Source organism: Myripristis murdjan, chromosome 20 (assembly GCF_902150065.1).
Source record: "Myripristis murdjan chromosome 20, fMyrMur1.1, whole genome shotgun sequence".
NCBI classification, from domain to species: domain Eukaryota; kingdom Metazoa; phylum Chordata; class Actinopteri; order Holocentriformes; family Holocentridae; genus Myripristis; species Myripristis murdjan.
Genome location: NC_043999.1, coordinates 15,743,894 through 15,815,982, shown reverse-complemented (window position 1 = coordinate 15,815,982; position 72,089 = coordinate 15,743,894). Strand labels below are relative to the sequence as shown.

The following is a 72,089-nucleotide window of genomic DNA, read 5'->3' as shown; positions in this document are numbered from 1 at the left end:
TAAGGAGGACAATCCTACCTTTCAAATAAAATGCATTGTTGAAAAATGTAACACCTATGATGAAAGGCAACGTGAAGTGATACAAGGAATCAAGATTATTTAAGGTGGAGGGAAAAGCATATAACCAAGATCACTATAATCAAGAACAGGCTTGATTTTAGATTGTATAATGGCGTTTTTACTATCAAGAGAGGACATGATTTGTTTCTATACAAAAATCCAATTTTGACATTCAGGTTGATTGATAGGCGTTCCACATTGGTCTCAAAAGTGAGTCTGGTTAGTGGTTATAACATTCAGCAATTTAATTTACAGAACCCTGAAGGGTTTGGATGTGGGCAATAGACTTGGTAATCTTAGGTCACCTGGAGAATAATCTACATTTTCCAGAATTTAAAACAAGCACATGTATGATGAGACAGATCTGAAAGAAGAGCCATTGGCATATAAAATAATATAATCTGCATAAAAATGTATATTACAATTTGGGTGGCAGAGATAAAATTGTCTATGTACAGTGAATAAAGGAGGACCAAGAAAGGACCCTTGTGGTGCACCTCTACCAACGTTAAGGAGACTTTAATTGGACCTGCTGGAAACTACTGCCTGAGCTCTACCTGAGACATAGTCATAAAACCATTTAACGGACTGTTTATCTACACTAACTGTGCATAGTTTTTCCAGGAAAATAACAGGATCGTTTCAATCCAATGCTATAGATATGTCTATAAAAAGTGCAGCACAGTGCTGATGATTGTTGAAGGCTTCAATTGCATTGGGAAGTACACATAAAACAGCTGTTGTTGTGCTATGACTTAATCTACATTCAGACTGCTGTTGTTGTGAAATGTTTTTCAGTCTAGAAACAGGCTTAATTGATAATTTACTAGGGACTCCAGGGTTTTTGTTTAACAGGACAATTTTGAGATCAGGCGGTACTTATGTAAGTCACTAGTATCACCATCTTTATGCAGTGGTAACCTGTGCAGGCCTCCAGATTTCTGGAACTTATCTGATGCAAACTATAAGGTAAAGATGTGAGCTAGAGGTGCTGCAGTTAAATCAGCACTGAGGTGGAGGAGGGAAGGATCAAAATTATCTTCACCCTTAGATTTATTAGGGTTTAAACTAACCAGTTTACTGTAAACCTTGCCTCGGCTTGGTGATTTATGTCCAAATTGGAAATTATTTGATGAAGATCCTTCAGGTGGAGACCCAACACTCAAGGTACTGTAGTAGTTAGCAGGCTGTTAAACATATTAAGACACAAGATGAAATGAAATGATGATTATAAGCCATTGTTTTATATCAGACTATCAGCAGGATTTATTTGCCAATAATGGCATTTGTAAGCTTATCAGACTTGAACTGGTTCAGTGAATGATTCCAGAAAAAGATACCAACACTCATCGTCTACATTTCCTCCACTTTTTATTTGCTGATCTGTTGCAAGACGTGAATTGCTATATTTCCATATTAACCAAGTCATGGCAGCAAGATTTCCCCTTGGACATCAATAAGGTTTTTCTTATTCTGATAGAATTATTTGATAATCAGGTGATCAGTATAAATCACATCTTATCATAATAAGACCAGGAGAGGAGGAGGGAGAGGAGGCTATCTTTGCTTTCTTTTTGAAGAGGAAAAAAAATCTAATCCTGTTTGTATTTCAAACACTTCAGTTTCACTGTCAGCCATTTCTAAAATTCAAAGAAAGCCCCAGAGAGGTTCTTGCAAAATGCTTAGGCCTGCAGTAGACAGCCATACAGCTTACTCATGTGGAGTTAAAGGTAATCAGTTAGCCAAGAGCAGTCGCACATCTTTTTTTTTTTTTTTGACACAAATAAACCCTGACAGATTTCATGTGTAAAATCACTATTTATTTATTTATTTATTTATTTATTTTTTTTATTATTTTTTTTGGCAGGCAGAGCCAATTTAAGCTCGCTAGAAGTCCTGGTGTCAGGATTTAGACAAGGATGAGTCACAGGCAACTACTGTCAAGGTTACTGTATCTCTCTCTCTCTCTCTCTCTCTCTCTCTCTCTCTCTCTCTCACTCTCTCTCTCTCTCTCTCTCTCTCTCACTCTCTCCCTTTTGAATGTCTTGAACATCTCCAAACTGTCTCCTGACACTTGTTGAATTTGACATATCCGCCCAGGGTTCCTGCTATGATTTGCTGGCAGTAATTCACACACATTTGGCCAACATGCTGCAATCAAAGTACTGGCTTGTAAAAGCACAGAATATTTTATTTTCCTCACAAAAACTAAAGCAAACTGTGCAGCTCTTAGAGTGAAAAACACTCACTTCCGTCTACATTCACTTAATATACAAACTCTGGTGTAGCTGCATGATCTTAGAAACTGTAATATGTAAAGTGGATAGTTTCAGTCCCCAGTTAAAATACATATTTTAATTCAACTTTGACAGCAAAGTAGTTAATTTAAAAATGAATAACTGAAAAACAGCATGGCCACTGGTGCTTATGGGTCATTTCACAGAATTTCCATTATCTCCCAGGCATTTGCACTTTTATGGCATTTCTGTATGTATCATTCCACCTTGTTGACCTTCACTAGCTGTAAGCTGATTCAAAGCGATGTCAGTCTATTGAACTGGAGCTGCTGCACAGTAATGGTTTTGCAGATGGAAATATTTGACTTAGCGGCATGATTTCCTCAGAAGCTAGTCATAAAAAAAAAAAAATCAAGTTAACAATGAAACTCTTGTATAAACACAATAGTACTCCATACTTTGGTCAATATCACATGTTATAGAACAACCATGAGTGTATATTGTTTTATTTATTAGTGTATAATATTGCCTAGCAACACAAAAATCGTTGCAAATCACAGCCTCTCGCGGCTTAATGGATAAGACTGAGGTACTGTACAAGTGCAATTCCCCTGACTTTGTATAACCCAGCAACATGCACTCCATGTTTGAAAGAATTATACTCAAAATGTGTGAGACTGTTTGTAGTAATTCAATAAAACATGACATTTCATGATTCTGTTAGATGTTTCAGACCTGGCTCCCTACAAAGTACATACCCAGATGCTTTTCTCATCCTTGCAGGCCTCAGTTCTGTTTTCTCTTCTTTCACTTAATCTGGTTCATCCTCAATGGGACATAAAGCTGTTCTTGTCGTGTGCAACATATAAGGCCTGTTCTATGAAAGCTGAGCCTGTAGTTTTGTGCTGCACGTCTCATCCCAGGTCTTTGGGTTGTCTGTAGCCTGGAGGTTAGAGAAGCAGACCAGAACTTGCCCCAGGCAATGTTCTGGACTGCTTGACACCCAGAGACACAACATTACAAACCTGATTTATATACCCGCTGTTTAGATGGATTTTATTTTGCTCTGGCTGACATTATAAAGATTATATGTTTATCCTGTGTCTGTGAGGTTGTGTTGTTTTGTATGTCGGCAGCCATCACAGCCTGTTCTTTCTCAAATTTTATAAAGTAGACCGCAATATTGTAACCCAAAGCATGTGTCAACTGGTTGCCAGATTTCATGCCAGTTGCTTTTCCCTCTGAAAGCTGAAAAGGGTATGTTTCAAACCTCCAAACAGTTCCTCTGAGGATTATTGCAGCAGCGCTTCACTGTTAGATGCAATGCAGCGAAAAGTAGAGTGTCACATATTCGCAGGCATTACAATGGCATTTTCCTCTGCTTGTGTGGGATGTTATTAGGATTGCATTTACCATTACTGCCAAAACAAATGTACTTGAATGATGTGGTGAATGACTGAAGGATAAAGCCTGTCTCCATTATCATGTAATCCTGCTCTGCTGGCCCTCACAGGGTGGAGGTAGAGTAATAACCTCCCCTTCAGCACAGCTCACTCATAATACTCCCCAAACAGGAAAAATAGACTGACACTAAAATCTTGTTAATAATTTGGCTTGGGGGAAAGCTGAGCCACATGTATTCTACATTTCAAAGAGGAACACTTTTATGGATTCAATTAACAACACAGTTTAAAATAATATGCCTTTGTAGTAGGAGATAACACAAAGAGCATTTGTAATGAGACATGTAAAATGGCGACTGAAGTGTGCTTATATAATGTCAGAGACTGTTTGTCACCTCTGCATCAGGATTGGTATTAGCGCGCGTGTATTAGCGCTAAGAGGCCAATGAAGGCAAACAAATCTTAATGCCTGAAAAAGCGACGTTGGATGCTGAGGGACGATTTAATCCCAAAATGTATCTTCGTCAAAAGAGTTGCAGGTTGTTGCAGACTACCTTTACAAGGAAAAAAAAAAAGTCATATTTCTCCAAACCCCAGAGGTCAGCAAAATACTTTTGGGTTATCACCAGCCACTAAACCTAGGAATGTAATCCCTGTGTTAACTCTCAGATCTCCAAAGCGCTATGGCCTGGAATTCATCTTAAAGAAACACAAAAGGCTTTTAGAAGATGGCCTATTGGTCAGTTTATTCATTTATTCATTTATTCACTGAGGAGTGAGACACTAAGAACTTAACAATGCTCAAGAGTAAGTACTGTAATTTTAAATGATATGTGGCTAAATTTATTTTTTTCTGTGATCCTGATTGATAAAAACACATGAATTACAAGCCCAAAAAAATGCTGTTTTGAACAACAAGGAGCTAATTTCCCTACAGTATATGGAAAGGTCACTCTTTACTCCTCTCTCTCTAAGAGCACAAGGTTATCAAGAGTCCTCACACTGAGATGGACTCTGTGCATTGATCAGTTAAAACACACACCTCTTCCTTTTCCCAATTGTTTCAATTGTCTCTGCTATAGAGTGCAATGAATCTTGGAGTTCCTTCTCCTTTTGGCTCATTTGTTGTTGCTGGCCAAGCCACCATCAGATTCATCATCGGCTGACAATTGAACTTCAGGGTTCTTTATCCCTCCTCGGTCCTCAGGGTTCTATTGTTTTGGAGTCGAATCTTGGCTGTTAGCTGTTACATCGAACATGTCATGACAAAGCACACAAGAATAACGAGAAAACCATTGCTTTGTCTACATCTGTTATATATATCACTATTTACACACACACGCACACACACATATATATTTATATAATATTTTAATTTGATTTATGAGATAGAGACCATAAGCCGTCAACAAATAGTTGTTACTACTTCCTCTCTTGGATGATGTTTGCTGCTATTAATCACTCAGCATTGTTTGCTTAAGTTTTACCTTGGAAAACCAAACAATCTACACACAGACGGTTTTGATTTTCATTTTCTCAACACTTAATTGTTAAATGGACCAGTGGGTCGCCACCCTAGCATGTACTGTGTTCCTTTAAATTCCTAGAGAAGATTAATTTGTCTTTCCTGATCCATTCAGCTCTCCCTTCTAACTATAGATTGCCTTCTTCCTGTCTCTCATTCTCCCTCACTGTCTCTATCATTTCCTTCATTACACTCCTCAATATATCCGCCATCCCCCTTCTCTATACTGTCGTGTCTCCCTGTCTCTGGTTTTTAGTCCAAGGTCAGTCTATTACACCAATCCTTCAGCTTCCTAAATTCCAATTATGGTTTTGACCTCTGGTCTAAACATGTTGTGAGGAGTCCTTGACAGACCCAACACAATCAAGTCCGGAGTCATTATCGTACATCAAACACATTGCAGCATCAGTGACAGTGTCAGCGCTTGAGGCAGAGCCTTCATTTTATGTATGGCTGCCCCAACAAGTGTCACATTATAGGGAATACAAAATTTGCCACATCTGCAAAATGAATTGCTGTTTGAAAATGAGGCTATAATAGAATAATGGGAACACAAGATGGGAGACATAACCATGTTATGTCTTCTTAGAATTTAATTTGTGTGCAAATGATACATACGCACACTATTATACGAAGAGATCTTTCTGCACACTGATGTCCATCCAGCCATCCATTTTTTCATACCGTCTTATTCCTGTTTAAAGTGACAAGCAGCTGAAGCCGATCCCACCACCGGGTGACAGGCATGAAAACGCCCTGGACAAGCTGCTCGTCCTGCCTCACACTTCCTTCAGATTTTACTTTACAATTACAACCTAGGTATGTGGAGCCACCTGTTGTGTTGGGTTTGAGTAGGGAACTAATTGCTTGCCAAGATGAACTCAGGCCTGGATGGAGCCTCTTGCTCATTCTCTTCTTCCTCCTCCTTTTACTTGAATCCTTCTTGAATCCTTCTGCTCCCCCTGCCTCCCTCTGCGGTGTTACCATTCGTTCAACGTAGAACCTCATGTTTGTAGCCGTGACCAGCTGATGTAGACAGCTGATAATTTAATTTCAGCATTTTGAATAGCAGTACTTGTCCAGGATGTTTCCCTTGCCTTTTGCCCAATGCATGCTGGGATAGCTCTCCAGGCCCTGGAGATTCTGAATAGGAATAAGGGGGCATGGATAATGGACGGATTTTGAATGGCAGTGCTTCTCATGTGAAAAGAGATTTTACATATGAAAATTGTGCCACATATGCAGAATTGTGTGCAGTGTTTTGCAACAAGTGGGATTTCATTGTAAGTGAAAAGCTTTATATTACACTTACTGCAGGTGGTACAGGTTGTGGTCATTATGATTCATATGCCGGTGTCAGTGTGTAAGCAATTCAGCCAACTGTAATGAAGGGCAAATATCAGCCCAATATGTTTGCACACTGATATTTTGGTATAACCCTGAAAAAAAAAAAAAAAAAAAAAAAAAAAAAAAACATGCCATCAGCAAGGCTTAGTGCATATTGGATGGAACATGGAAGTGATGAGCGGTCTGGATGCCATGAGCGCCTGTTAGGGTGTAACAGGGGAAAACTGGCATGACTAGGCCAGCAGCCTGGGAGAACAGCAGCTCAGTCAGGGCTGCTGATCCCCACCTGAGCATGCAAGATGCCACATGAGAAAGATACATCCTCTAAAATCAGCCAGTGGACGCTCACAGAGAAGGTTTGTACATAGCAGATATCATTGCATTCGTATTTCTGCATTTTAAGTAATAGCATTTTGCCTCTTAATCTATTCATTCATTGTTATAAGTGAGAGTTGAGAAAATAAAAGATGAATGATGCTACTCATTGAATAAGACGAACATATGTCCACTCTCTTCGTCCCTCTCTCTCTAATCAAAAGACTGTAAGTGAGAGCAGGTTGATGTATGTTGTGTAGGTCATTGAGGTTGGCCATGCTTTACATCCCTTCTGATGATATTAAATGTCATAAAGCAGTGATGGATAGTCCATAGTCAGAGATGGGAATGAAGGCACATGCTAGACAAGTGCTTCCCAAAGAAGTGAAAAAGGGCTGAGCAGATTTGTGTGCACTCAGATGTGCAAAGAGTCAGGGGGCTGTTTGCCGGCTCGAACCAACTATATTGCCATTTTTATGCATCAGAGCTTGCTGTTTGTGGATCGCAAGATCTAAGTATGTCTAACGACCTTCTTGTGTCAAAGTGTGAATACTTGAGCAGCTGCTGATGGATTAGAAGATGTGTTTTGAATTTGTTGCTGTTTTCTGAGGATAAGTCAACTTTATTGTCATTGTGATGCACTGTGCTTTGATGTACCTACATTTTTTTTAGGAGGAAATGGGTGTAACAGCTGAAAACTCTACTGTATGACCTTGGGGTATGTAAGTTACGCTTTCACACACACACAAACACACACAGCGCCCTTGCAGATTAGGTTAGTGTTGCCTCACTTGTTTGTGGCAATAAAGATGGGGATGGATCGCTCTCGGTTACAGAATATAATCAACCTACCTGTTTCAAGTCTTCCCCCAGGCTGCCACTCTAAATAAGAATGCAGTCAATCATCTCGCCTGGTTAAAAGATTTAACAAGTGCAGTACAGCTTAGCTGTTATGGGTCGATGCTGTGTAAACGTTTCCACCCCAAGTGGTATGCTTTGTTGCCATAGAAGTGGATTCAGTGCATAATTGTCGGCACACTGATGAGGGGAGAGGTGTGAGAGGGGAAAGGGATGTGTCCCATGTTGCAAGGCGCCTTTTTTATATGTTAATGTTAACTATACTTTGTCATTGTGATGTGTCTTATGCACCAACTTTGTTTTTGGTAGCTTTAAAGTGAAACCAAATTTCAAGGTATGTATCTGTACTGGTATGTGTTTGGGATTTTAAAAGAATACAGTACCCATAATTTATATTTTTTGCACCAAGTACTCACCGTGTGCTTCCTTCAGCCCCAGACAAGGAACGCTTTACTCGCAATCCTTCATTGTAAGCTCGTATTCCAAAAAATGCTAGTCACCTTCAATGGAGCCATATTTTTACGATGTTGCAACACAAGAGAAAGTTCCATTTAAAAAGCTGCTGTATAATCCAAGTTTCTGGTATCCAGTTGTATGCTCAGTACTTCCCAAACACATGTATTTTTTCTCCGATCTCACTGCAAAGACCACTTCCTCAAAATCCTCTGATGCACAGTCATGAAGTGTACCTGTACAAGCACGGGCGTTTCAGTGGACCAGCAGCTTGGACCGATGCTTGTCATGCACACTTCATGAGCACGCACAACAACAGTGACAATATTGTGCATTTGCTTTGGTCATTTGTCCACTGGTTCAACACCTATTACACACCACTTTGGCCATGAAGGGGTCTCCTCTCTCTAGATAGATAGTTTATTGTCATTGTGTAATAAAGTACAACAAAACTTAGTTTGGTACAATTCACTTCAATAGCAGCAACAAGAGTTCAGTAGAGTGTCCATAGCTCTTGGGTAAGAAACTGTTCTTCAGTCTGTTTGTTATTGCTCTTATTGCTCTGTTGTCCTTCTCAAGATTTCTTCCATTTCCCCCGTTTCATCGGTGTGTTTTTTTTTTTTTCTTGCCAGCTATGAGGATCAAGTAATTGGGTGTCATTTTTCTTTTCTTTTTTTTTTTTTTTTTCAGTAAACGTGTGGGCCTATAAAACCCTTTGAGATTTTAAACAGAGATTTTGGACTCTAAATAAACTTAAACTTGCCTTAGCAAAAACATTGTTTTGTCTACAATGTAGCTTTCACTCCCTGTTTAGCCTAGTTGTCATCTTTTTGCTCAGGTATAGCAGATACAAGCCCCCAGCACAGTTTGAGTGGTCATTATGCAGTGTGTGTCAGATCCTTAGGCAGCTATAAACACATTATGAGCATGAATTTTGCATGCACCTGCACATGAGAGACATACACTACAGACACATACACAAGTTTACTGTGTATATGCGCACATTCATTCAAGGTTATGCTTCACCCCAAGGTTTACTCACGATTATAGTCAACAGCATGAATAATTAGGCAACCATCAGTTGCATCTGGTTTGCTGTTATGCCTCATCTGCTTGGGCAAAATCACTCAGAAAACAAAACAAAACAAACAAAAAAAAAACCACAAGCATTCTTTGCCAGTGGGGCCACAGGATGGATGATTTAGTAGACTGTCCAGCGTCAGCCATTATCTCCAACACCTCTAAAACCAGCGAAACTCATAAAAAAAGCACTGTTAGCTTTATGGAGGGATCAATCCTGATGCTTGGCCCTGGGGCCAGAAAGCAACAAACAGTCAGAGGCTTACTCATCCAGTAACTGTATGAGGCACAAGAACTCCTAAGGGCAATGGTTTTGAGTGTGTGTGCTTTTGGTTCGGTGTGTGTTAAGCATGTTGTTGAGTGTTTATGAAACCTGGGCCAAGGAAGCTGGACAGGTATGTACACTTTGGTTACCCAAGGCCTTGGGAAGTGCCCTCAGCAGTGACAGTACTCCAATGATTTCTGTAATCGCTTTGAGGTAATTATGCAGGAATACGCTGAATGAGCTCCCAGGGCGGAGAGGTGGAGGACAGAGGGTGGGGGTGGGGGTGAGGGGGCATCACAGAATGCTTTTTGTAGTTCGAGTGTGTGATCGCAATTCCCCAGAGAGAGCCGCCATGCTCTGCACCAATGAGCCCTCTGCCACAAAAAGCTCCGTCTCGACACATTAAATATGAGCATTGAGGGATGGAGCCTAATGCAAAAGAGCAGCATCAAATGCAGAGGGGCCTGCATACATTACTGCATGCATGGGCTTTAAAGTTTACTTTGTGCTTGTCTCACTTACCCCCTCCTCCTTTTAAATCAGGGGACCCACAACAGGGTAGATAGTAAAAACCAAGCCAAGGGGATGGGAGTGCTGGCAGGCTCCCATTTCCAATAAAGTGACACATTCTATTTCAATGATCCCAGAATGTGTAAATTAAATAAGTTGGGACAGCAGCATGCAGAACATTGTTGAGCTTCAGGGAACGAGGTAAAGCTAATGACTACACTTGGCGTCCATCTATGAAAAGGCGGGGAATTGGTTTCTCTCGCAGAAAGACAATAAGCCAATTTCTACACACTGATTCACTAATTTACTGCAGGATGTAGGATGGCAGCCCAAATGTCTCCCCTCATGAGTGCGAATTAGAACAATGACAAGCATATGCATGGTGTGGTATTTGTTTTTTTGTTTTTTTTATTAGGACAAAATGACAGCTACATATTACAGGCCTGTTGCATTGCATCAACCATAATTTTAGCTTTTATTTATCTTATTTTCAGAAAGTTACATTTGAAATAGCCTGGTGCACATGCATGTAAATGGCCGCACTGGCAACCCTTAATTCACTAGGACACTACAAACAACTCATAGGCATTTATGTAATCCATAATCCCTGCTGCTACTACTACTACTGCTACTACTACTACCACTACTACTACTACTACTATTACTACTACTACTACTAGTACTACTAATGTGTCTGCTGATGAGGGCTTGACAGTGAAGAATGGTTTCTACTCAGTCAACAGCGGTGATATTGAGTTATGGACTTAAGCTGTTACACTCAAGCTGACATGGGAGGCTGGCAATGTCAGTTTCCCTGACACATCTGAAATTGGCTTTAGTCTAACTGTGCACATGTGCTCAGATTCAGGTCAGCCTTTTGCTGCACTGATCAACTAGAACAAGGAGGGAGTGGTATAGGACAGTAAAGGAGCTGAGCTTTATTGTTTTGTCAAGGATGTCACAGCTGAGAAGATGTTCATTTCACAACAGTTGGAGGGCATACATGTCATGTTATAGTCACAACTGGGACATCTATACAATGCACAAACTGGTCAGACGTACTTCACATCTGGTCAGATGTGCTGTAGACAACAGCACATCTTTATAACTGCTTTGTTTCATGTCGGGGCTTTTTGCATGGAAATGCATTTGCGTTCTTTAAAAAAAAAAAAAATACAATCTCCTATCTGTATCTTTCATGTGCTTCTGAAAGACTACCCATGAAACTCTTTGAAACTCGTTTGCATAGGCTGGGAGGCTTTCTTGAATATTTTAGTCATACTTAAGCTCCCTCCGTTTATCATGGCCCAAACACATTTTTTGTCTTTTGTTCAAAACACTTAGATTCAAGATTTACACCTACAGTACTCAAAATGCCAAGGACGAAGCACACAAGTTAATTCCAAACAATAAATCAGATGCCATAATTTGTGCATGCGTGCCAGCCTCCTCGACAGGGCTTACGTGTTTGTGCATCTTAAATCAAAAGGCTTTCTAGTAGCTAATGTGATTTTCCCTGCGTTTGTGTGACGGTTGTAGCTCTTACATGACTCTCTAAGACACTGGGATCATAGTGTATTCCTGAGGATGTTGTTGCTGTTCATAACAGACTCCATATAACATACAGCCCCCAGAGCTTTGCCCATGCCACGCTCCCCCTTGCATTGATATATTAACTGATGCAAGTTTGCAAATTAAGTGGACTTCTTACATGTTCACCCCAGAGTCTTAGATAGTGATGCTGTTCCACATCTGCTCACAGAGGTTTCATCTATAATTTGCTTTTATACATATTTGGTATTCTTTTCTGCTAGGTGACCTGTGCACACTTTTTTCATTATGTAAAATAGATTCATAGGAATGCTTTATGTTATGTTACTTAGTAGCAACATAAAGTCTTTTATCTGCACTTATGAAGTTGGAAGGAGGTTATGAGTCTACTTGTTTCTCTGTTTGTATTAGATTTGGCTGAAATTTGAGGGACAGATAAATCTTTGGCCAATGATCAGTTCATTAGATTTTCATGTGATTCAGATTAGGAATTGCTAGCCGAATTTAGTCCTTTTTGACACGATTACGCTCATTCATGTGTGGCTGAAAAAGTCTGACATCTGACTTCCAAGTCAAATGTGAACCAGCTTTGCATCCATGTACCATTTTGGTGAAACATCTGACATGGTTAGACAAACGATAAATCAAAATAAACTATAATGGAGGCTGCAGCTTTGTGAGTTGAAAAATTTTTCAGCATTGGCGATGGTTTGTGCATCAACCCATCGAGAGCCATCCTGTTCCCTCATGTCATTATAAAGGCCCATCAGCACAATAAATGTTGCCAGTGTGAACAGGTTGTCATTATTTTGGTATCAGGTCTTATGCTGCAATTCCTCCTGACTGCAATTCACTTGCATCTGAAATTCAAATTTAATTTTCTCATTGTCAAAAGACTTCAGTTTGGGTGTGCACGGATATTACATCAATACAAAACTTCTGCCACGGAGTTCACAGAGGAAGTGATTACCACAGGAAGTTCGAGTTTACTAGCAGCAGAGATGCACTTGGGATCAGCTTCCATTGGCAAGCACAGCAAAGCAGAGATGATGAGCCTGAATTATCAGCGTTTCTGGAGATTTTACGTGAGTGTAGTTTGGTGGTGGTGGCCATGGCTCCCCAAGAAGCATTTGACACATGAGCAAAGGCTTCACTGACATACAGATCAATCAATAGATAGATAGACAGATAGATAGATAGAAGTGAAAATATCTGATATGATGACATTAAAGAATCCTGAGTTGCTGTGCTGCAGAAATTGATATCAGCAGAACCTGCACGCTGAAGAACCTTGAAAGAGATACTGTGTGTGCACTGCTGAAGTGGCACAGGTCGCACCGCGTACCCTGTGGTGCCGTTGGAACAACTGAAATGGACTCGGGGCGCCTGTAGAAAGAAATGCACCGTTGGCAAAAGCCCTCTGACGTTGATGAATGTTGTCCTCGGAGTGTTAGGTAATAGTCTCTGATGAGATGCAGTATGTGCTCCAGCCCACAAGGTTGTGAGTACAGCAAAACTGATGACGTGAAGGTGCTGAGGGCTGTGGGAGCCTGTACAGCAAGGCCACACCAGGAGGATGGAGGAATCAGGAGAACACTGATAGGAACGATCTACACCATCCGACCCCGTGACATGAAATTGGAAAGCTCTATTCAGCACTTTAACGTGTCAGAGTACTGTACAAACCAAGTGAAACACGTCTCCTAACATGAATGTTCCCAGCAACCAACTGTAGACTCAGGCAGCCAAGAGGAAGATAAGATCTTAAACCCTGCAGTCTGGTTGCTCTCCTGTGTGAATTCCTGCAGCACCAGCGCTCTCCTGGCCGATTCCTTGCTCTCTGTTCTTGAGTTTGTATAAACAAATTTTGACACATGGTGAAAATGATTGAAATGTTTTAGCATTACATCAACCAGTTGTATTCCCCATGTAGGCGCGCTGCCACACAATATATCCTGAAAGACAAGAGCCTAATCCCTGCAGTGGATGCTTGCTAAACCTGAAGTGTGGAGGGGAACAGTTTGCAGCGCATGAAAGAATAAATGAGTCAGTTTTGCTTTAGTTGTGGAGACTTTTCTGCAAAACTACGAGCAAAGCGATTTTCTAAAATAAAGCTCTGCTGTTTGAATGGTTGCAGCGGTCAGTATCATGGTGGTTCACCTGGTGACCTTTGCATGGGTTAAAATAGGCTTTGGAAGGACACGATAGAATAGATTATCAAGGAAAACCTTTATTGACCTAAAAAAAAAAAAAAAAAATACAAAATGATTCAGACCATGTGAGCTAGCAGAGTAGGGTCATGACCAATACAATGCTCAGAAATTACTCAAATAACCATAAATTTATAGAAAGACTTCATCAGGGCACTTTGGGTACGCTACATTCATTTTGTAGTCAGTTTTTATACACAAATATCTATTACAGATTAAATGAAAAGCAAGTCCAGGTCTATGTCACTACAATCCCTTTTGGCACACCTCTGTAGTACAGTATGTGTCTCTTCTCTGTATAAAACAGACAAAGCCCCGAGAGTCACAAGGTGCTTCAGTGCCTTCTTGTGGCCATTCTGCAGTTCTTCCTCTTCCTCTATAGGTACAGCTCACTGAAGTGCCTCTCTGTTAGTACACACATTATAAACCTGGAAATGAAAGACCCTGAGAAGTGCAATGCCATGCACCGTAACATGTTCATTTGTTAGGCGAAACAGTCCAGTGTGTTGTTATGCCCACAATTTACTGTGATTAAAGATGTAAAATCCCCGCACATGGGTATGTTTACAGCCTGACAAGTTATGCAAACGTGATAAATTATCCCCCCTGTTTACAGCAATCATTATTAAGTTGTGTTCCCCCTCGTGTCATTTTTTTGACCAGTGCTTTCATGTGAGGTTAAGAGAAAATTACCTATCCAGTTCCACACAAGGGAAGACCATTCATCTTACTAATATTGGAGGTGAGTGATCATGAGGTGTGGAGACTCCAGTGAGAATGCTGGGCCCTAATAGTATCAATCTTCATCATGTCTGTAAATGGAGATCTCTCATCACACACACTACACGAGGAAAGAGAGAAAAACTGAAACTCCCACCTCAACTAACTGTATTCATTAGTTAGACGTGTCAGCCATTATTCAACATCGCACCAAGTTAATCTCGGTGCAGGAAAATAACATTCATCATTTCAGTGTGTTTTCTGGAATACATAGAGAGTAACATACATAGGGAAGGTCAACAAAAGGAAATGCATTTATCAAGGTAAAAGTATAATGCAGTGAGGTGCGCCATACTTGACCTTTCACATTCATTCCACTTCCTTTGAGTGTGTGTTAAGCTATGGATTAGTGTGGGCAGTAGACTGTGTGCAGTGCTGACTATACACTACGAAACCGCTGATTACGCTCTCTCACCCATTGTGCTAAGGGTTTTATCCTTCTTTCACACAACATTAATTGAGTGCCCCTTCATTGCAATCGGTGTATAATTCTTCACTTTCCTGCTATATAATGCTTTATTTTCACGTAAGCTGCTACGCTGGTGAGATAGCAGAGGTTGGTTTCTGTAAGAGAGCAGCCAACATGCTTCACTTCTCCCTCTCCAAAGGTCACAACTCTTACGCCTTGACCAATGAGGTCAGAGTACTCAGTCTGGGGTCATTGCCATAGCAACAGCAGAGGTGATTCGCATCATTTCTTGTGCCATAAAACTAGATCATTGGCAGCAACATAAAACATAAAGACACATAAAACAGGTAGACACATAAATAATTGACTAAAGCAAAGGGCTATCAAAAACAAATAGGCAGAATATGGTCAAATTAGGAAAAAACAGATATTTTGAACAACTTATACTGCACACTGTGTATTTTAACAGGAAAAAAAAAAAAAAAAAACAACACACCAGTGGTGAAAGGTTCCAGCTTGTGTGACGCTAGAGCTGCACCGAATTGTAATGACTCGCCACAATTTGGCTGGATTTGGAGGAAGTGTCCAGGTATCAATGCGGCACACTGCCAAACATATCTGTCTTGATTTGCCTCATGACAGGTGCAAGCATGTGGAAATGTTATCCCAGCCACAGTGATTGCTGTCATCTTTAATAGGTGTCAGCACACAGGTGGACCCGCATCAGCCAGAGATGTGATTAAAACGCAATCATATCCAACCAGACTGGCCTGGTGGAGTATTTGTCTCTGTGTGTCTGTGTGTGTGAGTATGTGTGTGTGTGTTCACACTAATATCTTAATGTAAATTTCTAGTGCGACGTTGCTTAATCAAGCTTTCAGTGCTGCATTGCCAGGCAAGATGCGCTAAGACCAAATTTTCGAGCAATATTGCCAGACAGATAAAAAGAAGTGGCCTAATATGACCCCAAACCATCACTGTTTAATTTTTCATTTCACTCGGTGCTAAAAGCTGAGCGAACTCAATGTAGGAATTTGCAGTAACAGTTAAACACAAGCGATGAGTATTGGTCTCCTGGGAGTCTTCCAGAGTCAAAAGTCCGAACACACACCACTGTGTCATAGACAGAACTAACCAGTGGGTTTTCAATAATTCATAGACATGTAGAAAGAGTTTACAGAGTGCCGACTGACAGATAAACAATGCCTGGTGGAGTGCAATTGACCAAAAATATCACTGACACACCACAAACATGCCCTTTAAATTCAGCACCACAGCAGATTTGCCATCAAAACACACAATCAAACACGGGAGTTTGGAGCGGGCACCTCTGACATCCACCGGGAAAGCTTCTGCATGCCAGTTTATACGGCATGAAGGAGGCCTCCGTGTCTCTCAAAACTGGGATTCAGTGCTTTTCTCTTTCTTTTTGGCTTTCTCTCTCCCTCTCTGTCTCCCTCAGTAATGGTTCAGATCAATAGAGGTAGCCTCAGGCACAGACCTTTGCGCTAAAACCAATTGTTCCAGGAACTCTGTATACTTGCAAAGTGCTGCTTGTTTTCTGTGAAGCCTGCCTGTTTTCTGCAGCACAGAAATCTATGCAGCGTTCAGCACTCTCTTTGCGAAGGTACAAGTGTTTCTCCATTTTGCTTGATGTCAAAAGACACGCTTTAATGTTTTCCGTGATGAAAGCCAGGTCTACGTAACTGCAGACATGACAAATGATGCATAATATGAAATGCTGCAATCTGTCGCAAGAACTGTTGTAGATGGGATTGGGTCAAAACAATAGAAACATGACAATGAGGAATTCCCGGAGTTCAAAAAGCATGGCCTTCTTTTCCTGACATGATTTTGGTGTGATTTGGTGATCTCGGTGGTGCCGAATCTTAAAAGAAAATCCCAGTGTAGGATCTCCAATCAAAATCTAGTTCTGAAGAGGAGCTTGGTGTGTGACCACTTCCTAATCCACCTTCAACAGGCCAATTCAAACGACCAACTCTGTGAAAGTGGTACACTGTAAGATAGAAATTCTACATCTGCCTCTCCAATACCTTTTCTGAGACCAGACAGACAGAGTGTTACTGAAAGGGAAAGGTGAATTAGCAGACCATGAAAAGTTGTAGGAAGTGTGAGCTGGTAATGTGCTGACTCATACCACATCTCTCTGTCTGATACACACTGAGTACACTGTGTGAGGGAGAGAGACGCAACGGTGATAATGATGACTGATTCATTCACAAATGGCAATATGTCCATTTCTTTAATAACTCTGACCCCACAGGAAACATTCATCATTTCTTTCTCTATAATTACCAATAATGTTCAGACAGAGAGAGACAAAGGTACAACACACCCAAATATATATCAAATGAAACACCTGAATGAATGGTCTTTCCTTGAACTTCACATTTTGAAGTGACTGAAAGACACCCCTTGGCAAAAAAAAAAGAGCATCAATATTGGATGGATGTTGGAAAGCACCTCACGATACAACATGTGTTACAATACATACATCACAATATGATTTTATTATAATACATTGCTGCTACATTTCAACCACAAATCCATTATCTGGATTTGTGGTTAGCCTCCCAGTCATAGTGAACAGTTTATCAAACACACATTTTTTTGTTTTGTTTTGTTTTGTTTTTTAAATTGAACTTATTATAGTGTAGGCTAAATATTTCAGGATGTATGCATGGCTGGTATTTTTAAATCAACATTAAAAAAAAAAAAAAAAAAAATCTTACATACCCCCCTGCAGTACCACTGCTCTACAGAATTGCCTGATAATGTACAAATATAGCTTAAAATATAACCTACTGCCCAAAACCTGGTTATACTAATAAAATGCACAACATATTCTATGATAAATTGGTGTCAAACTGACTAGAACAATTATATTCAATTTATCTAAAATTAGCGCAATGGGCTATACATACATACTGTTACAAAGAGCTCAAGGTCTAATACAGTATTATGAGAAATTATGAACTGATTTTTTTTTTTTTTTTTTTTTTTGCACAGATATAGTGGATATGTAGCAGAATGGCAGGTGAGCCTCACTGGATGGATGTCAGACTCACCATCATGCATTCATTGTTGCACTTTTGTGTATCTTGATGGAGTGAAGCGACACTGACCTTGCAGAAGAGGTGGCACTCCTGCCATGCCTCTCACTGAACACTGGCAGCCACTGGAGGAGCAGCAGATTCAATATAAACACTTTCCCCCGCACCCATGTGGTCCCTTTGCACCTTCTAAAGGGGAATCTAAGCCAGGGATCATCCTGGGCATAATAAGTCTATTACAATACTGTCACTCCTGGAGGCTTCCCCACTTTCCAATTCCCCTTCCCTCAGGGATCAGAGAGGTTGTCGAAGATGAAAGAAGGGGGAGAGGAGCGAGGGAAAGAGGAGGATTGTGGGTCTAGAGTAGCAGAGTTCAATTATGGCGCTGTGAACGGTTGGTAGTGGAGAGACACGGTTTTACAGATCATGCAGTATCTGAATAGAAAGGGGGGATGCAGTGTCTGAATGGGGAGAGTTGTGGCATGGACTTTTTTGGCTGCTGTAGTTAACGATTCTTTCATTATTACAGGCATAATTAACCTGCCTCACCTCACCTGCACTGGGCGTCCCCCACAGGAGCAGTGAGCGAGGAAGTGGTAGGTGTGGGACGACAGCATGGCACCCAAGTCAGTCAGAGACAAATTGTGCGGGCTATGCACCCATTAGTGCAGGCCCAAAGAATATGATTGCTTCTTAATTGGCGAGTCTGGCCAGATTTCAAGGAATGTGAATAGAGCCTAGTCATTTTTTTTTTTTTTCATGCAGCAGCAATGACAGCTGAGAAGGTAACTTGTGTTTCCCTGAAAAGAATATTTGTGCATAGTCTCAATTATCACACTGAGTCTCTTATGTGCCAGTCCCTTCTGTCTGTCTGACAAGCAGGTAAACAGCTTAATTGTTGCTCTGAGCAAAACAGGCAGTGAAATACCTGTAGAGAGAAACTCTACTGCCAGATTATGTGAACAAGTATGGACGATTTTAAAAAATATAAATGGTTTTTAAAAATGAATAGAGCTGGTTACACACACACACAAAAATTCTGCTTTTCTTGCATGCATGCGTACACCAATACTCACTCTCTCTCTCTCTCATACACATACACACACACACACACACACACACACACACACACACCCACGCACACACAAAGAATCAATCTTTTTTCCCCCTGGTAGATTTCATTATAAGTTGATTGTTTTCCTCCAATGAGAGAGCTAAATAAAGACTGTCATCCACTTCCAAGGCTGAATAGTTTGCAGGCCCAGCTGGTCACTCATGAGGGACAGAATTAACGGCTAAAAATGGAAGCAATTTTCTTCCAAGATTAGCCTGTTAAGAAACTGAGAGATGGGTTTAATGACGCTTTATGCCGCTAAATGTACCTATTTAATGGCAGGCCTCATTGAAGACTCTTTCTTAATCATTATATGCAGTTAAACTCTTCTCTGTTTTGATTAACACATGCGGTCTTGTAATTACTTTGCAGAAGGGCACAGACAAGAGCAAATGCGAGTAAATAAAAAAGAGCAAAATGAACAAAGAGGAAGCATAACATAAGATATTTATTATGGGTTGTGAAAACATTGTAAACCATTTGCAAGTCTTCTAAACTTGTGTGTAATTTCCTTTTGACACTGAAAGAATTGAGGGATTGAAAACCATGCTACCGTTTATAGCCTCTCCCATTGTTTACTGAAGAGAGCCATCTACTGGACAATAACTAATATTGAACTAACAATTTAATTTCATGTTTGCACAAACTTGATTTTTCTGATTCTAACTCTTCAACTGTAGCATTCAGATGAACCACTGTAAGGGCAGGAGGAAAAAAGAAATCATCCACCCTCTTCCTGATCATTCAACAACAGAGTCATAGAGCATACTGTCAGTAAGGCTCCATACAATTCAAATGGCCTTGGCCACAAAAATCAATATTGTTTGATTGACCATTAATGTGAGACCTGGCTGTGAGGACAACTGGCTGTATAGTCTTGGGAAGACATTACTAGCCCACAATACCCTTGGGCTCCTGTATTTTCTAATAAAATCAGAATGAAGGATTGGCAGTTTGCACAGTTGATGTGACAGCAAACAGGGGTGTGAAGGTCACAGCAACGAAAATGTGCTAACACACTTGTAACCCGAGAGTCAGACATGGTGCACATCATTCAGTCCAGGTAATGGCCTATATCATGCCATTTGTCAGAGCATGAGTCTGTTCTAAACAATTCAGTGAAGGTGTATGGCTCTCCCACCCGTGCTTGGCCATTCTGCAGCACTCTCTGATGCTCTGTTTTTCATTACAGCAGTCCAGTGCTGGATGTTTTCTAGGAGCTGAGGGCCAGTAAAAATGTTCAAGCTATATGATAACATATGGAGTCCTTAACATTCAGACAGTGTCTCTCTTTCCCCAACCCGGCCTCCCTTCAGCCTCAACTCAATTGTGCAGCTTGTGACAAAAGCCAATTCATCACCCATACTGTAGCCCCTCTCCTTCCCTCTGGCTCATTTCCCCAAATGAATTTGGACGGCGTGCCAAGGTAGTTGGTGATATGTGTGGAAAAATAAGCATCTTTTCAAGGTGATGGTGACCCCTACTGAGACTAGGAAGGGAAGCCTCTGAAATCCTATTACCATGAGGCCAGCCATGTTTTATTGCCATCAGCAGTGCTGGCCCATCAGCAGCGTGGCAACTGTTTCCAACAACTGCCCCCACACCAATTCTCTATTGTGAGACCAGCCCAGGGTGTGGACATTAAACTCAATTTTCATCTAAAAGTGATTGCATAATGGCTGACAATGCAATTGTGGTAATGGCTGTTTGTGTTAGGGGAAACCACCATGATAAAGAGGAAAAAACTTTGAAAAATAGCCTGGATAATACAAAAGTAACAAACTTCCTTGTATTTGGGGGTTAGAGCCAATAGCTATTTACCACATGGTATCACCACCTTACTCTGTGAAAAACATGTCTTTATTATTTCTGTTCAACAAACATAACTGGCACTTTGACATGAGAATATTCTGGGACAACCACTACAGCCTTCCCATTAAACCAAATCCGCAAGCACTGGTTATTTGAGGGCTTTACCAGTTTGTGTGCACACATTCAAACAGTGATTGTGAGCATATCCAGTCATACGTTTCAAATTGGTCTCACAAAATTTCAAAAAATCAACAGCATTTAGTGGTTCTTTCAACTGTGCCAGCAACTGAAAATAAACAACATGAGTTGGAGTCCCGGATATAAAAATCCATCACGACTGAAATTTTCCTCTTGTTCGCTATGACACATAAGGCTGCAGAGGTGGGTGTCTTCAGAACCTAACGCTGTCTGTTAAATTTAATGTTTGCTGAAACAATTCAATTCAAATTTCTTGGTTATTTCAAACCATGAGGGTCAGACATCCTTTTTACCTGGTATTTGCCAAAAGTAAGTGTGTGGTTTGTAAAATACTAGGTAAAATATTGTGGCCTACGGTAAAGCCAAAGCTTAGGTCCAGCGTCAAGATAGTGTAAGTGAGAACAGGCCTAGTGGTGAGCACAGGTATGGTGGAACATGGCTACAGAACCACAGAATTTATTGATGGTGTTATGGACCTAATTCAAGAAAATGTTTGGTGGATCTGTCCATTTGATAGCCCAAAGGACAAATCCCCTCTCACCAAGAGAGTGTGTCCTTCCTGTCCTCTAACATTGAAGCAGGGTTTCTATATGCTGTATGCAGTGATCCATCAGATCCTGTGCACTTGTAGATTCCCTGCTCTGTATACGTAAAGGTAATGGTAATCATTTTACACAAATGGCTGAACAAAACAGCTTCATGAAAGAACCTGTCACCTCTAGGCCTCAAGTTTATACTTATAAATAAACAGACAGATTAAATATTCAAATAATCAATATGCTTTCTTTTGGGGCTATGGGGTATAATGTAATGTCACCATCATCTACAGTGGTGGAAAAAAGTTTTTGGACACCCCGTGCATTTGTGAAATATTGCATTAAGAATCACTCTTAGGTCTTCAAGTGCCATTTCTTTTAGTACATACAGCCAAAATTCTAAACAAATCCTAAAAAAGCCATTAGAAACTTAAAATTGATTGGTTCCATAAAAATACATAAGACATTTTGAGTATTGGGTCATTTTGGTACCAGTGATGAAGGTCGTTCTTTTTATTAAAAGACACAATTTTTGTTGCCAAGCTTCGTGTCTATATAAAGCCAGCACATTTGAAAGTACTTCAGACCCAAAAATGGCTAAAACAAGGAACCTAACGCAGGAAACACGCCTGAAGATAAAGATTCTCAGCCAGGAAGGGTACAGCTGCCGCCAGATAGCCAGGAAGTGCAGATGCAGTCCTTCAGCAGTTGGATACATTCTGCAGAAATACAGACGAACCAACAGCTTGGAAGACAAACCAAGATCTGGGCGTCCATGGGTTTCTTCAGCAAGAAATGACCACATCCTGATCCGCATGTGCAGGCAAAACCACCGAATGACATCACAGGAGCTTCAGCAGCAGTGGACAAACCAAACTGGTGTTCACTGTTCCACCCGCACTGTACGTGGCCGACATTTAGATCACAGCTTAAGGTCCTACAAGGCTATCAAGAAGCCCCTGATCAATGAGAGACAGAGGTTAGCCCGGTGTCGTTGGGCCCAGGCACACAAGAACTGGACAGCCAGGAATTGGAAGAAGATTCTGTATTCAGAAGAATTTGTCAAGAATTTAGTTTTGTTAGTTTTTCTTGTAAACAATAAACAAAAAAAATATATAATTTGTATTTGTTTGTATCTGTCTAATGCAGCCACACCTTTTGAAACACAAAAAAGATTTTTTCCACAAATATTTCATGGTAATATTTAAGATTGTGTAAAATTTTAAGGGTGTCCGAAAACTTTTTTCCACCACTGTATATCCACACCTGCACGTCTATGCTTTGTGACTAAAAATCAAACAAGAGCGTTTACTTCTTCAAATCTTCAAAGGCTTTACTCTATATGCAAGCTGTGTTTGTGGTAATGCAGTGCAAGAATATGATAGACATATTTGCTTAAATGTACTAACAACACATTTACTGGATTACAAACAAATGACAAATTAAATCATACACGAAGTTTGTCCTCTAGAGTGAAATTTTAATATTTAAAGTACAAGCTCCTGAGACAAACTCCTAAAGTTTAAACACCAAGACTGTTATGTCTTCTCATCTTCTTGTCTTCTCATGAAATCTTTTTGTCTTGTGTATAGAAAATACAAAAGTTATGAACAAGGTAAAAAATTTTGATGAGAATCACATCAATACTCAAAGTCAAACTACCAAAAGTGCAAAGAGCAGTACCTCAGAACTTGCTCAAATCATAGAATGAAACCTGAAATCATTCCTTTTTTCAAAAACAACTCAAAGAACTACTGCAGCTTCAGTAATCTCGACTGAAATGCTTGTTGACTTTGTAAACTGGCACATAGAGAGTGAGGCTGACAAGGTAGAACGGCCCCTGTTCCTTCAAACATATGATCTTCATTTTCACCTGGCCGTCTGAGTCCTGGTGCTGAATCTCAAAGTGTGTGCCATCATAGTCGTAGCAGACGGGACTCTTCGCCAGCACCATGGAAACGGGAGAGCTGACGCACCAGAAGGGTTTCCGGAATTCGTCCAACAGAGTCAGGCTCATCATGCAGCAGTTCTATCAAAACAGAAAGGGAGACAGGAAGAAAAAAAACATAAAAAACTAAGGTCACAGATTTGAGGATCTACATACACGTTATCAGTGATGGAACTTCACTGAGGCTTTACTTGAACGACACACAATAACTGCCTGAATTTAGCTTAGCTGGCTGCGAACCACTGCATGTCCAAAACAGCGCTGAACAAATGATTGAAATGTAACCAAAACTGCAGTGAGACAATATCTAAAACACAGGGGCTGCAATTCTTCTTCTTTTTTTTAGAAATAGGAGGTAATACATGTGATACATACATGTAAAATATTATAAATGACATATTGTGCTGCTAGAGATACTCTTGTCTACACATCATCTTCTCAAGATGTAAAAAAAAAAAACAAAAAAAAAAAAACATGTTTATTTGCTAAAGCCATATGTAAAAATCACATAATCCTCATTTTGAGGATTTTTTTTTTCCCTGAGAAATGAAAATGATGATGCAAAACTTATTCCCACTAAAACCATATTTGCAATATGATTTTTTTTCTACCACATCAATTTTTACCACTAGTCTTTAATATACTCCCTTTAGCCCAACATGCATCCATTACACTGCACATTGCTGCTGAAAACTCAATGCTTTGTGAAGTCTATGGTAATAATTACCACTAATTTATTCATACAGAATAGAAGGACAGAATAGAATAAAATTATTTCCAATTTAATTAGCACTTTTTTCACTTTTTTTCCCACAATGCTTAAGCTCTGGCTACATAGTCCTTTCCCTTCAATAACATTCTGAAATTATAACTGGTTTTACTATAAACCATAACAGCATATGACTCTTAGTTACACCGTTTTGATTTTTTTTTCTTTCCAAACACTACATAGTGTCCAGCATCAACTAAAATCAGCATCAAATTCATCCAATTCATCTTCTTTATTAGTCTAACTTGTTTGTAGAATAAGTTAAAGTTTTCTTAAAACACACTTCACTTGTTCTTTTGCGCTATGTGTCTGCAGGTTCTGCTCATCCATTATACATGTTAACAAGTTAGCTCTCTAGCTACATTACCTATTTTTTTTATTTTCTATTTTTTTAAAATCATGCACCTGATATATTTCCTCCATTTGAGTCCAGCTGTCTCTATTCCAGATGGATCAACACTGCCGCTATGTCTTCTTAAGAACTCTCATCTCTAATTATGCAAATTGTACTCTTGTGCTGTGTATTTCATATGCCAACATATGGCACTGCCCGTGTTATTTTAATTCAAACACTTCCCAGTGTTGATAATTAAAGTTGTGATTTTCAATTTTGAAAAAAAAAAAAAAAAAAAAAAAACATGCTGAAATAATTTCAGAGTGTATTAGTAATGATTACAATTTTTGAGGACATTTAAACAATTCCGCTATGATCCGTAAACCGTGATAATTCCAAATTGTCATTATCATCCATCTGTACTACAATTTAAACAGTGATCAGTACCTCGACTGTGCCCTCTAGGGCCTCACACTTCCAGGGCAGGTTGATGTTGCCTGCCAGGGGTATGTGCTGCGCCAAGTTGCTCCTGCTGATGGCAGTCAGCTGAATCAGGCCGTCATAGATCTGCGCTGTTCAATTACAACAGCAAACAGTCACAAGGCAAATGATATTAGCAATGCAGTTAATGAAATGTCAGGTCAGTTTATTCTTTATAGTGCTGCATGAGCTTAAATCTGTAGGTATTACAGTCACATCACAATCAGTGTATCTGAAGATTTCAGAAAGTGAAGTCAGCTAAGAGTGAAGTCAGCTAAGACCTTTAGCGTTTTTCCCCTATGTTGCCTGGATTTAAAGTTAGCACCCATGTTAACCACCACCATAAAGAAAAAAAAATCCCCAAATTTTACATTGCAACAAGCTATTCTGGAATGTTGGGGTGATAAATATTTCACAAAGTGTAATATAAATCCTGTGAATTTCTAATTTTAATTTCTGGTTGAGGTACTCACAGTTTCCTCATCAAAACACAAACAGTGATGCTGCTTTTAGGAAACCTAATGTAGACAACTTTATAACAGTGAATACTGGTGTGAAGAAAGTCTCTGAAAGATCATTTTCATATAATGGTGGAACGCACAGAAACCACTGGCGGGATAAGAGGAGGGAAAATGACATCGGAAGTTCAAAAATGAGACTGCTTGGTTAAGGAAAAGATTAGCAGACACGAGATAATTTATTTACATATTGTAGATATTAAGCTAAAAATGCAAAATCACTTATGTGGTCCTTTAAACATACATAATGGAGGTTCTAAAAGTATAAGTGTAAATACAGAGGAAAATACTTATAGTGATCATGCAGTCCAGGATGTATGTATCACAATAAATGGATGACTATTGAAGCTGATTTTTTTAAAAAAATATATATTGAGTTAAACAATATTGCACTGTTTTCAAATACAGTAGTGTTAGTAGTTTAAATACTAAGTAACAAGTGTTTTTCTGACCGCTAGAGGGAGCTGGCAGTCAGTCCTCCCTTCGGGTTCACAGCAGTTTGGTTGTGCAAAACCGAAAATCAAGGTGAAAAAAAAAGTGTATTTGGGATGGAAATAAGGGATATATTTCAGTCTCACAAGGATCTTGTTGGATTAACTGGATTATTTCGTCTCTGACCTCCAATTCAAATGTGATGAAGCTGCAGACTCTCAGCTACAAGATAAACGGCTGCTTTGAATCAACTTTTTTTTGCCGCTGCAGTGCTGACTGCAGAGACAGAGGTGCTGGCATGACTGACCTGAAATTTGGATACATTTATCTGTAGAATGTGATGTTTTAGAGAAGATCTGAATGAAGCTGAAGAGACGAAGGGGTGAAGTGAGAGAACAGAGTGCTGGTTTTCTACTGTAAGAGTGGGCGGAGCTACATTCTGGGTTGGAATTTGACAAAGAGAGAAAAGAGCTGGAAAAACAGCAAAATGGTGGGACCTAGCGACTTGGTTAGGTTTATATAATTATATTTTAGATAATTAAATATAATTAAACAAAAGTCTCAATCAAGCACATCGGTTAGCTTCAGGATTGTTAAGAGGTTTTCAAATCATTTATTGCACATTTGCAATAAGAAATTTGCAATATGTGCATTTCTAAAAAAAAAAAAAAAACAAACAAAAAAAACATGGTTATCTTAGTTTTACTTTATTTTCTTCCATATATTTTTATGTATGGAGAGCTAAATGAACACTGTAAACCTGATTACAATAAGCAAATTATTTATCATAGTATAGGAATGATTCTGTCCCAAGATTTTTGATCTAGATATAAGTGGATGATCACTGTAATCATGATCACTATAGGCAGTTTCCACTGTATAAGAAAAGAAAGAAGTGACTAAGGAAACTTAATCTTGACATATCTTATTAACATTATGGATTGTCAAGTGCAAGTAATGTAATAATTACTGCTGTAATGTAATAAAAATCTGCATCTTTTGATGGATCTATAAATGGCATTTTGCCTGCCCCACTTTCTACCATGTAAAGAATCTGTCAGTATCTCTATGTAATTTCATGCATAAAAATTGCACTTGTTTAGTTAAGATGTTTTTTACAAATTTTTGCATGGCCCTGAAGACATGCCACATATGTTGTGTGTGAATATGAAAGAAAGTAGTTTACTTCTCCGGCAGAAGAGCTGGGAGAAGCTGCTGGACATCAACACAGTCACAGTATTGTGGAGAACAAAGTGTAGTGTGTAACCATGGAGACCATACTCCGGGTCTATGTCATCAAAAGGCGCTTTCTCCACTGGGTCATAGTAGGGGCTAGAGGGGGAAAAGATGATAAAAATGAGAGGAAGCCTCAAGTGAGTGGAGAGCATTATGAAGGCACTGCAGAGGTTCATGACATTTTTTGTTGTTGTTTAACTGTAATCATACTGTGCTGCAGCATTGTGCTTTCACCAGCAACCAGGAGAGGGGGCTGTGTCCACACTATGTTCAAGTCTGAGACACACAGCAGTACAACCATTTAATAGTTTACACATTAGTTTCTTCCTATATATCTAGCAATCAAACAAAATAAAAAAGTAGATCCTGGTAACACTTTGATCATTGGAAAAGATTTTTCAAGTGACACAGGCTTGCCTATAACATTAACAAAAAACAATATCCTTCTCAAAACTGTCAAACCCCAAAGGCAGAAATGCCCTTGAAGCATCAAAGGCACTTGGGTTTTCAAATTGTTAGTACAATAGTGTGCTGAACACACACTAAAACCACTGAGTGGCAAGTCAAACCTCCTTGATGTGTCGGCTCAAAACTTGTCTTGAATTAGGAGTGTCAACAGAAGACCTCTTTAAGAGTTCACAAATAGTATTTCAGGAACCACAATGCCCTTTAACATATTTCCAGGCTATATGACTTACAGTGATGATTCAGTGGCAGCAAACTGACCAGGGAATTCAGCTAGCAGAATACATCTGTTCACATGTGTACAAAAAAGTACTATGTGGTCAAGCTAAGTAGTTCTCAATCACATGCCACTGAACTGAAAGCATGTGCAAATTTCATTTCAGCCAAACATTTCAGTGGCAGATTTCACCCATTAATTATCTCTGTTCTGGCTGAAAATCTGATAGTCACATTATCCATTGTGGTGGTGAAATGCAGGTGCCAAAGCTGCTGACACCTCAAATCTCATGCCTGCAGTGCATCACTGATGGGTCACGTCAGAAGCATCAAACGACTTGTGTCAATTATCGCATCCTTTGCATTTGGGCCCTAACCATCTGTTAGCAATGCAGTGCCCGCCATTTTAATGAATGAATAGGAGGTGCCTACAGAGTGTAGCCTACCAAGCGGATGATCCCATGAGACTTTTCTCCATCAGCCGGTGGAAGTGGAGGCTCACCATGACGAACGCAACAGAGCACTGACCCTGCAGAGACAACAGCCAGCTAGATTAGCTTTTCTGCATAATGTACATTTGCAATATTTGTTGCATGACAGATGATTTTAAATATTTAGCTGCCTTATTCCAAGTGATCTGCATACTTACCCACATTAATTTAACAAATAAGCAAACATGCCATTGTTGAGAATTTACCCTCCAGATGCCAATGATGATGCCAGGCTGCAGATGTATCAGTTTGACCAGTCCATCATTGCCAATAACCTGCGCACTTTGAGTCTTCATGTCAAACTTGGCTATGAGGGACCGCCAGCTAGCTCTGACATGTAAAAAGGGGAATTAAAAAAAACTTTTGATGAAGAAGAGAAGTGAAGGTAAGAGAGGAAGCTGTCTTACCTCTGTAGGGTGGGGCAGTTGAGACTCATCCTCCTCATCATACCATGCAGTTGAAGGGTGGAAATATGGCTGTACATCGGCCAGCCATCTCCGGTCCAGCAGAGAACCACCGAGGACTGAAAGTAGTGAGCTTGAGCTTGCTCAAAAGTGTGCTCACATCCTGACTTATCAGATACTGTGAGCTCCCAGCTCACATGCAAGTTTCTAAAACAAGATAATATAATGCAGAACTAAGACATTAGATGGCTGGGGTATTTCAATAAAAAACAAATATTTGAACTTCAAACATTGTACATAAATTGTCCAATAAACTGTACAGCTAAACCCAACACTTTTAATCACACAAAGTGAGTTTAATGTTAATTTTATGTTTTATTTTGACAGCAGTTGGATGTACTGTGACTCTGGTAACGCTGCACTTGCTAATGAAATGATATGCAATAGCTGGAATAAAACCACAGCTGTTGTGATAAATCTCTTGATCCAGTTCCGTCCAAACTGTGATTCAGGGGTGCCCCCACTGTGATGCAGCCAGTGTCTAGCTAAGGCAACATCCAATATCAATTAAATAGAGGAATAAAAGTAAAAACCAGAACAGCCTAGGAGGCCCCAGGTGACCCGAGGGATTTCACTCCCCATTGTCTGTATGTCTGATGTCTTGTGAAATGATTATTACCAAGGTAAATCGCATCCTCCCGCGTGTCTCTAACAGACAAACCCCCACAGGGAATTGTCTGGGTTGTTGGGGGGAGGGCGGAAGAGGAAGGTGTGTGTGTGTGGGTGTGTACGGGTTGGGTGGCGGTGATGGGAAGGGGGGGTCCAAGTAATTTATTTCAACAATTCAGACAGCCTCTGCAAGGAACACAATTATTTCTACTTCCCCTCTGTACCACAGCGGCTGCCACAAAACTCAAAATTGAGTGCAGCACAGCCTCTAATCAGAGGTTATAAAAACACAGCAGAAACCACGGTGGAGACGGTGAGGGAGCTTTCCCCTGTGAGCTGGCATCCCCCTGAGCACACATTGCATTCAGACAGAGACCTTCTTTCTCACCTTTAATAAGGAAGTGTCATTAAGTGGAAGAGGAAAAACAAACCATGCTTTGTTTTTGATTGCCAGCAGCTTGGATCGTCCTCTGGTTTCTACCCTTAAACTGTCATAACAGCCAGGCTGGATCTCCACAGTTTAACTCTGCAGTGTGAGCCAGAAACGGTGCAAAAAAGCGGGGGTTCCCAAGACAGCTCACAGAACTACTTCCCACTGTTAAACAGCCAGGCGTGTGAAACAGATGACAAATACTGTTTATTTTATAAGGTATAGGTCAACATGAGGTCAACCAAAAACATTGATTTGTTTGTCCTACATAAAAATTGCCACTGAAAGAAGATACACCAACAAAACTATGTGACATATTAAGACTTCAAAAGGATTCTCAAGAGGAATACTTGGCCCTTAACTGAGAGCAACACCATTTTTAACTACACCAACAAAATCAAAATAGCTGAATGGTTAAAATGTTGGACAATACATTGTGAACACTTGATTTGTTGAACTTGGAACTGAGACTTATAAGTGTTTGGCATGCAAAATCAAGTGCATAGTACATCATGCAGTCATACAATTCAGACAGTTTTCAGAAGCAAATTTACCTGGGTCTTCTCTTACCTGAGCACCCACTGTGTTTGGCTGGGCAACCCAGTTAAGGGGCTGATCATTTGAAGCTCTCTCCTCCACCTGTACACATCATGTCCAACTATGGCCCTGAAGTACTGCCTCTTCCAGTAACCCACAGGCCGATCCTGCACCGTCACTTTTCCCAACTTCAGCACCACCTCATCCGTGCCATTTGGTTTCCACATTTTACTATTGCCAAACTCTGATATGTACTTCTTGTGCCAAATTATACTACAGTGACAAAAAAAAATAAGACAAAGACATGTGGAGATAAGTACAATATGACTGCTGTGAGAAGAAACAACAGATAGAAACAAATGATCAAATGACTTTCATTTCTGGCATACTATTGCCTTAGAGGGCTCACACTCTAAAGACATGCAAATTTCCCCTCACTTTTTCTGAAAGGCACAGGTTCCAATTATAGTAGTAACACATTTGGGCTGTAAAAAGGCAATGATAAAAGTCTAATTTCCTGTTAAGTAAGCCATTCATAAAAGTCCCTGATAGTCCTGGACAAAAGAAGAAGATTGTTTGGATGTCCCTGTCTTCAAGGGATTGTCAATAATTTATGGTATTTCAGAAAATCACTGACTTGCAGGAATGCTGTTCTTTCCTACTGTTGAAGTTATGAGTTATTGATTAAAATCCTTTAAATTCTATTTAATGTTTAACTGTGTTGACTGCATTTATGAGACCTTGATCAGACATACTCATCATTGGCGAGCTGACAGAAGAGCTTGCTGACGTGGCTGAGGCAGAAAAGAGAGGAGGCATCCAGGTATGACAGTATCTTAATCAGGATCTCTGATGGCAGACTGAGGAAAAAGTAATTAAACATCACTACAATTAATTGACACCAATGTTTTCATGCCACCTGTGGTTCAGCACACAGTTCTTTTCTTTAGGGGCACTAGTACATCAAACAAACTACTCTGCAATGCAGTGCTGCACTTCCTAAGGCAATATAACCACCTGACCAATGTTAAGTAATAATGTTTCCATTTAGCTACTTGGTATGGAACCCACAAAGGTAATCAAAGAAAATCTATGCCTCAGCAACATAGTGATGTTATGATACTATATTATGGAGTGTACTGTACTTTAGCATCTTTGTCATCATGTGCTGCAATGTATTCTGCTTCATTTTTTGGCTTATACCGGTCCTTACTGTATTAAATGCACTCATACTTGTTAGAAAAGATTTTTTTTTAACCACTAATGTCCATGTAAAAACATTTAATCCATGGCGTTAGAATTTTGACATTTACCATTTCAAGTGTCTTTGTGTATTGTACTGTGCCTTGTGGCAGAACACAACCACTTTCACCGGTCAGCCTTCAGCAGGTCACAGCGTTGGTAGCAATGGACAAACAGACGAATGTAGCGCAAGGCTTAATGTCTATTTGAATGCTTATGATTCTGCAACGCTAAAACCTGGAAAATTACCATAATCTTACAAAATATTAAAATACATTTCCCCCCCACACTTTTTAAAATTTTTATTTCATTGTAAAGTCATGAAATGAAATGTGTTGTGAGGTGGAGCCATAGGGTTTCCATGCACTTTAGTCAACCACACACAAATTCAAGAAACATCTGCTGTAATCTGACTATGTTTGATTTTACTTTCATAAAAACGTACAAATGATTGGGTGGATGTGCGTGTGTAAATGAGTGAAACATGTCACCAACACTCGACTTGACACTACTTGAACAGAGCACAAGATTAGCAGCAAGCAAAGTAAAGAAGAAAGTTTACAAGCACTGCAAAATAAAGTGTCAAATAGACTTATTTACTTATGCCTAACACCCCTCCTGCAGTAGAGGCCACCGACAAGGGACTTCCAGACTTCTCGGTCATTAGCTTTCTTTTCTATCTGATACCAGGTGTATCCCAGTTGTTTGAAGTCTACCTGGAGATCCTCTCGCCAGGTGTTCTTTGGCCAGCTTCTTTTCCTTTTCCCTTGAGGATTTCCTTGTCAGAGTTTGTCTGGTGGTGTTTGACACTGTTTTTTGTTGGGTGTGGCCGATCCATCTCGATTTTGTTTGCTGCTGGTAACTGTTATATGCTCGTCCACAGATCGTTATTGTTGATTTTGTCTGGCCAGTGGATATTAAGAATTCTTCTTAGGCAGTTGTTGATAAAAGTTTACACTTTATTGATTGCGGTCTTCGACATTCTCCGGGTCTCAGTGCGATAAAGCAGCACTGATTTTATATTCGGGTGTAAGATTGTTATTTTTGTTCGTTGCAGTATCACTCTCGAGCACCAGATGTTCTTGAGCTGTCAGAGGGCTGTCTGTCCTTGACTTGCATGTTCTTGCTTTGACATCTGCATACCTCCCTGTTTGTCAGTGACACTCCCAAAGGAGTTAAAGGACGGACTTGACTTCTTCGAGTCCACTGCCTTCAAGTGTGATTGGTTCAACACTAGTTGCATTCACCCTTATGATCTTTGTCTTTCCGTTATGGATGTTAAGTCCTATTTGTGAGGAAGTAGCTGCAAGTGTTGTGGTCTTATCCTGCATCTGATGGTGGCTGTGCCAAATGGACTGTTAGGGCTCTTTAAAAATACTTTATAAGCAGCTGCAGTGTGAATGTTATTGTGTATAAAAGATGCACTTTAATTGCTTTTTGGATTGAACAGCTGAGGTGTATTTGTGTTTGTATGCAGTGGACAGCAGGGCTCCTGGGAACCTAGAGGTATGTAAAACTCTTCAGTTTAGTCTGTGCAATGGCAAAACTGGGAAAATAAGATTTAGGTTGAAAATAATCAGAATTATTCTTTTAAGTTTAAACTTCTTTAATATTTAACTTATCACTGCCACATTGTGCCACCAACGCGCAAAGTAGCTGAGCGGAGTTTATTCATTTCTACAAGCATAGTATAAAGTGACAAAACAGCTGAGAGGTGATGACATGCAACACGTCACAAGCTGCACTCAAATCCACAACACTGCTGGTTCATAGTAGTGATGATACTCTGTGCCCTTTAACCCAGAGGGTTACAAAGAATCCCAAGACCCATCTTTTCACAAATCAAGCAGACAAATTTACCACAGAGCTCCTATCATTTGATTCACCCTCAGAGTCAGAGAATGTCCTGTTAGCCTGTGTTGACAGGGAATTCCTCAAAATGCATTTCCATATCTCCATCTGCAGACTACTGCACAGCTGATAGGGAATTTAATAAGGAGTCTTAACATCTACATCACCCATGTCTCTTGTCATAAAAATGTCAGAGCATCTTATGGCTATATCTAAACTACATGCCTGCAAATATATGTCATTCTCTGACAGGATAGGTGAGATAGGTGGTTCAATCTAACATTTGTGGGCAGTAAATGATCAAATTGCAAAAATGTGGTTTACACATTAAACTAAATGCTTGCTAGCACACTGAAATAGGATATGACTTTATTTAGGTGAGCCATAATAATATGTTTGACTAATCTCAGGTGGAAGTGGTGGGTATTATGAATACATGGGAGCTGCTGTTATACATACACAGAATAGCCTGAACCTGCACTCTGCTATGTAGTCTTGCCAATGACTTTTTTTTTTTTTTTTTTTTAATAATTATTTTAGCAGCAGGATGTCAGGTAGAAAATGGTAGGAGGGTTTTTCTACATTTATACATCTATATTTCTGCCTGAAGTTATAATTATTAAAAAAAAAAAAAGAAAGTGATCTGCAAGACTAGAAAGCACAGTGCCAGCTTCTTCTATATATGTATGAAGCCCTGAGTGATCAATTGAGTGAGTCTGATTTGTACTCGTACCTACCTATCGTTTAATGGTTTGTCCTAAAAGTTGTGTGCAATAAAACAATAACACTGTTGCATCTTATGTGTTTATGTTTTCAGTCTTTGTATTGCACTCTTGTTCTGCAGCTTAATCCAATAATAACAGTCTCGGCAGCTTGGTGAAAACAGCCAGCAAGGTTGCTGACACTGAGCCAAGCATATGGTGACTAAGGCCAATATTGCTGACTGACCTTGTTGCCCCCTTAACCGTGGATGCCCCCTTGGTGTCTATTTAGAGAGGCTAAACTCACGTGTAAAATAAACAGGGATACACTTTACTGTATCCCCACTTGCAATTACATAGCTTAACTCGGACATGTAGGCTACTGAACTGTTTTACGCCTGTATTGATTCTACTGAGCTTTTATTGTTTTCATTAAACCATTAAAGCACTGCCTGCAAACCATTTTCCTTAAAGGACGATAAAGTCTGAACTTCCAACGGGATAGTTTCTGCCCACGGAGCGTCAATGCGGTATATGCGTTTTTCGGACTACTGTGAAATAGCATCCCAACACAAACGTCTTCACATCTTACCTTTGAATAGAGTATAGAGTGGATGCCCGATGTGATTTCTTAGCAGGTCTGGACAAGCGCACGGTGGAGACACCTGCATTTCGTGATGCCATGTGCCCACCTGGCTGCGACCCATCACACCTGTAACGATATGCGATGAATGCATTTGTGAAGTAATAAGAGAAACACTTGTTGGAGTGGACGTCAGTGTCTCTGGTACTAACTACGCTGCTACGACGGCGGCTAGCTTGAAATTTCCATTTGGTTTGCGCGCCGCGGAGTTATCGCTAGCTGACTTGTTAACTGATTTGCACTTTGACAGGCATGGCAACGGGACGACACTTGTTGCTTCACCTTTGAAAACTGGATAGGTCTTGGGGCGGCTTTTTCCCAGAGCGTTTGTTCCTCTTTTTGGTCAACTTTTCTTTAGCTGGAAGTGGCCGCGCAGGTTTTCCATCCGAGCCGAGGCTCAACAAGGTTTGCTTGCGTCCAGTCGCCATGGTGAGTGTGCGTCAAGTGCACGAAGAAACGTACAACTTCCGGTGCAGCCTTCAAAATGAAAGCGCAGGAACTTCTCATGCCAACTTGATGGCCACAGACAATTGATGATTCAACTTCATTTCAGGCAGTGTGCTTTGTTTCTTTCAAACAGCAGCATGAAGGTGTAACTGATTTTTATACGCACACATCAACAGTTGGAAAAATACATAATATTCAGATGCAATTTCTTACGTAACATACCATCTAAACATTTCATTGTATGTACACAGTGACAATAAAGGCTTCTATTCTATTCTATTTATGGCAACCATTTAAGGTTCCTGTGTAAGTTGCCGAGCCAAGGCGACACCTGATTTCGTTTTTTGAACATCCTGTTAAAGAGTGCGCAGGTGCTATTTCTAGTTGCTAATTACAATCAAGATTTGGCAGCCGGTGTCTGGAAAATGAGTGTGTTGCTGAGGAAACTCTACTTTCATTTTTCTTTTCAGAAATGCAAAATAATTCCCAGACAGCTTACCCCAAAAAGCCGATCTAGTTTACAAATCACACACTGGAGACATTAAGACTCATCTCAGGATTGATCACAATTAATACTGTTCTGAATAAAAGATAAAAAATTAAATTTAAAAAATGAAACCCTACCACCAAATTGTAGACTACTGCTGTATTGCTGTTGCCACTCATCTTGCTGGTCAGCACTGAAATATGGAGCCAGTATGGGTTCAAAACAGGCTGCAAGATGGCTCACAATAGGGTTTGAATGCAAATTCATGGTGGCCTCACTTGTTTGCCCATTTGAGCATCAACAGGGATCTGACTGGTAAATATGACGCCCATGCTGGCCTTTTTTTTTTTTTTTTTTTTTTTTTTTTTTTTTTTTTAGAAATATCTAATGCCTATTTTAACTTTCTTTTTTTCACATTCATCATATTTCAATTCATCAGTGAATCAAATTTAGGTGTTGATTTTAATGGCATTAACTAATGTTGAGCATATTTCAGTACCATGTGGAGCTCCCGTAGGCTGTTCACTATTGTCACAAATTAAAGCAGAAGCTATCATAAATGGACCCTTTGGCTTAAGTCCATTTTCCCTGATAAAATCCCACATATATGTGACCCACATGGACATGTTGTGGGCATACATTAGATGGAAAAGCCCACAAAAGTAACTGTATCCTACTAACTACTAAAACTGAAGAAATATGATGATGCCTTTCAAGAATTCATCTGCCCCAGAAAACTGCCACTTAGACCAGCATTACTGCCCTTGTAAGGACGAAAATATAGAAAAAATACATCAATAAACACACAAACAAAAGAATCAGCGGGGCCACAAATCTGTTAACAGCTTCAAAATGCAAAATGAAAAACATTGCGGCAGATATCTGACCCCGTCTAACTAGCTAGCTCACCCTGGATAGTTTAACAAGGCCCACTGCACTCACTAAAGGCAGGGGCAATTTTGAACATGAGAAAATCTTCAAATAAAATTGCTGCTTAGCTGAACGATGCTGGAAATGGCTACAGCTTTAAACTCAACTGCATGTGTTTAAGGAGGGCAGGCTACCTATTATTGCAAGTAACAGCTGGACCTAACGTCTTCAGAGACGACTTTGGTATTAATTGAGGTACCAGGTTGAGTTGCTCTGACTTCGTTTTTCAAAATCAAAGTCAAATCAAAATATACGAGCTTGTGTGTTATTTAGTCTGAGACAATCCAAACAATATTTGTGAGTTTTTACAGACAGCTACAGGAACCGAACTCTGTAGGAGGCTATGAAACTTAAGAGAGGTGGCTCAGAGCTGTAAGGGGCATTTTGTGATTGAAGGGCCCACTCTTTGGTAACTGAAATCAGTAAGGTTGAATATTCATTTGGGAAGACTGACACACAAAACCTACACATTGGGTGGCTGTCTGTTGAATGGAAACCTTCAGTCAACATCAAGTAAGGCATACAGATTATATGGTGTTATAATTTAATATGGAGACTGAAAAACAAACCTTAGAGAGAGCACCTTGGGAGAATTTCTTCTTCAGTTTATTGTGTCAATCATCCAACATAGTTCCGCACTGTTTTTATTTATCTCTTTTCTGAAAGTAGAGGTCCTCCCAAAGTCATGCGTGATGGGTCTGTTGTGTTTTACTCTTCAGTATGTAGAGGAACCATCAAGGTCTCATTTGGTTGCAAGTTGCATCCATCTAGGCAGATAAGGTAAGTACAGCAGATAGACTTCGGTTGGAAGTTTGTCTGATTTGGTTATCTTCTGTTTAGCTATTTCAAATAACAAGTTTTGTGTTCATTCTCCAAATTTTGGAGGGCTTTGATGCTCATATATTACTGCCTATAGTCAAAAACACACACAAAATCACAATAAAAGTTGTACCAGTGACTGTACCAGAACCGTGTTGTTTACTGTAACCTTTTCTCCGTGTTGGACATATACTCCTCATCAGGGAGACTAGCTGTTAACCCAACACTAGCAGTGAACAAACTGGGAAGATTGATGTCATTTTTCTCCTCACACTCATGCTAAGGTAGAGGTCACATCATATTGATGGAAGCACAGGAGGCGCATAGCACAGAAAAATTCTCTCTTTCTCTTCTATCAGGGTTGAAGTGGGAAAAACCTCCCTTTGTGTTTCTGAACCTCAGAATGTAACCTCATTTTAGGTATGAAGATACACAGCCTTTCAACATATAGCCACAATAATCATAATGTGGTTATTCTTGACCTCTTGACACACATGATGTGATGAGTGCTCTTGTTGTGGACCTTTGCTTTTTTTTTTTTTTTTTTTACACATTTACACATTTACACATTTTTTACATATTTTATCACAAAATATGATATTTTAAGCAGAAGCTGAAACAAGGAATGGGTTAAAGACAAACAGTAGCAGGCATAACTTGTTTGAAAGAAACACTGATTTCCTTCCATGCGGACACAGTTAATTCTGACAGACTGATTTCTTAACCAAAGTAATGACTGCTGCATCGAGCAAAATCAAACCCAAGTCATGAGGGGAATCATGCTGTTCATGCACTGTAGGTTACACAATGAGTTTTGACAACAGAAATATTGGCTTGTGTTGTGAATTGCTCAGAAAAACAATGTCAGTCGGACTGAGGCTAAGTCCCTTTTCATTACAAAAGCAGATGGCTTGCTTTAAGACCCATCATGTGATCGTCCTCTCTGTTCTTGGGAGCCAGTAGGCTCTGCTGGCTGTCAGGGAAAATAACCATAACTTCGTTGTCAGTCTAGCCGATCAGCTTGCCTGATGGAAATGCAGACCCTTTTAGGGCAACGGCAGCCTCTGGTATGGTAATGCCATGTAGACCACATGCCTTTTCCTTGCATGTCCCCGATACTTGACATTTGATGTTTTCTGTAGCTCTGTGTCCTTCTGCAGGCCTGGGGTCAGTCGTGGCTCTTGGATACCTGATGTCACTCTTATGCATGGCTTGTCAGTCAGCTCTGACAGTGTAGTATTTGTCAAATGGGCTTGGGAGAGGGGTGTGGGGACAGATGGACCATGATTAAGTTTAAAAATAATGGCTTTTCTTAGTTTTGTAAGTCATTTGGAACATAATACAAGGACATTGCATATTGATGTTGTTGGCCGTCATTCCATATTTAAGCATGTTTGTTTCATGATTTTTCTTGGAAGAATTATGTTTCATGAATTAGTGAAATATTTGCCACTGTCCTTCCTTTCCTATCCCATAGCTACTGGTATTTTGTGTATGGGATATCTTTACATATATTCCTCTACAGTAAGTCCAGCATGCACATTTAGCAGAATCTGCAACAAATCACATCTATCATTTGTTTTGAGATACATATTACAGTCCTAATTAATTTGTGTAAATGACATAAAAATTTCCCTTTTTCTATCTATTAATATGACAAATGATGTCAACCTTTCTCTATGAATGTGAGTGTCATGCATAACCCAGCCAATTAGCATATCTTTATGTAGGGAGATTGACAGCTCATTAAAGGGCTAAAGTGAAGGTTCACCACATCTGAAGCCCACTCTCACGCCCTTCAGAGGTGCTGAGCACTGATAAGGACCTCAATACACAGCTCTTCAAAGGATGGTGACATGTCAGGGAAGAACTGCAAAGAAAGGGTAAGGATGGTACAGAGAGGTGCAAGTCCTTGACGTGAAGTGAGTACTTTTCAAGGTATAAACTCCCTTCAGCCTGCTTATGTTATGTTGGTATGGTGAAATAATGTGCTGACATGACAATATCCACAGCTTAAGTTGAATATGCAAACCAAATAGCTCAAGTTTAGTATTTAAATCGGTAATACACTGTGGTGTTTCGGTGTACACATGAAACGCAGAGGTGATATATTCTGCACAAGTACTAATTGCCACTGGGTGGCGCACAAGTATCTTTATTTGGCCCATAAAAGTCCTCGTTTTGACTCAAATTAGTAACATATACATGCATGCCGAATTCACCATGCAACAGCAAGGTTATCCGCTGTTCAACCCCCTTCATCTCGGATTAATCAGGGAGAGACATGAGAAGCCCATAGCATATAAATTACAGACATTGAGAGCAAGTGATCTCTGCCGTCCCGAGAGGGCCCCTGAGCTCACAACACTGAACTGATTAATATGTAAACAAACTCATTAATCTACGCTCGTGCTCTCAATTGTGGGATACTTTTGAGTCTCACTGCAGTGGTTACATTACACTCAAAGAATGGGCGTGAATTGTCCCTCTAAAGGGAGCCAAGAGACGATTCCTTCTTTGCAACGGCGATTCAAGCCTTCAGTTGAGTCTGCGAGAGGCAGGGAGCATATCAGCAGGATGGATCGCACAGGTAATATCCCAATTTACTTTTTTCCTTAGCAAGCAAGGTCTGCAAAGTGATTGTTTTACAATAAGAAATAATTTGAACGAGACTAGAAGATCACTGGAATATATTTTTTTAATGGAAAATCGAACTTGTCTCTGAGAGTGCTGTGGTGCATATATCTACTGGGGATTATTCCACAGTAGCCTAAAAAGATAATTTCATGAATATGGGACCAACAGAGGATGAACATTAATGCCCACAACGTGAACATTTATATTTTTACTCATGCTAGGATGCCTTTCATTTTACGCGCGCCGGCTACTTTACGCACACAAAATATGTTCAAGTTTTTGTTGTCAAAAATGCAAAATAGTTCTGCTAATATTGTCCAACATAAACACTCGTATTTTGTCTCTTAAATCATCAGGATTTACAACACCAGCTGTCTGAAGACCTTCCTAAAATCAACTAAGACGCACAGGAGGGAGGGGAGTGAGAGAGAGCCGGAGAGAGTCTGAGTGCGTCTGTGTGTCAGAGGGTGTTTGAGAGAGTGAGGGAGCATCACAAACAGAGGAACAGAGAGAGAGAGAGAGAGAGAGAGAGAGAGAGAGAGAGAGAGAGAGAGAGAGAGAGAGAGAGAGAGAGAGAGAAGGGAGTAAGTCTGGACCAGGTGATCGGGTACTAACAAACCTCCAAGGGGCTGCCGGGTTGTATCAGTGTGCACAGGATCAGCGTTCCGACCATGGTGCCAGCGCGCTGCCCGGGACCCTGTGCCATGCTGGCACTGACCCTTCTCTTGGGATGCGGCGTGGCTCTCTGCCTCGGCCAGAACGATACGGAGCCCATCGTGCTGGAAGGGAAGTGTCTGGTGGTGTGCGACTCGAACCCATCTTCGGACGGAGCAGTCACCTCCTCACTCGGCATATCCGTCCGCTCCGCCGGCGCAAAAGTGGCTTTTTCCGCCGTGCGTGGAACCAACCATGAGCCGTCAGAGATGAGCAACACGTCTATGACCATCTATTTTGACCAGGTCAGGTGTCCATGCAAATTTGTCAATACAAAAGCCCATCAACAGTCGAATCTTAAACTAATTTGTCCATCAACTTAGAGACAATGGTTTCTGCTTTCCTTCGGTTGTTTCCCCATTTTTCTCTGACACAATTTACTTGACATCTATTTGGTGTGGGCGTTCATAACTTGTTAAAGGTGATGTTGCATTGATGATCCCTTATCGCTACTCAAGCTCTGTGTAATCAGAGCCCTAAGCCTCCCCTAGGTAAATAGCAGAATGTTGTTTTCTTGTGGGTATGGCTAATTTAATGCTGTGCGTAATTGGCGTAATTTGGTAATGCGGTGCCAGAATTAAGGATCATGCATGCAGGATCATTTATCACATATGCGTCTTAGGCCTTGGCAGAATTTAGATATGTGCTGTGTTGCTATTGGTTGGATGTTCCCATCAAGATAAGTTTTCACTGCCTCTGGACAGCGGCCTATTATTTCTTACGCATCAAATTGGGAATCATCCCAAACTGCGACTGAAGTGTAGCCTAAAACATTTGGCATATGAGAACCAGGATATGAATGATATGCTGCTCTCTTGTTACTAGGGATAACAGGGACAATTTGCATTACTGAAAAAAATCGTTTGCAAAGTAGAGCATGCACCTGCGGCGCTCTCTCATTGTGCGCCTTTTTGGTCACAGGTTTTAGTGAACATCGGCAACCATTTCGATCTCAAAGCAAGTGTTTTCCAGGCACCAAGAAGGGGTATATACAGTTTCAGCTTTCACGTGGTAAAGGTCTACAACAGACAAACCATACAGGTGAGCAATTACCAAATATTTGATTTGTTTCAGTCACTTCTAATCACCGAAAAAAGGCCTGATTTCAGTGCACTAGCGAAACTGAATATGAGACAAATATTGATCGCTTTCCCTCCATCATATCTCATAGGTGAACCTGATGCAGAATGATTATCCCGTTATATCAGCATTTGCCGGTGACCAGGACGTGACGAGAGAGGCGGCCAGCAACGGAGTACTGCTGATGGTTGAACGGGAGGACCGGGTCTATCTGAAACTGGAACGGGGCACCCTCATGGGCGGATGGAAATACTCCACCTTCTCAGGCTTTCTAGTCTTTCCTCTATAATCTAATAATCTGCGATGACCCACGTCGCACGGGACTCTCCTTAGGTCGAGGAACAAAAAAACATGCCATTTATTTTGAACTTATAAGACTGCCAAGGAAGCCGGCGAATATCTGTATACCTACACTCGTCCACTATCTAGTCAAATATGAACGTTTCCTTGGAATTTCATATATCCAAATTCATCAGTCAACTTTACCGCAATCTGGATGATTAAACGTTATTGATCGGCCTGTGGCGTGTGCTTGTCGGTTATTTGGATTTTTTATCGCTTGGAAAACAAACTTTGCCAACAGACAAACAGGTGTACCTGGGCAAAATGGACAAGGGAGAAGATGATAAGTGGAAGAACTTATGTCCTGGACAGGCCGAGTGTGTTATGCTCTATTTTATGTTTGTATAGCCTTAAAGAATATGGTTTCCGTCCACATGAAGTATATGGAATTAATGGACAGCCAGAGAAGAAGTGCTTTCACGCCCAAGGCATTTTTTGCACGAATGGAAGTTTTTTCTTTTTTTGTTTTGTGCTGTCCATGGTGTTGCGTTTGGATGCTGAACATATTGAAAATAAGCCAAATGTAGGCCGCCTACTATTCAGAGTTTATTAAAAGAGAAAAAGGCGACATATTTCAGCCACCGGAGACAACTTAGAGCCCTTTTATTAAAAACATTATATAATTTATAAAGTACATATTCACATTATTGTGTGTTCTACATTTCGGATCTGCGTAGCTTTGACTGATTTAATGTTCAGTGACGTTGCTCACCAAATGTACATTGTGGAAATAATAGAAGAATCCCTATATGTCCCGCTTAATAAAATATATTGTATTGTATAGGCTAAGCGCATCTATCACTTTTTATTCATATGACTTTACATGTACAAGAAAAAAAAAAACGAGTGAACTAAAAGAAATCATACCTGTAGTGGAAGTGAGAGTTTGTAAATCAAAGCAGACAAATCAAAAGGCCCGGGACTCCTCTGTTTTAACTCCACAAATACCAACGCCAGAGTCAAGTCAGTGCGCTTCAGTCTCTGTCCGAGGTGCTGAAATACACTTGGGGCCCGTTAAACTAATGCATGACTCATTGTTCATTTCAAAATAATCTGACTATGATGTAATTATCAGCCTTCTCATGAGAATCAGTGAACGAATCAAAGGATGGAGGTGATTTATATTTTTCTACGAAATTCAATTTTAATATATTAACAGAGAATAATGACTAAAGTTTTTCCCCCTCCCTTTTTTTGATTGAAAACTGTAAGACAATTACTCGAATTGAAACTTATAGGTATCCTTTATATTATTAGTAATCCGGAAGACTTATAACTTGACTGCAACTTTTAACGAGTATAGTGTCACCACCTGCTGAGATACAGGATACAGCCACTAGAGGTTGGAGTCTTTACGCAGTAAGACCAGAAAAAGAAGGATTTGGGTCTGAGAGATTAGCCGACTCCCAAATAAAACAACGATCAATTTTGATGTTGAAATAGCCGTTGGTAAAGATTAACATGAATAAGGGGAGTAAATAAGCTGCACTGTTGTCCCTCAAGCGCAAACTTCCTCCCTCCTCACCACAGTGTCTAGATTTCTGTTCCTCTTGCTGTTGTGATACAAAGGGATGCCAGAGACACGGAGACAGTATTGTTTTGGGCGTACTGTGGAAAATCAGCCCTTCGGGACATTTTCACCCCCTCCCCTCACACACGCACAGTCACGGTATCCCTGTCCAACCCAAACTCAGAGGCACGTCTGAACCGAGATGATTCAGATGATTCAGACGATTCAAAGTAAAGTCGTGACCTAACACTGTACAAGTGTCGATATCAGGCAGGGTGGCACAAGTGAAGCCAGACTGTTTCCCCCTAATGAGGCCAAAAGAATACAATAGTCTATCAAAGACAATTTATTCACAAAATAAGTAAATTTAGACACAATTCTGTCATGGGTAAACGAAGATTCTAAGTCAATCATACACAGGAATGTATTAAATATTATGGCCACTTTGTTTTCAGGCTGTGCACTGACTCAAAACCCTTATTGATTTCCGTTATTTTAAAGCTATACCAATCACAAAGGAGATAAAGAGCAGCAAACAAGTTAGTGGAGGATATTTAAGCTCTGACCAAACTGAGATGGATTGTGACAAAGAAGCTGCAGCTTAATATCAGGATGATGTCCCTAATATTGTGTACATTCAGTGTATGAGCTCCTATGGCTTGTGCAGAAAGAGGCTCAAGGCTGCAGGTTTAGGGACTAGAACTACTGTATGGAGGAGCTGCATGACTGTTCTATGCAGGTCAAGATGACTGCGCTCTCTGATGTAAGACTGCGGGGTCAAAGGGCAAATTCTGTCAGCTTATGCCTCCACTTAGTGAAGAGAAATGTAAAGGGCATGTAACCAGTTTGTGGATCTTTATGGAGCCTTCATTACGCGTTTTTATTGTTTTATTTAATTTTTGTTGTATTTAACTCAGACTTCGCCCTCTTTGCTCGGGGAGACAGGGGTGCCACACCTTTCTCTCTTAAGCAAGCTAGGCTGTGATGTGCTGACAAAAGGTCTTTAGCGCAGCATGTTCGTCTATCAGGGAGGAAAAAATAACCTGATTAAAGGTGAAAACCATCACCAAGCTAGCTTTTTAAATACTGTATGTGAAATGACAAAAATGGATGTCTTGCTTCATGCATTGTGATTCGGTTGGGTTTTAATTACGTCTGACCCGGGTTATGTTTGGTGTGAATCGTCTGCAATTAGAACAAGTCTTTGAATTATATTATATCACCTTCCATTAAAGCAGTACTTTTATTTGTTTTATTTATTTATTTATTTTTTAAATCATAATACGTTAACCAGATTTCCTTACTATTTAATAAGGAATGTGCGTCAAGTGGAACAGAATGGTTGAAGTGGAAAGGTTTAGGGTCATGTGATCCCTGAATACTCCTTCAGAGGCCTTTTCTCCAAATCAACAACAATATATGGGAAACATTGGTGAACTGAATATTTGATTTGCAGGAAGCAAAAATGTAAATTACACTGATTACTACTTTCATTTGAGCTATCAAAACAGCTAAATAATTTAAGTCTTATGGAAAAAAGATGTAAAGTTTATCAGCCATATTTATTTATTTATTTATGACATGGTCAACACAAGATGGCTCTTCAGTGAACAAATGAAGACTCTGCCACTGAGGTTTTTTTTTTTTTTTTTTTTTTAAACAGAATGCCATTCTGAATAGCCAATGTCCATTCAACACAATGTCAGCATGACGTCATTAATATCCAAATTATCTTTTTGAAAAAAAATATTACTTTTGAGAGGCAATGTAGGAAATCTGTCAGAGGGGTTAATGGGCACATTGCAATACATAACGATAATCCTGGGATTGTTGAAGCACATCTTCTCACTTTACTGTTCCTGAACAGCGGCTCACAAACACGAGAAAACAGCTAAAACAACATCATTGTTTATTCATCTGGATCGAGCGTGAACGCCAACAGCTGTTAAGTTAGAAGCTGATTTGCATTTCTAATTATCAGTATCATACATGTACGCATCTGGAAACTTGAGTTTGGTGCTCTGGCCTCTCTCACATGGATATCTTCTACCATTCTGAAATACCTTCATCTTGTGCAGAACAGAACACAACAGCTGAGAACAAAGCAGAGAGACCCGCTGATAGTGTGCTGATGCCAACAATAGGACTGCACAAAGCAGAAGCAACTGCCAGCAAATCAGAGTGATTTGGAGAGTGTATTAAACTGGCCTATAAACTGCTAATTGTGCCCATACTGGAATGAAAAGTCTATTTCAAAACGATTCCCTTAGTTAATTGAGGTAGCATGTCAAACCAGTAATCAGTAAACAGGCCAAATGACAAATGGAATTAAACAAGTTTTGATTATGGCATCTTATCAAAAAAATAACGCAAAGCCCCCACGAACAAGGTAATTCTTAATTTCACTTTACAGCGTGGGATTTTGCAGGAACAGGCGGAAGTGAAGCTGCTGACAGGGATTTATTGAAATCCTTATGTTTAATCTGAGAAGACGTCATCACTGGCTGTTTCTAACTTAAGGGCCCACCATATTAGTATCCTAATGGCACCCCTCCCATACAATATTACTTATTATCAGACATGCAACTTGTAGTCTCTGATGTAGTAAAACACCTAATGATGCCAAACCTGTGCCTAATTGATTGGGTAGAGTTCTGTGTTTGTAGCAGCACATACACGATCATCAACATTTATCAACGATGCTGGAGTATAAACCCACCATGTGTCTGCCCCCAAAGTGCAAAAGTACAATCAGTCCTCAAATATGGGGGTGCACTTTTATGGCGGCACAGATGGCATTCTACTGTGCTTTGTGGGCCACATACAGATAATTATGAAACTGGTAGCTGCCCTGAATTCATATGGCCTTTCAGCTTTTTAGAGATGTCTTTTGTTCCGAGTTGGTCGCTTGAAAGATTATGTCTTTGTGATGCACGTCCTTTGACTGCTTTTTTTTTTTTTTTTTTTTTTTTTTTTTAATTCATGTTACTATATAGGATGGAAATCCCCTGTCATAGGCTGGCTGCGCTGTGGGCCTTCACAGCATGAGGTGCAGCTCTTCTCTATGCATTAGAGTCCAAATTATGTAACAGAGCCATCAGACGGGTGTCACCTTTGGTTCCAGACTCTCATAAAGATTGTCAGTTGCTGATCAACTGGGTGGTTTTGGTGTTTCAACGCATACACAGTCTTTTCGCCATGTGCATTTATGTACATGCATGCATTGCACACACACACACACACACACACACACACACACACACACACACATCACATCACATCACATCACAGACGAGTTTAATTCATGTTCATTCAGCCTTGAACAGATTTGCAAACATCTAAACATATCTTCAAACCGCTGTAGAAAAACATTAAAACCGTTTTAGCAATAAGAATTAAAGTCTTCTGGTCTTGATTTGAAAGCTGTCCTCTGAAGATCAAGACAGCTTTGGCATTCATTTCAGCTCATCTCTTACTCTCTAAACATCTAAACATTTAATTACATTGCCTTTCATCTCCTCAATGAGTGATTTGTGAAATTTTCCCAAGGATGATTGTTGACAGGTAAAGTGGTATTTTGGTCTTGTTTCCTAGTTAACAAGGGAAATAAATTTATCATTTGTGCAAACAAGCAGAATACTATCCTCCTGCTTTCCATCAAAACATCCCCTCCACACTTTTCATTTATTTATTGTGAATGAAAAAGGGTCTCACTGGAAGAAAGGAACAACAGAAATTGAACCTTAGCCTTGCTTTATACTAAAATACTTATCTTTGCCCATGTTTTTTCCTCTATATAACAAACACCATCATACCTCATTATCTTTACAATATGTCAGAATTTAGCAGATCGATTTGATTTAGCTTCTTTCCTCACCTTGGAAAAAAATAATAAATTCAGTCCTACAGTAAATTTGATGTTTCTAAATCATGTGACAAATTCTGCCAGTGGGATGAAATGATTCAACTTACTTTCAACGATGATTCACTTGATACTTTTCTGAAAACACAACTTTTCTAGAAACGGTAATCTTGGAGGGAAAAAAGACCAAATTTGGCAGCTCATTCCACAAGCAATAAGAAAATGACACCTAATTCAAGAAAACCCTTTAAACGACCAGATTGGCAATCTGTCTCTGCAAAAATCTCTCTCTGCATATTTTTTGCACTTGGTTTAAATAATATCAGATGTTGCATTTCCGTGCTAGATTAAATCATCTGTTAAGATATTTTTGGTGCTGCCACTTTGCTTGCTTGAATTCCAGCTTGACGTACAAATTTTGGCAATCCCACAGACTGAGGCTAAACTTAACCTCCTTGACATCCTCAGACACGTTTCCTCTCTCAGCCACAGGGGCTCATCATAAACTTTTGCATCCAGGGAACCAAAATGTGATATTTAGTCACTCAATGTGGGACCTAAGCTCATAAAATATACTGTGTTGTCACTCTGTTGGCACTTAGGGACCCATCAGAAATAGGCTTATGATTCACTTTGGGTCACGACCCATAGAGCAAAAATGCAGGATTTAGCAAATACTTTAGCATACTTGCTGCCTCTGGTACTCACAAAAACAATATGACTGGTGGCTGAGCTCTGGATGGGGTAGATATTATTCCCGTATTGACTAATTATCTCTTCTTCTTCTTCTTCTTCTTCTTCTTCTTCTTCTTCTTCTTCTTCTTCTTCTTCTTCTTCTTCTTCTTCTTCTTCTTCTTCCTAATGGGTGGTAATTTTGACTGATGGAACAAGTTATGTGTTTCTGTCTCTCTTTATATATTTTTTTCCCAGTACATTCCAATACTACATTTATTTTACACTGTTCCACTGGAAACCAAAATGTGGACTTGCATTCTATCTTGCTTGAGAGACCCTCACTTTCATAAGAGAGACACCTTAACAGCCTTTTCAACATTTTTTTTTATGACTGCTGATGAGCCAGATACATTGGTATGCATGTGAAAATTTCCACAAAAATAGTATATTTTTGCCATAGACTCATTTTCTTTCGTCCTAGTCCCTGTTATGGCTGAAATTGCCTTAAGTGTGATTGTGAGCGCAAATAAGCCTTTCACAGCATTATTTTTATTCAGGCTGTTCCCAGGCAAACCTACAGGCAGTTCCTTTTGGGTCTGAAATGACGCTTAGGGGCCCACTCAATCTAATATCTAATGTGGCAGCAAGTTAAAAGGAAATGCATACTGAATGTCAGGATTTATCACCGTTTTTAATGGTCCAACCCTCTTTATATCATTTTTAAAACCTCTTTCCATAGGTTTCCCTCCAAATGAGCTCTGCTAATTTCATGGCCCACAGTAATGGCAGCATTTTGTCGGCAAAGCCACGGAGACATAACCTGCGTCAGACATAACCACCTGTGCCCTCTTCTGCTGAGGAATAAAAAAGAAGACTTTATCAAGAAGCAAATTGCTTCAGGACACTTGGACATTTTTTCCCCTTCAAATACATTTTATTCTGTATTTACAACATGTGCTACATATCCTTTTGTGTCTATAATTTTACCTGAGACTTTGCCATTGTGGTTAAGGTTGTGCACTGACCTAGCTAATTTGCACTTGAATAGAAAGACACTGATGCAAACGGAGAATACACCAAGAGGATAACATGTGGCGGTGGCTTGTTAATAATGCATTTGTTTGCCAAACAAATAAATAGACGCATAACACAGACAAACATCAGTCACAGAACCGCCTCTGTGAACAGGCCCATCCCTGAAGAAAAGGGAGGAGAGGAAAAAGAGAGAGAAAGTCTGTTTATTCCTTCTGCCACAGCCTGCAATATCCATACTGCTGAAACACGCAAATCCCCAAAGAAAATACAACCCCAGCCAAGCCCACCCCTCAGCACCCCCCACCACAGAGACAGTAGACTGCACAGAGCCAGGCAGCCCAAGCTCATATGAACAACTCCATGATGTGATGGTTCCAATACATCATCTGTCTACACATTAGATTCAGGCACAGCAAGCCTGAGAGAAAGTGTCCTGGACCCAGCACCTAACCGGTTTAACTACATTCATTAGAATGGGAAAAAACAGTGCCTCAGCACAACTAGCCTGGGTGGGTGACAAAACACACTGATATGCACGTTGTGGATGTTTTGGGCGATGGCAGATGGGGAAACATACAAGTGCAAACCCACAAATATGCACAGACACAAACACACACACACACACATGCACACACACACTGCAGCAGCAATACGATTTTTTTTTTTTTTTTTTTTACAGGTGTAGGCGTGGATTCTGGCTATGGTAATTTTATAGATCACTTGGAAAGGATATAACATTGGCTTTAATAAGGTTAGGAATCTTGCCCCTGTAACTGAAAATAGACAGTCACCAACCACAGCTAAGGAAGCATACTATTTGCTATATTGCTAATGGAATCCCATACATAATTCAATATTTGGAGCATCTCTGCCAGAGTTTAAGTTTTCTAGGAGGATGGGGCAAGAATACAAACCAGGCAACACCTTGTTTTGATAGGCATCTTTATATGAGAATAGTTTGAGCAGTGTTCTTTTTTTTTTTTTTTTTTTTTTTTTTTTGCTTTGCTTTGTTAACATGTTAAAATACCCCAGACATATGTTTCACAGCACAAAGATGCATCACATTAGATGCAATAAAGGGAGGAGAAACAAGCCAAATCTAAACACAATCATCAATTGAGCGAGAGAGTCAAACCGTCAAATGAAAGGCAAATGTTTCTATGAAACAGAAGCACCTCTTCGTTTTAGTCCTTCAGTCGTTGCTGCTCTAAGCCTGGCAAATGTTGATGCAATTTAATTTTATTGTTCACTGAAGTTTATTTCATTTACCCAGCTCTGTGATGGCATGCAGAGTTCCCATCCCTCTACCTAAAACCTGTTGTTAAACACTGAAAGATGTTTGGCGGTATTAAGTTACATCAACCTAAGCTCTGATACAATTCACACTGACAGTACACAGCCCATCCCTGGTAATACAGTGGAACATGCAATGGTAATTAGTATCCAGAGGATTAGAGGTACAAGCTTGTCCATATTGATAATATCCCTGTGGACAGTTGGATATTTGTTTTCTGCTGTCTTGTGTAAGTCGCTGGCCCATTCCCATACGAGGAATTATATATTTATTTCCTGATAGGACATCTACATATTTATTAAATTAACTTATCATCAACAAATCCAAATGTTTCTTGGATGCACACTTTTTACTTTTGCTGTATTTATGGTGCTAAGACAAGAAAGAAATCTCATTTGTCTTGTATTTTTTTCATTTACTGCACAAGTGTCACAAGTGACTTAATGCAAATTAGAGAATGCTTCAAGGAGGAAGAATGAAAAGAAAAGTGTGTTCTCAGCATAGAAATTAAACACCCTGCTATCAGTGAGACCAAAGTATAAAGTAAATAAAACAAAGCCCATAAACAAGAAGTTCCTCTGAAAACATGCAGGATGGTTATTTTAGATGATCTAGTTAGGCTGGCTCTGCTAACAGAGCCAGGCAGGCTGCAAAAGGGTTGCTGATGTTTGTTCAGCAGCTAACAAGATAATCAGCTACCAGTTAATTAGAGGTGCTGCTCAGAGCTCTCCCACCAACTCTGACACACACTGTGGCCATCAGACACTGCGGTTAGCGTACACACACTATGTTGTGACAAAGAATGGTGTTGAATTAAAATGCCCTCCAAGAAAGTATACGCTTGTGCTATGCTTTCCTTAATAAGCTGCTCTGCGTGACTGGTGATATTGGCTTTTAAAAATGAAGACAGGATATTCACCACAGATTACTTCCACCTCATCCTCTGTAATAGCTTATTTTGGACATGCTGGCAGTCACGCATACTTGTAGAAAATGTTCAATAAGACAAGGCTCTTTAACCTTTCCAGTGTGGGACCCAAATGGGGAAATTTAATCTTGGCCTAGAAATCATTAAAATATGCAAGTGCTTTTGTTGTCGGAGCACATTTAGCGACATATTTTAGGCCTGACCCATAGCTCTAGTATCACAGTGCTGCAGTGTCATAAGTTACAGCAGAAATGCCCCTGTACATAACAGACCGATATTTTTCAATAAAAATGCTTTTATAGGGAAAATATATATTTCAAGAGGGTTAGTGTCGTATCTTTTCATGGGACACAGAATTCATGACATAGTTCCTTGCCTATGCTCCTTTGAAAATTTCATTATTGATAAGTTGCGTGTTGCTGCAAGATAGATCAATGTCTCCACAGATGAGGAAATAAAAGCCTGAGCATGTCAAGCTCATCATATCATAAACATATGGGTAAGGAGGCTTGGTGGAGAGATTGAATTGAGCCCGTGCTCATCGGAGTTTCTCCACAGCCTCAGGCATCACGGGGGACCTTGAGGAATGCTACAGGCGTGTTTAAGGGCGAAAAAGAGAGAGAACTCCTCTGTAGGCTCGAGAGTTGAGGTTGATCTACGATCAATTCACCGCAGTGAGAGTAGAAATTCATCCTAACCTTCATTTCCCCCCACCTGACAAGGTATCATCCTGAGAACCTTGAGAAGGGAATGAGCAGAGATGGGAGGTCACTTTGAAAATGTAATACCTGTTTAAAACTGTATTCAGTATCGCTGTTCACTGAGACACTCAAACTCAGCAGCACTTACTTTCATTTGCTTTCTTGGTGACATTGCCTCAAAAATTTAAAGTTCTTGTAAGTGAACAATTTATTTTAATGTATAGACTGTTTTTGAGTAGTCTGTACATATAGATTATTGCATTGCATTATTGCAAAGTGTTATAATGTCAGAATCTAAATCTTCAAACATGTATAACAAGTAAACATTTTCTCTTAAAGCCTCTGTTAAAAAAAAAAAAAAAAAAATCTAATCAAATTAATATTGATTTTTTAACATCTGACAAATTTCAATCACCATGTTTTATTATTTAATTACTGTAATCCCATAACACATAAAGCGTTTCTCGCCAGTCCTGGGAATGAGCATATGTGTTTCCTCTTTGTGCTCCACGGCTGACAGAAGAGCCTCTTGTAGGAGGCTGGAGTGTGTGCTGGCTCAGATAACATGTTTAAAGGATGCGTTAGATCCAGTTCACTTTGGGGAGGACCTTGTGCAAAATCAATGCCGGCATGCTGATGAGCTTTGCACAGGTGTTGCCAGAGGCACCGTGATAATGGTCAGAGCATGCCGAATTGGACCAAGAGCAGTGATGAACCATAGGAGGAATTAATGAAATACACACAAAACCTCTCACACACACACACACACACACATAGTACACAGGTTCGTCATCGGTCACCAGTAACATCATACAAAGTTGAAAAAGGTCAGAAACACCCTCTCTGTCCAGGAAATTAAATGTAGCCACCATGACTGGCCCCTTGACTGCAGCTCTGAGGAAGATAATCGCTCCTACAAAGTGCAAACACACATATACTCTTTAGTCTAGTATAAACTGTACAATCCCACGCTGAATTCGAGCATTTTGAATACTTTAATATTCAGTATACTGAATAAAACTCAACTCAGAATTATTTAAAACCATTTAGAATTACATGACAGAGGAGCGGCGGAGTGCTTAGAAAATCCATTTTGTTCTGGTGCTAGTGTCTGGTTTGTGTTGAGATTTGCCCAATCAAAGTCCCTCCCTATCCACCCTGCCCCAGTTCTGGAATAGTCCCCATCTGGTTAGACAATCTGTTTTGATGGAAATCAGTTGTTTTTTCTCCTCTCTCATCTCCTGTCTCTGCTCTTGCTGGTCTACTTGAAGTTTCCCAGCGATCTTGGCTCAGAGGCTTTGGATGAAACTTGGGAATGATCACAGCCTCCCCAGCATTGCCATCAATGCACTGCAGCGCTTGCCTACCCAGGGGAATAGGGCCTTGTACAGTAGGATCCAATAAATGTCACCTAAAACAGGACTTAGAGATTATTAGGATGGAAAATTTAACGGTTAGGTGTCTGTCCGTGCTACTGTAAGAGGAGGCCTCTGTTAATTTTTAAGAGTTTGATTTTCATTTTATTTATTTTATTTGTCAAATGAGCTGCTTTGTGTTGTTTGTCTGTCAGTCAAGCTAATGGCCTTGCGGCTCTTTATGGGAGCTGTGTTTCATTTGCTTTCATTGTATTCTCAATCCTCTGAGATACAGATGGACTTCATTGCTCTCAAATAGCTAAGTAATTGACAAGCAAGCTTCAGCTCGAACAAAGAGGGTGGATTTCAATTAAAAAAAAAATCACTTGCTTGATATGTGAATGAAATTGATACATGAATTATGAAACACTATGATGCACATTCCAGTGTTTTTATTTTATTTTATTTTATTTTTTATTTTATTATTTTTTTTCCCAGTGGTAGACCTAAAAATCAGACACATGAAAACATCTCATTGTTACCACTGGCATGTCTCATACCTGTTGAATTAGTTCTGTAGACATTATTCATTCATAGTTTTTCTGTTTATTTCAGTTTTAAGCTGATTGCATATTGAATGGATATGTGATGAGGGATAGTTTAAGAGAAACATAAGTTAAAGCACCTGAGACAATGTTCAATTTCAGCTGGTAGGAAAGTTTTATCAGCACAGCGTACCTTTGGATGTCAGTGTTGAAAGAGTAAACACAGTTAAGAGAGTCAGCAAGAAAACAAGAGAGGGGAGCTGACTCCCCCTCACTGCCCCTCCCTTCTCTCTCTCTATGGAATAACTGTGACTACCATCACAAACTCTGTCAACAACTGCCAATGCATCTTCAGACGGTAAACCGTGATCAACCTGGAGAGACTCTACCCAGGCAGAGAGGCAAGGAAGCAGAAGAAACATCTTTTTCTCCCTCTCTCCCACCCTCCCTCCCTCTCTCTCTCTCTCTCTCTCTCTCTCTCTCTCTCTCTCTCTCTCTCTCTCTCTCTCTCTCTCTCTCTCTCTCTCTCCCTCTCTCCCCAGCATTGTGAATATTCTTTTGTGTCCTGCCTTCCTACTCCTGCCTTTCATATTGCAAAGTTTTGGGGTGTTTTTAAATGCAAAGATGGTGTGCTTTTTCTACTCCCAGAGTGCATTCCCATCCCAAAACACTCTGTCTCTATGTCTTTTTCCCCTCTCTCTCTCTCTCTCTCTCTCTCTCTCCTTTTTCACCCTCTTACTTCATGATTTCTATCTCCCACAGGTTCCACAGATGAAACCGGTGCCTCAGCACTCTTTTTCTTCCCTCCTTTCCATCTCTGCACATATCATTTTTGGTTCTGACTTTACTTCAAAGCGGTTTTAAGGCAAGTGGTTCTACCTTTCCTGTCTTTCATCTGAATGTGCATGAGCAGGATACAGCCCGCTGCTCAGGCAGAGTTCTTGGCTTCTGCACTGATACAGCAAAAAGCCTCACAATCTATAGCTGTCAAACATGAAACCCACTGATGTGCATATGCGTGGCACCGACCCTATGCACGTGTGTATGCACAGACAATCAAAAACCTCTCCAGTTGTAGTTTTTTTTTTCCCCCACTCATTCTCATGTCTTTCACATATCCTCAGGGAAAGTGAAGACAGATCCCTTTAGCAATTTCCGCCCCTCTTTAAGCCCCATGCGCGGTTGAACAGAGGGACGGAGGCCGATAACACACCACACATGAACCTTAAAACATGTCCTACATGAAAAGCTGTGCCTGTTCTGCGGTGAACCCCTTAGATTCTTGGAACACAGAACACTGTTCAGCAAGGGGTGGGCAGAAAGAAATGAAAAGAGCGCTTGATCCATGTTCGACAGTGTAGGCTGTATTTAATCCTTGCCACAGACTATAGAAGAATTGTGTTGTGTTCAGATGTACTTCACACTAGCAAGGTTTTAAGGGTGGTGCTTCAGCCTCCTCCAAAGCCACCCACCCACTCACCCCCCTCCCCCACTTCCGTCTTCGCGGGCTGTCCCAGGTGTTGTTGCATTTATGTGATTTAATAATGTAAAAAGGACAGGGGAAGAAAGGAAGTCCTTGTGACCACTCCCAGCACCCCCAGGCTGCGGTTCTTTTATAGCGATTGCACTTCCTTTGCTTCACAATGTGTGTGATGCTATTCTTTACCCCTCTGCTGTATAGGCTGTTTCTACTAACAACAGTCCCCTGGTGAATCAAATCAGGAGATTATAAGAACATTCAAACACACCAAATTGGCTTCCAGGAGAGCTTAAATCAATCTAAACTGAAAATTGCAGGGAAAGAAGCCTTGGGATATTTGGAGAAAGAGGGAGGATCCAGGCAGGGAGGGGGTGAGAGCAAACTAAGGCTGTTTTGGGTAATATGAGTGTGAAATGCCACAGCATCAATTACTGAATGATTGAGGGCAATCCGACTGTGTGTGTGCTGCCATTCAGCAGGAAGAGCGGGATATAATGGATAAACAGTGATTATGCAGAGTCCTCCAGATTGAGAATGCTCATATTTACATTGTGACACTGGGACAACAACAGCTGTATTACGGCTTGTCAGTTATGCAATATGTATTTCATTGCAGTATCTTTCCAATTACCTAATTTCTATATGGTTTCTTTATTCCAACTGCAATGTAGCGAATGCTCATCAAGATAAAATAGGAAAGAACATAGCAAATGCTGACATGCAAGATGATGTATTGTTGATTATTTCAGTGGCACATTGTCATAATATCATTACTTTATTCAGTTTTAACAACAGGACAAGGTAGCCATTAATGAGATGTTGACTCATTAACTTTGAATGAAATGAAAAAAAGAATTTAAAAAGAAAACACCTCTGAATGGCAATTAAACTAATTGGCCTATGGCATGGCCAAAAGAAGTCCTGGATGACTGTAAGTGTCATGAGACTATTGCTAAAAATCTGCTTCATTTTTTTCTATTTGAAATCCTGCAAGGGACAGCTTTCATGTGCCAAAAGCTGAACCTACATCATCCCACCTCTGTCTCTCTCTGTTTCTGTCTTTGTCTCTCTCTCTGTCTACCGCACAACCCCCCTGCTTAGTTAAGCTAGCTAAGTGATAGGCCATGGCATGGGCTTCTCCGTTCAAAAGACAGGTGCATCATTAGGGAGCTGAAGAGAGCAGTTCCTGCCCCCAGGGGAGGGATGACAGTCCATCACCGCCCTGGGGCTTACCTCACTTTGGACTATGGAAATCAAAGAGGGTGCCGAGAAATTTGAATAGAATAGGATGAAATACTTTCATACCTTTTTTATCCCATCCAATAATTATGCTGTGAGAAGAGAGCTGCTGGAAGAGAGCTAAAAAAGCTCATACCATTTTGAAGTGGTAATGATTAATCATTGAGTGAGGGCCAGGGCATTTCACAGTAAAACTGTGTGTGTGTGAGGTTGGTAAGAGTAAATAATGTGAAATTTGAGTAAATGAGGAAAAAAGGGTTGAAATGTTGCCAGAAGTATTGCATATACAACTGCAACTCTCCGTGCCAAGGTTGGCCAAGCATGACTATGGAAGAGTAAACATATCGATAATTCACAAGACCTTTAACTCCACGGACAGACACTTCTGAAATACTGTTAAAAGATGATTTTCAACTCTATAATATTCCATATATTAGTATACCGCCACTAGCACTGATCAATGCAGCACAAGACACAGAGGAAGACTTCTCCGAATATAAACACACCTTTTGATTTTGCCTTTTGAGGTTCGTCTTGAGTTAGAGCAGTTCAGCATTTCTCTGAAACTATGTGGTAACCTTGTTCTGTCAGTGCCATGGGTTTGCACAAGCTCCTGTAAAGTATGTGGCAAAGGTACAGTACTGATCTGCAGCTATTCATGCCAAACAAAGGCTCTCATTTTGATTGAACTGCAGCACCACAGAGGGCACAACTTTGGATCATAGGCTCTGAATCACATTGCTATTGTACAGCTCCCCTCACTCCAATTACTCCAAGTACTCGCGAGAGAGGCTCATGCATATGCAAATATATGTAATATGGGAATGTGACCGCATGTATTCACTCTTAAAATATTATGCAAACCTCTATATATATACGCATGCACACTCACAAGCATACCTATACACATGCACACACATGCGCACATTAATTAAGCAAGTCATGCAATGGTAGTACAAAGCCAGCAGGCATATGGCTACAAAGTTGTCTATCCTGCACCACAGTTTCTTGATTTGAAACATTATTCACTGAAACAGTAGGGATTAAAGGACCCCCCACAGTGCAATCCATTTTGGCTCCTGAACAGAAATGTGCTATCTGGGCGGTGTTCTGCTTGCCTATACACACGGGAGTCTTTGTCAATGCTAATTGGCCAGCCTACCAACCAGTGAAGTGGAACACAGCTTCCTGAGCACATCACGCCTTGTTTGTTAGTGAGTAAATCCAAATGCTACTGTGGCTGTGGTGCTGCGGAGTCTGCTGGCAGGTCCAGTGTCTGACAAGGGAGTTTAACCTGTAATTTCATACCTACAGGGACCACACTGGTCAGGGGGAAGAAGTGAGTACACTGACTGCTGCTTGTGGAGAAAGACATCTCCAAGGGTGTCTGCTCCTATCTGCTCATCCTCTACTGCACTAATAGCAAAATCTCAATTCCCTGGCATTCCATTCATCTCAATTTGTTGTATGTAGTTTCCATGGAGAACTTATTTGCACAGGAGCTGTGTGGACATTCTAACTGCCACAAACCACAGTAAGAAATAGACTTCGCCCAATTATTATGAGGTAGGCAGCGGAAGTGTTGGGAGCAGCTTCTGTGTGGCTGGTGTTAGGTTGGCAAATGCCCCCATTTAATGTGTAGTGATTCTTTCTGTGGCATTTTGCCTCCTCCTGTTGTCTCGTCTCCCTTATTAACATGCACTTAAATTCCCTTTGTTCTCTCAAGTGCTCATTAAAGAATACAGTGCCTTCTGATGTCTATAGTTTTACATAATTAGAACCCAAGAGGTTTCCACATGTGCACTAAAGTTCTCCATTTGTTTTAGTCTGCATTAGAGGAGCAATTTGTTTAATTTCTCTGGAGTTTAACCTTGCTGACTGTGATGGAAAAGCACCTGCAGATCCTGTGTTCACTCAGATCACTGGTGAGAAAATATTGCTTGTATGTGTTGTCTTTCCGGTATCTGTCGTGGGATGTTGTATAATCATGGCATTCTTGTGCATGTTATACATTGACGTACATTACTGACATGTACTCTGATATACATTAAATAGCAGATGTCACTGACTTAAAGAATGTATTATCCATCTTAATGTCTATCTGTAATAGACCATATGTATCTCCATTATCCAAGCTAGCTAGTGTGCAGGGGCTAACTCTAATTGCTATCAATATAAATTACAACTGTGCTAGATTTAAAGGGATAATCTGCAAGATTTACATATATGTAATCATCCGTTTTGCTACTCTCTATTGCTCAGTAACATAAACAAATAGCAATTCAGTGTATAATCAATTTACTTGGGTAAAACAGATGTATTTGAAGTAAGTGTAGCAGGATCAGCAGTTGCCACTGTGGCTGAAGAAATTCCAGTGTCATACATGGAAGGGGGAAAAAAAAGAAAATTTGCAAGAAAAGAAAAAAATATCATCACTTGGTGAAACTGGTTGATTGTGAAGTGATTTCTAGGAAGTGCAGGCAAGGATAACATTGCAATATCTGCCTGTCACCAAAGATGTCACCAAAATAAAACAAAAATTACACAGATAGCCACTTTGAACAGCTATCACAGGTATGTTTGAAACCAGGGAGACATTATTTGTTCAGAATTCATCCTTCATGATCAGGCATAAAATGTCTTCCAATGTGTGATCTTCCCCTATGCAGCCCCACCTCATCATCTGTCAGTCCCTGTGTCCAGCTATCAGCCTTGTCCAGTGCTGCAAACACAGGGCCGTCCAAAATCTGTGTCCACTACCAAGAAATATTTGTTTTAAAATGATACAGTATTTAGAACTAATGTAAATTTAAAAATCAAATCTTTGAGAAACGCTTGTGTGAATCTGAGTATCTTGTTTGCAGACCATTTGGTAATGTTTTCTCAAATTGTTGTCAAGCCATATATTTTGGGTAAATATGAGCACAAGCATGTTCTCGGTACACAGTGTGAATTGTTTTGGTCTAACAGCTAGTGCCAGATATTAACTAGATTAAAATTGTCCCCCTAAGCTTTATTGTCACAACTGCTGGTGTTTTAACTTTAAAAAAAGAACTTCCATTTAAAAAATATTTTCCGGTTGTTTTTGATAGTGTCGGAGGTGCTTAGTGAAGCAGTTTGAGGCCAAATTGTTGTCTGGATTGCTGAAAAAACTAAATTAAGATTTTCTAGGGGTGTAGTACAAGTTACCTTGGAGAGATTTTCACAAACCAAGTCATTTGAATCCAAAGCAAGCACCAGGCAGACCTGAAGTGACCAGACCATCTGAAGACCAGTGTGTCAAACTAATGTTTCAATGAAACAGAACAGCATCTGCATCACTGATACATCCAACTGGACAATGAACTGCTCCATTTTTACAAAAGTACAGTCAAAAGACACCTGGCAAACTGCAGCCCAAATGGGAAAGGAGCAGTTTCCAAACCAGTTTTTCAACAATAAACAAGTCTGAAGTTCATACAATAGTGCATAAATGGATAAACTTGGTGGTGGAGTGTTGGGATGTTTCACTTCTTCTGGTGTTGGTGGCTTGCACAGCATCAGCTTCACACTGACTAAAGGAAAGCGCTCTATCCACCATTCTGCAAAAGCAAGCCATCCCTTCTGGCTTAAAGTTGTGTGGAAAAGGCATCGAAGCTGTGCCAGGCATATATGGCGTCCAAGGAAGAGCAAGGAGTGCTGACTCACATGGCTCTCCCTGCACAGTCTCCAGACCTCAACCACACTGAACATCTTTTGGAACATTTGAAAAGGGAAGAAGCAAAAAAAAAAAAAAAAAAAAACATACTGTCGCAACACAAGACACTCTGTGGGATGCTCTGAAAGAGTGTAGGAATGTGGTAATGTCGTTTCTCAAATTCTGTAAAAACTTGCAGATTTGATGCCAGGCATTCTGCAAGCTGTGATTAATGCAAAAGGTGGATATACCAAATATTTCGACATTTTAGTGCATACTAACAGACTTTATTTGCTTTACTGTGTATGAGTGAAAAAAAATCTAATCTTCTCTTATTTGAGACATCATTTCACTTAAAACTTGCATTCATTTTTGAAGGGGGAAAAAAAAATAATTCTTGGTAATGAATTCAGAGTTTTGGACTTTACTGTCCCCCAGGAGCCATTCACTTCCTAGGCCAACATTGTGGTCTTGCTCCCCTCTAACCCCCCCTGCCAGGAGAAGCAGACAAGTCTCCTCTCCTCTGCTCTCCTCTTGTCTTGTCCTCTCTTCTCTTCTCTTCTCCTCTCATGCTGCTGCAGCTGGTGCAATAAGAGAGCAACATTTGGCACTGTTTGCCATACTACTATTGGCACCAACATGGGGGACAAGGACCCAGAATTTATTCAAAGCTATGTCCCCCTGAGCTATTCAGCTTTACCATTCATTTTCTACAACTACTGTGTACCAAAGACCCAAAAAGGCAAAGCCCTTTTTGCCCTACTCTTTCTTACTAGGCTGAGAGTGCAAGCCGTGTGCATGTGTGTGTGTGTGTGTGTGTGTGTGTGTGTGTGTGTGTGTGTGTGATTGTGGGAAGAGGGGGATGGGGGGGTCTGTGGGATGGAGAGTGTGAGGTGGCGGGGCAGGCAGGGCGGGGAGGGCTTGATGTGGTGTTCCAAAGTGAGTGGCCCGCCGAGGAAAACAATAAAGCACGAATGACAGGAACAGATGGCCCTCTTTATTGTCCCCTGAAATGCAAACACTGAATATCTTTGCTAGGTGGGTGGTGTTATTATATATTTATTTTCTCCCTCCTGTCCCTGTCCCTGCTTATGGCTCTGGTGGCTGGCACCCACCCACATTTAAGACTAAAAGGCCTGATAAAGGGTTGAATCCAGATGCTTATTATAGTCAACCTAACACTCAAAGGACAGCTCCAGCACGACTGGAATTTTTGCTCCTTTCCTTCACTCCCTTGCTGTTTTTCATCACTGTGGATCTTTATCCACCTCTTTGATCACATTATGAGATATTTGTCTTTTTCAAAGTAAATATTTTGAATAAAAATGCTGTTAAATGGTGTGCCTTACTCCTGGTAAATATGAGGTTGCCAGTTTTAGGCAGGAATTGTATTAAATTAAGCTTTATTTTCTGTTTCATTTCACAGACTTATAGCTGGCAGATGTGTCTAGCTTTGGTTTTCGTGTTGTCTTGAATGGCTGTGATTAACAAAATGCCTTGAATGAAACAGTAAACGTTCAACTTTACACAAGCCTCTGTCTTTCCTCAAGCCTGTTAGCAATCTGTCAATTTGTGTATGGACACACACTGAGGACAGAATAAACAGAAAGCGAGTGCAAACACAACTGCAGAGAATGTAACCTGCTAGATGAGAGATATATTTGGGAAGGAAAATGCAGAAATGAGAGAAGCAGAAAGCATAAAAATTTGGTAACATCGCGAGATGTTGCCAAAATTTGCAAAATGAGTTTAGGTGGCTTTTTCTTTCGAGTGATGGATTACATTCACTGGACGAATAACAAGTCTATAGATTTGTAGTCAGTTGTCTGGAATTGAATGGGAGTGAATGGAGGTGTGGCAAAACTGATTTAAAGCATATTTAATTGTGACACATGTATATCAAAAACTGTAAAATTTAATATTGTAGAATGGGAAATGTAAAAAACAAATTGGAGCAAAAACTCAAAACACTGGAATCATCCTTTAGTGGCACAGTGACACAGAAAAGAGAGGCTCACATGTCCAGATACAGTAGTTGGGTAAGACCTCAGTACAGTGAGGGCATCAACATGCAGAACATGTTCTAAAAGCACCAGTGCAACATGGTATATTACCACTGACATGAAATGAAAGTCCATCTCTTAATGTAACCATAAACCGTGTAAATTCTCTCTAAATGATACAGAAAGCCATCTAATAAAAGGCGTTACAGACAGCTTTAATTCGGATTAGGGAGATTACCAGCTGAAGCTCACCGTTATTGAGTCTTAGTCAAAGATACCCTCCATTGCATGCTCTGATGGGAGGGGCCATGTAAATATATATAAAAAATTAGACACAGAGGCAAACATTTTGGTGAAGCTCTGGCCTCACAGTCCACAATCACACTGTATTTTGTCACATCATTAACTCCTGATGTCTCATTCCTCTCTCGTACCTCTCTTACTCCTCACTTATTTCTCCTCCTCCTTCACATTTTCTCCTCTATTTTTCTCTTTTCTGCTTCTCTCCCACTCTTTGACCTTGATACCTCTCACTCTTTCTCCCCATTTCCTTCTCTCCTCATCCCTCAATTTTTTATTCTTTTTTATTTATTTTTGCTCCCTCTCTTCCTGTTTTACATGCTCTCTCATTGCCCCCTTCTGTTTTTTTTTTTTTTTTTTCACCTCACTCTTTGCTCCCCCTCCCTTTCTCTGATACCTTCTCCCGGCTCTTTCCTCTCCACAGCCATAATACTGCTGCGGACGCCCCAGTTTTTGTTGGGTTCATCGCTCCTCTGCCTGATAATTCCCCTGTATTAACTGGCTGGAGTTATTACCCGTTATATGAGATGTCTATGTTGAGAGCGCTTTATGAGATCCTGGTCCCCGTGGATAAGATGATGGAGTTGGTGAGTGCTGTCATCCCCCAGCCGTATAATGGCATCAGTTGGGAAATACACAATGCCATGGATTATTGATAGAGCCATATCTGCACTTCTGCTGACAAATTCCTGGCCTGGGTTGAAGGGGCACATAATCCTGAAGAATATCTCTGCTAATATGGCCGCCTCTGTGCAGGAACACCTCTGCTCTCTCTTTGGGGTACTTCGGCTTTTCTCCTCCCCTGTGACAAATGATCAAGCATTCTCGGTGATTCAAATGAGAAGGTGAAGATTTATTCCAACAATAGGCTCTCCCACACTGTCTCACAGAAGTAAGTATCACCCAGTTGAATAGACTGTCTTGCTGCTGCTACTCCCAACGCAGAAAAGTGTGATTGTATTTCATGGCCGGAAGCAAGACAGAAGTGAATAGAGTGAGGAGGACATGCAGGTTGTAAAGCAGCATCATGAGAACACAGGTAATTCCCAGCCTAAGCACCGGATACAATGATACGGTAATAGAATGTTATTTATTCTCATTAGTAATTCACTGCCAGTCAAAACAAGTTGCTAAAAACAAGGTAAACAATCCCGCGCTCCCTATAAATAGAGTGTAGTAACTCTCCCGGCTCTCATTACGTGCCGCCTCCCTTTCTATTCTGCACTCAGTCTGATGTGCTGTGGTGGGACCGGGGCTCAGCAGTGTTTAGTCGGTGTGAAGGCCACAGGCTGCACTCTCAGTTCTAGCCTTGATCCTTGATCCCAGATGCCAGGAGTTTCTCTGAGGTGTCTGGGGGAAGCGAGAGTCGGTAACTGATCAAAGACAAACATTTATCTCAACTCGGCCGAGACATTTTCCACACAGGTACAACAAAAGAGGCCTCATCGATTGGTCAGAGGATGCACCACAAGCTGATGTGCGTGCATATGGGCATGTTTGTGCTCCGATAATATCTACACTATACTTGTCACAATATATTTGTGTAGCTGAGTGAGAAATTGTATGTGTATGACCAAACAAGCATCTTGTGAATTGCTTTTCATAGATCAACTCGAGAGTCTACCCTCGGTAGCCATGTTGCTTTTCAGAGGAATATGAAATTACTATCACATTGAGGGAAATCAAAGTCTTGTTCTGCTGCAGTCCTCTGGGCAGCATTGTGCAGTATTGCTTTGGAAACGGGCCTAATTGGTATGTGTGGGCCAAACTCACCCCACTGCCTGAAACTAGCTGGCTTCATGTTCACAACAATTGGATTTGGAATAGCTGCCCTAGATTGTTTGTGTTTTGTGGTTAGGGTCTGTGTATGTAACATCAAGTGTGCATTGCTAATCCCAGCCTGCCCTCTTCCTATCATATTAAAATGCATGAATCACGTAATTGCTTGAAGTCCATTGTTAATGTAGTCCATGGCGTCAACTATGTATCTTTGAAGCGGTGGGTGGCTGTGGTCTGCTGAAGAAAATGGAGGGATTTTGAGCCGAACAATAAGTGGCAGCTTACATCTGACAGACCACATTTCTGCCTTTTAGCTCAGTGTATGGCCTGGCAGCGTGCCAGAAAAGCCAAGAAAAAAAAGAACATTAAGTCACCTATAATTTGAGTTCCAACAGGCAGAATGCGAAGCAGACAGATGATGGCCTTGTGATTCATCCTGTACATCCAGCATATCAACCTCTTGAATGTTGATTGGCTCTGACACATGGCTTGCCTTCACCGCGCAAGCAGAACATGTGGTTTCTCTAGTCAAAACTAGTGTTTTTGTCTCCTTTACTGTACTCAAAAGGAAGCTTTAATACCTCATCTTGAAAGATAGAGGAGGAGGGGGGTTTCTTCTTTGCATGTGTCCGCATTCTGTTGCCTCAACACAAACTTACTGTGGAACAATGATGAGGGCGACATGTTGAGTGAATGCTCCCCTGCCTGCCTACCACCTCTCACCGGAGGCTATAAATGCACAAAGTGTAAATGATTGGGGAGCATATTAACTCTCATTCTGTTGTTCAGCAAAACCCTAAGCACTGCTGGTAATGTGCATTGTGCTCACCTCCAACATGGAGGTTTGCCGAATTAGCTTGCGCCAGTAAGTTTTTTTCCCCAAACGCACCATGGTGCAATATAGGGAGAGAGAGAATGTGATTACAAACAGTAAGTTATTGCCACGGGCACAATTAAAACTTTGCAGACGAGCATTTCTGATTGCAAATTGAATCAGGTATGGTGTTGATGGGGCATGTTACTTGTTAATTGGTTAATTACAGAGCAAGAAGGCTTGCTACACAAGTATTAACTGGGAAATCTGCTCTACATTTTCTGTGTCTCCCACATGTATACCAGACATTGGGGTAGCCCCTCAACTAAAAATAAGCTCATCAGCAATCTGGAGCTGTGTGGGCTGTCTCTCTTCATGATGGAGGAGCTTGTACAATTGGGTGCACACTACTCATGCACCACAATAGTCTCTAAGATGGACAATCTCGCTAAATCTATCTGTTGCCATAGAAGCATGGATGGTGAGTGAATACAACTGTATTTGTAGCTAGAAATAAATTGCACTTATTTATGTAAACTGTAAAAAAAAAATGTACACAAAAGTTAATTTATACTGCAATAATTTAGATCGAGATGACAGTCCATATAATTTGAAATGCATCTTGGAAATAATTGGAGGTTATTTTGTGTTATGAATCTGCTCTCTGCAAGATAAGAAATAAATCTAGTTAACCATGGACTGGCCCAAGGACTGTGAAGTGCACAGCACCAATGACTTAACACCATGACTTGCAGGTGTATTGCTTCATGCCACATGTTTCTGACAAAGTCAGGAAAAACAGCCCAGGGCAGAGACTAGCTGCAAGGACAGCCTGCACACACACACACACACACACACACACACACACACACAAACACACACACACACACACACACACACCTCATACCTCTGGAGGAAATGTTGTGATTTCTTAGTCAATGCCCTCAACGCCACAAATCCTACAGGTCTTACTCAGAGCCAGTGTTCACTGTTGCTTGAGTAAATCAGAAGTGTTTTCTGACTGCAACTGCATTTGGCTTTGATTAAAGCAAAGCCACAGGCTAAAAGCTGTCCACATCCCTTTATAAGCATGCTTTTCTGACCTTTCTGTTCAGCGAGTCTTCTTAGGACTGAGGACTTGACACAACATGACATGTTGCCAGGTCACTAAACATGGTGTTGCTGGAGATGAAACAGCAGCAAGCAGAAAACAAATTGGAGATTTCATGTACACTTTGATTTCTTTGCATCCATCATAGCGAGCATATGTTTTGATTCAAACAGGCTATGTGTGATTTTAAATGGTGCATTACAGTTATTATGAGGCATTGCAAATCGGACTTAAAATTATTGCTACCAGATCATATAACAGGAGTACATGATCGTATAACAGCCTTATGTGAACCGGTTTCTCTTACTGAATGTGCATTGTCTCTACACCATATGCAAAGATGGAAATAACAAACTGCATATATTCTTGTTTCTGAAATCGAGTAGCTTTTTATCTATCTGTATTGTTTGAGTATTTTGTTAAGTCAGTAATTTACTCATGTTTTGGCTGAGAAATAATGCTTTTCTACATTATAAATTACATCCATCACAAATTTTGTATAAGGTCGATGAGAATTGCATGAGAAACAGGCAAGTCAAATTTGGAGGTGAACATTATTTAGCTGTGACGTGATGCAGTATACAATGTTTCTTTATTTAAATAATAAATGAAAAAAAAATATATATCTATGTATTAAATATTATCAGTCTGAGTTTGTTTGTGACTATGTGTTTATGTGCCTAAAGCTCTTTGTCTACCTGACATTTGCTTTTCAGTAATATTCAGGATATTTTGGGGTGTATACCATGGTCAAGCTGATGCATTACCACTGGTAAGCTGGCTGCGTCTGTCAAGGTCAAGATGTGGCCAGTGGCTACAGTGCAGGGATGAAGTAGCAACAACAACAACAACAGTAAGGTAAAAGGAGTGAGGAGGAAGCTCGACCTGCAACACTTTTCTTAAACTACAGAACACCTTCCTTCACCATTATCTTTTTAGTCACCTGTGGATGCTTTACAGATACTGTTTACATCAATTTTAGGCTCGATGCCATTTCAAGGTAGACAGCTCATCAAGATGTGTGAAAAGTGTTTGGGAACTTGTCTATTTGAGAAGGAGGAGGGTGGAACTAACAATACACTTTACTGCCTCAAGGCACAAAGTTGCATGTCGTAGTATAAATAGTGTAAATATACCCTTCATACAAGCACAGTTAACATGAGACTAGAAGTCATATACCTGACATATACCTAAAGTATTACTGTTTGGCTGGTTGTTGTCTTACTAGTTTTTACTAGTCTTGCTGGATAGTGATAATGCTAATAGCACTGGAAACATAAATCCAGTCATGTTGTTGTGCACTGAAGATGAGCATTTTTAAGACGGATCACATAATGACACAAATTTTAGAATCCTCTGTTTATAACAAATGTTCCTTGTGGGAAGATGACAACTGCACAAGCAATAGCACAGATTAAATACAGAAAAAACACTGGACTGAACTGAGTAAAATGACATGAACAGAATAGACATGTGCATTAACAGCCGGGAAGCGTCACAAGAAAACACTTATCTGAAAATATTTGTAAAATCAACAGTGCATGTATAGATATTAAGCAATAAACAAAGCCCATGGCACAGTTGTGGGAGGAGAAATTCAGGCTTTAACTGACAGCAAAGTTAGCACACAGCATATGGCATTTTTACCAGGTTAAACCCATAATTTTATGGCGGCTTTTTTAGATTTGTTTTTGAATTAACTTTGACAGCAACATTTTTTTTTTAGATGAATGAGGGAAAGCCTGAGAGGGCTGCAGAGAGAGAGAGAGAGAGAGAGAGAGAGAGAGAGAGAGAGAGAGAGAGAGAGAGAGAGAGAGAGAGAAGTGAATAGATAGGGGAGGAATAGAGATGGTGAGTGAAGAAAATGACAAATAGGTTAAGGGAAGTCAGTAAAGGTCATCATATCCAAATTATTTCTGCACTGTTTAGATTTACAGTTCTGAAAACCCTCTGCATGCTGGTGAGGAAAACGGGGCATGGAAATATATTGCATTTATCTTGGAAAACACAAAACAAAACAAAACATCAGGTACTCTTGTATTACCAAGATCTTTTCCATTCTAGCCTCATTATTAGGATAAAGTGATCCCTTTATTTTGAAATCTTTCCATCTTAGCATGAGAGCACACTGTCTCGGCAGAGGTTAACCTCCAGTTTGTAGCTGTTTATTCTGAAATGAGAACTATACAACACTGTCTAACAGGGCAACGCACACTTTTCACATCACCATTGCACAATGCCATTTTCTAATATCAATCAGTTAAATTAGGCCTGTATTAAGTATAGTACAGTACAATAAAACCTCTATCTATCTATCTATCTATCTATCTATCTATCTATCTATCTATCTATCTATCTATCTCAAAACATAGATGTAAATCTATGATGACTCTTGGCAGACCTATGAAGAAAAATCATGTCCTGGCCACATTTAAAAGTCTATTCTTTTCAAAAGAACAGGCCACGTGAAATCACCCTCTCTTGTCTCATCCTGCACTAATAACCCTGGAGGGAACCCTGATAGCTACATTTTGATGGCAGTGACACGACGTGACCTTTTTAATATCAGCAATTACTTGAAATCACTTTTTTAAAAACATAAAATGGAGCTTTTTACAAGTTCTGCAGTTATTTATACAATGTTTGCATGCTACAATTATGAGAAATAGTTGGGATTAGCTTGCCCTATAAAGGCCAATTCACATGTTAGTTTGCCTTATCACAGTTTCTTAAAATTTCCTACCATCTACTAAAGCAAAAAGTGAATCAAGGGTGGTTTAAGTTGCAGCTTTTAGTGTTTGCTTTGTATTTGGAGAAGCCGGTGATAAACATGACAAGTTTTTGGCAATGATGAGGCACAACACCCAAAGCAATGAAGTGAGGCTCACAGGATACACAAGCTCAATATTCTGTAGAATGTCAACAGAAAGTGATCATTTAAGATTTCACGAATCAAATAACCGGTTATTGACAAATAATTTAGGACTTTTAACCTGCCAGCTGATCTTTGAATAAAAGATCTTTAAATCACAACTTTAAAAAGTCTTGGTTGCAAATCAAGAGGCTGTCATTGTTCAGTGACTTTAAATTTTTTGCTAATTCAAATTTAAGGACACAGTAATGACTAATAAACCAGCAAAGGTATCAGATGTAGTGCATAACCAAATCATTTAGTTGCAATTAATTGATTTGTTTACTTTAACCAAAAAGGAGAAATGAGCAAATGAGCAAAAAAGTGAATTGTAGTAGAGCAGTCACATAAATGGCATTTTCATAAGTGGCCAGTTTTTCTCTACAAAACGACATAACTTATATCGCAAATTCCACATTATTACTCTAAACTGTCATTAACATGCAGTTACAAATTTACAGTCTGCGCTCAATTCCCAGTAAATGTGCATGATTTTTTAAAATAAATTAACAATAATTCCACCTAAATTATCAAATCATGTTAATATGTTCCTATAAAAGAATACACCAATGCCAACCTTTAAATATCTAAATAATCTAATATGATGCTAAATAATTGTTTGTTTGTTTTTTTTATTTTTCCTGGATGCTCTCAGAATAATGAACCATTATGAACTTATACATTACTTCATACTTCATACTTATGGTTTTTAAACTGTCTTCTGATGCAATGTGTTATTGTTTTTTCTGCAACTAAAGAAATCAATAATAGCCCGGTAAAAAAAGTTATTTACCATAACATCTTCTTCCGTAGTGATAAATTAAAGGTTAATGAGATGTAATGACAGTAAATTAGTCTTCAAATTGATAAGTTAAATTGAATGATCTTTTAGGGAGAATTGCACATCCCACCCACCTTCTCTCTCAGGTAGCTTGATACAAGGTTATTTATAGTACAATTAACCAAGTATAATTAAAGTGTCTTTTTTTTTTTTTTTTTTTGGATAATTTTGTCTGTGATTACCCAAGAATCTCACGCCAGCTTAGAAACCAGCTCCTAAACTGATTAAAATGACTCTGCCAACCGGTCGACGGTTTGGCAAATGTCACCCCTTGGTCCATCACGTCAGGGTGCCAAGGTGTTCACCGCCCACACCTTTCTCTCATCCACAGCCAACTCGGCTTGGATGAGGTGAAAGTGCTGTTTCACTCTTTCTCTGATTCCAGCCTCGAAATATTGTTGGAAAGAAAATGGGGGAAAACGGTCCTGCAAAATGAAACCATGGGAGGATTTGGCAATTGTGTTTTTATTTTGGTGGTGCATGCAAAACCTGAATCATGGCAGAAATGTGACTGAAAAATCAGGTGCATGGTAAAATATTTGTGCTGAAGCCTGAACAAATATTCAAGCAACAAACTTCAATTTTCTCTATCTCCTGAAAGGTACCATTAAAGCCAAGCTTAAGCACGTTTCTTGTTCCTGCTACCAGAGCTGTACCCAACTCAGAATTTCCTCATTTGAATCAGATGACAACACTGGACTGAGGGAACATAGAAGTGAGGGAATATAGAGCAGGACACAGCTGAAGTAACAAAACTGAGGGAACATAGACTAGAGGGAGTAGAGCTGAGGGAACATAGACCAGAGGGAACACAAAGCTGTGGGAACATAGGGCTGAGTAAACAGTGCTGAGGGAACATAGAGCTAAAAAAAAAAAAAAAAAAAAAAACATTGGGCTAAGGGAACATAGAACTGAGGGAATATAGAGCAGAACTTAGTTGAAGTAACAGTACTGAGGGAACATAGGGCAGAGGGAACAGAGCTGGGGGAACACAGAGCCAAGAAAACATTGGGCTGAGGGAACATAGAACTGAGGGAATATAGAGCAGAACCTAGTTGAAGTAACAGTACTGAGGGAAAATAGGGCAGAGGGAACAGAGCTGGGGGAACATAGAGCCAAGAAAACACTGGGCTGAGGGAACATAGAGTTGCAGGAACACAGAACTGAGGGAACAGAGCTGAGGTAACATGAAAATGAGGGAACACAGAAGTCGAGGAACATAGGGCTGAGGGAACATCAAGATGAGGGAACAAAGGGCACTTTGTTTTGTGAATTGTTTTGTGTTGGCAGACAGAACAGGAAGGAAATCATTCAGAAAATCAGGGGGGGATCATTGTTTTACCTTACCAACAGACACAATGGGATAGCTTGAAACCAGGAGGTGAAAAAAGCATTAGGAAGAAGAAGAGGAGGAGGAGGAGAAGGAGGGAGACAGAGAAGTTAATGAAAAAAAAAACATTTTTAAAACTTT

General features: G+C 40.2%; 2 protein-coding genes across 2 annotated transcripts; one reads left to right on the top strand and one right to left on the bottom strand.

Moving 5' to 3' along the window:
* Positions 1 to 23,137: 23,137 nt before the first annotated feature.
* fbxo15 (F-box protein 15) lies at positions 23,138 to 35,851 on the bottom strand. Its single transcript, XM_030079873.1, has 10 exons — positions 35,386 to 35,851; positions 35,053 to 35,172; positions 31,422 to 31,526; positions 30,700 to 30,939; positions 29,034 to 29,237; positions 28,833 to 28,956; positions 28,582 to 28,664; positions 27,405 to 27,550; positions 25,236 to 25,360; positions 23,138 to 23,766 (listed from the first exon to the last, which is right to left on the bottom strand). Exons 1-10 carry the CDS (start codon positions 35,529 to 35,531, stop codon positions 23,500 to 23,502), a joined length of 1,560 nt encoding a protein of 519 aa, XP_029935733.1. The 5' UTR covers positions 35,532 to 35,851; the 3' UTR covers positions 23,138 to 23,499.
* Positions 35,852 to 40,034: 4,183 nt separating this feature from the next.
* On the top strand, positions 40,035 to 42,736 carry cbln2b (cerebellin 2b precursor). Its single transcript, XM_030079348.1, has 4 exons — positions 40,035 to 40,376; positions 40,780 to 41,382; positions 42,059 to 42,178; positions 42,309 to 42,736. Exons 2-4 carry the CDS (start codon positions 41,095 to 41,097, stop codon positions 42,504 to 42,506), a joined length of 606 nt encoding a protein of 201 aa, XP_029935208.1. The 5' UTR covers positions 40,035 to 40,376; positions 40,780 to 41,094; the 3' UTR covers positions 42,507 to 42,736.
* The last annotated feature ends 29,353 nt before the right edge of the window (positions 42,737 to 72,089 follow it).

Bases quoted from the DNA above. Each gene is read 5' to 3' on its own strand.
- fbxo15 (XM_030079873.1), bottom strand. From the start codon at position 35,531: ATGGCGACTGGACGCAAGCAAACCTTGTTGAGCCTCGGCTCGGATGGA. The intron at 35,173-35,385 runs GTGAAGCAACAA...ATATCGTTACAG, and splicing joins GACCTATCCAGTTTTCAAAG to GTGTGATGGGTCGCAGCCAG. The intron at 30,940-31,421 runs GTATGTCTGATC...TTGTCACTGTAG, and splicing joins TGTCAGCTCGCCAATGATGA to TATAATTTGGCACAAGAAGT.
- cbln2b (XM_030079348.1), top strand. From the start codon at position 41,095: ATGGTGCCAGCGCGCTGCCCGGGACCCTGTGCCATGCTGGCACTGACC. The intron at 41,383-42,058 runs GTCAGGTGTCCA...TTTTGGTCACAG, and splicing joins TGACCATCTATTTTGACCAG to GTTTTAGTGAACATCGGCAA. The intron at 42,179-42,308 runs GTGAGCAATTAC...CATATCTCATAG, and splicing joins ACAACAGACAAACCATACAG to GTGAACCTGATGCAGAATGA.